This window comes from Melanotaenia boesemani, chromosome 16, assembly GCF_017639745.1.
Source record: "Melanotaenia boesemani isolate fMelBoe1 chromosome 16, fMelBoe1.pri, whole genome shotgun sequence".
Lineage (NCBI taxonomy): Eukaryota > Metazoa > Chordata > Actinopteri > Atheriniformes > Melanotaeniidae > Melanotaenia > Melanotaenia boesemani.
Genome location: NC_055697.1, coordinates 30706118 through 30777416, shown reverse-complemented (window position 1 = coordinate 30777416; position 71299 = coordinate 30706118). Strand labels below are relative to the sequence as shown.

The window sequence follows — 71299 nt, the reverse complement described above, 5'->3', positions numbered from 1 at the left end:
CGACTCGCCAGTCGCACTGACGGTCTTTGTACGCGCACACGCGGCACGTGACGGCGCATGACAGCGCGCGTGCATGTGGCGTCAGTCTGCAGGTGAGAGTGATCACTCTGATTAGCAGAAGCAATAGAGAATCAAACTTTACTAAACGCAGTCGACCTGAGAGCAACGACGGACAAAAGAATCAAACTTCACAAACGCATGGGGAAAAAGAGGACTCAAAATAAAAAGGCTACCGGTAAGCCCAGATCATCATCATTTAGATATTCCTGGTTGGTGCTGTGTACCGGTTTGAGGTGTCATTGACTGTTTGTACTAGTTTTTTTCAGTTCTTTGTTATCACTTTAAGTTGAGCTACTTAATTTATTTAACAAACTTTGTTTAAACATTGTTTAAAGAAAAAGATGAGTTATTTAAACCGATGTATTTAAAATGCAGTGAATTTTGCTTTATTGAAATTAATTATTCAAAATTAAATATTCAGTCCACTTATGTAATTTATAAACAAATTCCTGTTAAATGTTATTAAAAACGGTACTAGAATTAATTTAAAATACTTGATTTAATTTAATTTGTGGATGTGTTTAGTTAAAATGCAGATTGAAAGTGTTTAGTTTAAAGTGTGCACTGGAAATCATGCATCTAGGTTTAGATGCGATGAAATTAATTTAATAGACTTAAGTTTTAGTTGAAATCCACACCTACTTACCTGAGTTGATTTAATTGAAGAATTTAATGATTTATATGTTCACCTTTTTATATTTTAATTATTGTACTTACCTTGCTTATTGAAATGCTTAAAATTCACTGTTTACTTTTTGTATTTTCAAGGTTTTTCACCTTCTACAATCATCAATAAAATTAAGAAAAGAGAGTGAGATCCTGTGTCCTGAAGTCCTTCCCTTTTCAAGTTTGGGAAACCAATGCGTAAAGGAAACTTGACAGAGGATGTATCTCTATGGCTAGATTTTACTGGTAACTGGGCTGAAATGAGCCTCCTGGAAGAGGCTAAAACTGGTGAAGTGTCAGTATTACAGAGGCTGTAGTGTAGTGTAGAGGCAGTATCTTTCCTCTCAGGCTCGGAGTCTGGTTCAAACACAAATGGCTGAATTCCGTAATCTGCTGCTCGGTCAGGTTTGCTCGCCATCACTAAGCTGTTGATGTTTTGGAGTCAGACGTACGTGCATGCACTGGGCCAGTCCCTCTTCCAACTCTGGCCTCCCTGCAGCCAATCAGCGCGCACCTCATTAACATTAGTCAAAAGCTTGCATGAACTCTCACGAGACAATGTTGTGGTATGAGCAAAGGGTCAGAACAAGCTCTATGTTTGATCTTTTTTATGTAATACATTTTCAAAAAAAATATTTAAAGACACTTAGAGGACAGTTGACGCATGAAAAGACCAGGTGATGACACCTTTAATGACCCATCGATTAGAGTCGTTTTTGGGAAACATGTAAAACCTGCAGGATACTGACCCAAGATGTCCAGAGTTGGTGATCCCTGATATACATTATATTATATTATCCAGAAGATGGTGAAAACCAATAGAACGCAGGTGGGGAGGATTTAGCTACCTGGACACAGGTGAGGAAACTAAAAGTAATCTACAATACAAAAAACTAACAGAGCTGCAAAAAATCCAGTCAGCTATGAAACACTTAAACTGCACCCACGTGAGAAGAATCTAAACCAATGCTTCCTTTTTTATTTTTCTGTTGAAAGAATTTCTCAGTAATCTTGTCTGCTGATTGGCTGTAGTTCATGTGTACTTTGCAAAATCAAGTGTGAACATTTTTTGCAACTTCCCGAGAACATCAGATATAGAAAGTCAGCAGGATGGATTTAAAGCTGTGAAGCTGCTTCCTTCTAAACACAGAAGGAACAATATGTGATGAATATCAGCATCAGGTGAACAGCCAGAAAGCAGGATTAGAATCTCACAGCTTCTAGATGGTGAGGAGAGAGAAATATTCACAATATGCACAATAACTTCCTATAATTTCTCTAAACTTCAATTTTCAGCCTCCGCTACCGGGAGTTAAGGGGTTAATCTTGTTTCCGGGTGTAGCGTCAGGTCTGTAGATGTAACTATAAACGTGTGGTATCCACAGAAAGTCCAGAATCTCAGCTACCAGCTCAGTAAAACCATTTCTATCACCTACAAACACAGTTAAGGCAACAAATTATTTAAAGAGCAGCTACACAAAGTCCGAAAAATATGTAAACACAAATTATGTCTCGCCGTGTCCACCCCACGACATGAACATGAACAAACGACTCCTCTACTGAAAGCTCACATCTCAGATTCCACAGCTGGAAGTTTCATCTCACTATGACCAAGATTCACCGAACCAGAGGCAGAAGAAGACCCGATTTATGCTTCACGTTTGTAAAAGTCAGAAAGCATGTCTTACCTTTGCTGTCTTGCATAAATTAAAACCGCATTTATTTTAAATAATAATAATAAAAAAGTTTTCCGTCCAAAAATTACGATGTTCTGTCCATCTGCATATATTTTGACAAAGAGAAAATCCGGTTCTTTTTTTTTCTTCTTCCTGTTCCAGACAGAAAACATCTCTTTATTTTAATAAACCCGCTCTCTCCCAATCACGTCAGACGCACCGCTGCATCAGGGAAGAGAGACATGGACGCTGTGTTTCTGTCATCAAAGCCAGCGGTCAGAAAAAAAAAAAAGCGCAATTAAAAAAATTAACGGCATTAACTAAGCGTTGCGTTAACTAAGCGTTGCGTCAACGCGCAATTAACGCGTTAACGTGCCCAGCACTAATATAAATATTTATATGGCCGGGGTCTAATTGATAAGTAGGCCTATAGCTGATAGACATGGATGAGAGAGGAATACAGAACTGGTGGATAATAACGGGGAGATTAATAACTGGGATTGTTCAATCTAAATTCTTCATCAGTATCAATGTGAGAATTGACCCTGCAACAGACTGGCGACCTGTCCAGGCTGTACTGGTTTTATTGTACTTTTTAATGCTTCCTTAGCACCCCACTGTAATGTAACCCTGCCTCTCACCTCTTAAACGCTGAAAAATGCTCTGCAACCTTTAATGGACCCTTAAATTGGTAGAGATAATGAATGAATGTCACCCAGGCGTCCCAGGTCAAATTGTGTCCCAACAGCATTTTATACTGGTGTTAAAATGAGCACGGTTACTGATGGTGTTATTTTTTCAGAAACAGGTAATTTATCTACTCACTGCATCCTGTCTCTTCTCTGAGATCTCTCCAGACAGCAAAAATCAGTCTGATTTTAACTTCTGTTTCATCTTCTATCATTTTCTCTCTTTCTTTTCTTCACTTTCTTTGATAATGTCCTCTTGGGTTGCTTTGCTGAATCAGCCATGGTGCACATTCAAAACATCCAATGTGTTGATATCCAGTTGCTGGTGAGACGTGATGCCCCGGCCTGGAAAAAAGGTTTCTGTGGAAAGTGCAGTTTCTCAGCCTCGGATGCTGCAGGGCAACAACAGCTCCAGTAATGTGCTTAATGGATGTCAGTATACCATCAAAAGGAGTTAGAAGCACAGAGATTTAATGCTGGAAACTTGTGTAGAGCTGCTTTAAACTGTGAGATGTGAGAAATATTGGAAGAGGATTTCTTGAAAGAATTTCTTCACAAGTCCTTTCTGCTTATTTCCTTTTTCATTCTGATGAAGATTGCAGAATCATGTTAAGAAATCTATTTTTTTTTTAACTTCCTTAAAAAAGCAGATAGAAACGAGCAGAAACCAGCTGCTATCTACCATATCTGTGAAGGACTTAAGACAGCGAAAGACTTTTTCTTGAGGGATTTGCACCATTCAAAGGTAAAAGACTTAATTTATACATATAAAGATGTTTTTTTACTCACTGCATTACATCTTTCTGTGTTGGAGAACCCCAGCTTGCTGCTTTTCTTTTTCTTTCCTCTGGTTTTGTCCAAATATTTGTAACATAGAGAAAGTCCACCAAGAGTGTGTGAGACAACACATTAGAGTTTTAAATATTTTGCTGAATAATGTTAAAGTAATAAACAACTTGCCATCACGTCTGTCCTACAGCCGTTTGCAAACTGGAAAATGGATGATTTCCATATCAACACCACCTTAAGAGACAAAAGCTACAACTACAGCAACGTCAGTCTCAACAATGATGATTCTACCAACAACACCTATTATTACTATGATGATTACTTCAGCTTCAGAATCTCCATACGGATCCTAAAAGTGGTGGAATGGATCGTCATCTGTTCTGGACTTCCGTTGACTCTAGTGGCCATCGCTGCAGTTTATTCTCTGGTGTGTATCAGATTTACTTTTCTTCAGTATAATAAATGTGCTGTTTCTGATGTTTTCTGTTGTAAAGGATGGACTTTGTCTCAGATCAGTTCTGAATCCAGCCATACGTTAGATTACTAGATAGATAAATAGCTCAGATGCAATTTGTGGGCAGAACAAGTAAATATATTTAAAGTTCAGAAAATATTTCAAGCTTATTTTTTTATATTATTATCATTATAATATTATAGAGATAAACTTCCCAGTTGTAATTTGTGGACACAAACATATTTAGGTGGACTGATAATCAGAAAATATTTCAAGCTTATTTATTTACATTTATCGATGTTTTCCTGCAGGTACGAAAAGACCACGTTACTCCAGTTTACATCATCAACCTTCTGGTTTCTGATCTTGTTCAGCTCTGCTGTCTGGCTGTATGGAAGGCTGGAAAGTTTAATAAATTAATTTACTGCTTCTACGTTTTTGGTGTGTTGGCCAGTGTTGGATTCATGGTGTGCATCTCTCTGGAAAGGTAAATAATTGTTTATACATGTTCCCCACTGTTTGTGTCTGACCCTTAAACTGATATGTTCATCAGCTGTGTATCTGTGTCCATGTTTCATTGCAGGTATTTGATGATCACTCAGCCTCTGTGGTACAGATTCAGACGAAACATCAAGACCTCTGTGGCTGTTTGTGTCGTGGTCTGGATCCTTTCTTTCACTATTTCCTTCCCTTTCCATTTCTATGCTCTGTATCACTCAAGAAATATCATATGTGGGGTCTTCCTCCTCCTCCCCTTCCCCCTGTTCATCTTCTGCCTGGTTGGGACCATTAAAGCCCTGTCTGCAGCTCGCAGTGTCTCTGCTGATGAAAAACGAAGAATTGTGGCCATTCTGGTTGTGGTGCTGCTGATTTACACACTGCTGTTCCTGCCCAACATCATTTTGTTTTTGGCAAGAGAAGCCAGAACTAACCGAACCTTCCGCATGATATGTATCATGTTAGTTAGGATCAGTCCTCTTGCAGACTTGATTCTGTATATTTTCATCAGGAAAGGGACCACAGACAAGCTTTCAGCCTTACTGTGTTGTTGTAAAATGTCAACCAATCAGCAGACGAGCAACAGGAGTAATGACATGTCAGCTTCATGTAGTCAGACTATATAGATTTTAATTTTAGACTGTTAACAGACGTTATGCTGCAGGTGTAATAGAGTTAAAGTCTGACATCATGTTTTGCAGAATGTTTTTATGAAAATGTTCTTTATATAAAATCTGCTTCTTTTGTTAAGGAATTACAATCATTACCTGAAGTGTTACGACGGAGCTTCGGCAGATTTTCTCACTTGGTCCCGTAACGAAGGTTAATTCGTTTGCATCGTGTCTCTTCTTTCACTGTCTCGTTTTCTTCTCCTTGCTCCCTCTGATAATGTCTTCTCCCATTTCTTGCACATTCAAAACAGCCGGTGTGTTGATATCCAGTTGCTGGCATGTGACGTGGTACTATAAAGTAAAACCAGATTCCACGTGATGCCCCGGGCTGGGGGGGTGGAGGGAAGAAAGTTGTGAAGTGTGGAGTGTTGCATCAAAATGAAGCAGAATTGCAGAGTTTTAAGGTGGAAAGTTATGTAATGTTTCTTAAAGACCAATTCCTCTTTTTTCTTGTCTTTCCTTTGAGCTGAAGAAATGTATTTCCTCAGCACATTTTTCTTTTGTTTAATTTTTTTTTAGATCAGATCAGATTAAAATGTATTGATCCCTTTGGGCAGGATTTCTTAGGATCCAGCAGCAGTGCAGCACCATAAGAGTTAAAGAAAAACATGATACAGCAAAAATCTACCCAAAGAATAAACTTTAAAATTAACCCAGGAGAAACTCTTGTACTCAAGTAGTCATGGATAAGTGCAGCCAGTCCAGTTTTCCACTACTATTAACTACTTAGTCTGTAATAATGTTAACTGTTCCTCCTTATTGTCGGCTGTTCCTCTGTGTGGAGTTCTACAGGGTGATGGCATGAGGAGAGAAAGAGTTTCTTAGTCTTCTTGTTCTGGTCCTGGGGAGTAACAGTCTGTTACTGAACAGGCTTCTCTGTGCACCAATGACCTCGTGTAAAAGGCTGACTGGCATCCATGATGGCCATGAATGATTTATGTCCAGAGTCCAGCTTCATGCTAAACACAGAACCAACCCGCCTGACCAGCTTATCCAGCCAGCAGGACTCTTTTTCTGGAGGTTTTGGATTTGTTGGTTTTGCTTCAGGAACTCTGATCCAAACTGTCTAGTTTTACTCCTTTAGTGCATTTCAACAAACAGCAGAAGTCAGAGTATCGCTAAGAAGTTTAAAATGCAATGCTCTGAATGTAGTTTAACAAGTCTGAAAAGTTTGCTGCGTTCATTGTAATAATTTAGCATGAATGAGCTTTCTAGTCGCCTCCAGAGCAGTTCTGGTTGTGTTGCAGCTTCTGTGGTATTGGTTGGACTCTCACAGCTTCCCATAACACCTTAACACCATTAAGATGTTGATCTTGTGATATGTTTTTTAATGTGTTTTATCTTTGTACTTATTTCATGTGTCTGCTCTTATAACTGTTATTTGCAGCTTTTATTTTAAGTTTACAGCCCTTTTGTCCGGTGTGCTTGTTTTTAAAATGCTTTATAAATAAAGCTGGATTGAATTGGGCAGGTTGTCATTTCATTACAGGGACGTCCCTCCTGTCGGCTAAGAACAGGAAACATAACACATATATTTTATTGTTGAGAACTGATTCCAACCAATACAATAGGTATCGTAGGTGTGTATGTGGGGTGGGGAGGGATCACATGTACTTGTGTGGGGGACCTGGGGGGGCCTGGGGGTGGTGCACCGTGGATCTGAGCTCTCCCACTTATCTCCTTCCCCCCTGGGTGTGTGGTGGGTGGGTGCCTTCTGGGGTCGCTGGCGGCTCGTTGGCCACAGTCGCTGTGTGGCCCGGTCATGGGGGACGGCTGCTCCTGGCCTGTCTTGTGCTGGGGGGCCTCACGGGGAACGGGGGTGTCTAGGACTGCTAGCAGCTAACCATCTAGAGGGAAGTTTGCTTCCCTCTGGACTTACATCCCCAGACCCCTCTTCTTCCCCGCTCTCTCTCTCTTTCACACACACACACACACACACACACACACACACACACACACACACACACACACACACACACACACACACACACACATATAGTACTGGCACAAATGCACTCAACCCTTCACAGCTACATACAATGAAGCCGAGAGAATCCTTTGTTATGTTCGCATAATAACAATAAAGATCTTGAATCTTGAATCTTACCTTTCCAGGGAGATGCACACCATGAATCCAGCACTGGCCATCAGACCATAACTGTAGACGTAAGAGATGATGTCATGAAACTCTCCCGCCTTCCATGCAGTCATACAGCAGAGCTGAACCAGATCAGAAAGCAGAAGGTTGATGATGTAAACTGGAGCAACGTGGTCTTTTTGTGCCTGCAGGAAAACATTGATAAATGTAAATAAATAAGCTTGAAACATTTTCTGATCCTCAGTCCAACTAAATGTTTCTGCCCACAAATTACAAGTGGAAAGTTTATCTCTGCAATAATCTAATGTGTGGATGAGTTCAGCACTGAGCTGAAGTCGATCCTTTACAACAGAACACTGTAGGAACAACCAGTGTTGTGCAAGTTCATTCTTCTCATGAACGAGTTCACAGTTCAGTTCCCACCGGTTATAATAAAATCAGCCGTCAGGTAAGTCAGGAGACTGGTAAGTGATGCTGTAATATCACAAGAACACGTGAGACAAAATCCAACATGGCGACTTACTGATCAAACATTTTCATCATTCACAGAAACTGTGCCAGTAAATACCAACTACTGGAAAGCTGATCTTTGCTTTGCTTAACAATTATCTATCCTTCACAAACACAAACACAAACAAAACGAAGAATTGGACCACCTGAAGGAATTTATTGACGAGTGTTACGAACAGACCACTCCAGCAACATCCAAAGCTTCCACATAATCCAGAGAGGAAAAGTCACCCGGAGCGATTTCTCCAGCGAGAGGCGACAGCAGATGTTCTGTTATTGACTCGTGCTCATCAGGTCTAGATGCACGTTTGTCCCTCGTCGAAGTTTAAAAACAAGGAGTTCCAAGTGCTGAGTCGTTGGAATTTAGTCTTCGATGGATACAGGAGCTACGGAGAACGCCACCCTCAAGGAGTCTATAAAATCTCTCACTGAGGGAATGACTCGACTCCGAGAAGACAAGAAGAACAGAGAAACTTTTACAGACTTGCAGGTATGCAGCGTGAGAGATCTCAACACAGTTCACCGGGTCATCCGGATGAGATCTAGGAAACCTGCCAGCGGTTGACCCATCGTAGCAAAGTTCGAGCATTTTAAACAGAAAGAGCAGGTGAAGCTCTGCGGCAGAGCTGAAGGGAACAGACTTTAGCTTTAATGTCCAGTTCTCCTGGGAGGTCATGGAGCCACGAAAGATTCTGTTCCAAATTCAAAAGAGACTCATGGAGGGCGGCTGAGGTCTGGTCATCTCCGTTTTCTGTTCACTTCACCCCAACTTGTTATACTACTAGTTTCTTTAATGTAAACATCCACAGCACCTGTAATGCCTTTCTAACATATCCCACCTTTAACACAGACAGTACATCTACACACACCCAGATAACACACACCAACACACACAGACATTCAGCACACAATTAGACAGGACACACACGCACTCAGCAAGGTTTACATACGTGCGCATGTACACACACACAACCCCTAATAATTCAAGCATGAGCGCATTAATATTTGTCACCTGGAATGTACATGGAGCTGGTTCCAGGGAAAAGAGGTTACAACTCTTTAATAGGTTAGAAGATCTACAGGCAGAGACACGTTTGGCTACAACATCAGCAGATGTACTCAGAACAGCTCAATTTCCTCGTGTTGTCAGCCTGTTATAACTCCAGACAGAGGCGTAGCCATCCTTTTAAATAGAAAAGTACATTTCACTTTTAACAGCACAGTTGTAGATAGCAAAATAAGAGGTTTTTCATCTTATAAGAAAAAGTTAGAACTTAAAATTAAATCACTAGAGGATGCTCACCGTGTCTCCCAAATCAACATATATTAAAAAGAATAAGAAAGGCTAAGCTGGAGTTAAATGAAATAATTGATTAGAAAACAGTTCCTAGTGCAAAGACTTCGCTTGGAGAACTCTGAACATGCTAACAAGTCTGGGAAATATTTAGCTAATCAGTTAAAAATACGTAAAAAAAAACAACTCTAGCCACTATTATAGACTCATCAGGGAACATCACCCATGATCATTTATTATCTGTACCACTTTGTCCATGAAGGGTCGCGGGGAAGCTGGAGCCTATCCCAGCAATTAACCGGCAAGAGGCAAATACACCTGGACAGGTCGCCAGTCCATCGCAGGGCACCCATGATACACACCACAAATCAACCCACCAGACAACAAAACTGACCAATTTCTCAGTAACATCAGCCTCCCAACATTACATCATGAGCAGGTTATGGCTTTAGATTCACCTCTCATAGGAGAACTCCATGAAGCCCTCCGGGACATGCCCAGTAATAAAGCTCGAGACCCAAATGGGTCTGTAAAGAATTTTAGAATACACTGGCACCGACGTTTCATAAGATTATATCAGAAATTAAGGAAAATAATAAACTACCACCAAATATGAACATCAGCCTCCAGTTAAAGCTGCACAAAGACCCCACGCTGTTATCCAGCTATCGCTACCATACATGTAGATCTCTAATCAATCAGCAAAGCTCCTTCTGTCATGATCTGCGGGTTTTGGTTTAAGGTTTTGTAGTCCTGTCATGTTAAGTTCTGTTTTCCTGTTTATTTTATTGAGTTTTCCCCCTTGTGAATTCTGTTTTGCTTTCTTCTTCCTGTTCGTTTGTACTTGTGGTTTAATTTGCTTCACCTGTTCCTTGTTAGTTCACCTCTGTGTTTATATAATCCTTGGTTTCATTTATTCTCTGCTAACTGATTGAAATCTTCATGTCTCGTTTAGTTTAGTCTGTGTAGTCTAGTTTAGTTTGTGTTATTAAAACATCAACTTCTGCACCATTCTGCCTCTTTGTCAGCCTTCATTCTGGTCTTCACCTCTCCCTCAACCCGTGACACTAGACGATTAGAAAAGATAACCCTCTGTATTATACATCCCAACCGAACAGGTTTCATAAAGGGTACAGAATCTTCCACTAACACACAGACTACTCCACCATGAAGAACGTGGAAACAATAACTATTTAATTAGATAAGGAAAAAGTGTAAACTGGAAATTTTGATTAACAACTTTACACAAATTCAGATTTTGATCATCATTTATGAACTGGATAAAAATATTATATAGCTCTACCAAAGCCTGTGTGAGGACAACTGATCAAACTTGTCCACGCTTCAGTCTGCAGAGAGGCACCAGACAGGGTTGTCCACTTTCCCTTCACTGTCTGCAAGTTTTATTTAATGTGCTAAACGTGTCTTTACACCCACAAGGTTACACCAGATTACTAATCTATGGAGGACGATCTCACACGGTGGAACTCCCTTCCCATTTCACTCACGGCAAGAGATGCCATGATTAAAATGATTTTACTGAAAATAAATGATCTCCTCTCCATGATACCCATAAAACCATCCTCTGCGTTGTTTAAGTCATTAGACTCTTACATCTCTAAATTTTTTGGAAGAACCATCACGTTTTAGCTTAAAAACTACAGAAAACTAGAAACATCACAGGACTAGATCTACCCAACTTCCATTATTATGTTTTGCTAGGACACGCTTGTAAAGGAGATTCTTAAACTGGATGAGGTTTTTCCTTGTTAAATAAAAAAAAAAGGGGTCAGTAGGTTACAGTAAATCTCAAAATGGTGCAAATCTCACCCATTAGATGAACCATGGTCAGATCTAGAACAAGCACTTTGTGAGAATCTGGAAATTACAAACTTGTCATTTATTAGCCAAAATATCAGCATAACTGTTTTAAAAGCATCAATATCAGCTCCTCTCTGACAGCCTGGTGGGGATTCCTTAAAATAAACAAGTCTTCACTCTTCCTGTGTAAGTGTGCTCCCATCTGGAACAATCCTGACATCCTGCAAACCAAAAAAATGCTGAACTTTAATCACTGGAGCAACCAAGGAATAAAGTACTTGGTGGATAATTGTAAACTAAATGTTTATACCATTTGACATACTCGCTGCACAATATGGAATCAGCAGGAATATCAACAGTTCAAGTTTATAAGTAAAGTAAGACCTTGCAACTTCATGTTAGGGTAACAGTTTCTTAATTTCAGCATACTCAAATTAAAATAAAAATGTAAAAATTAATGTCCAAAATGTCCTTAAAATGGAAATCTGACTCTAGTTACCACAAAACATTGCATTTGTAACTATATCTGGTCACAAATATGTTTAAACTCCTTCACAATGATTAAACATCCTAATTTACAACTTATACAATATAAAATTCTTTACATAACACATACAGGAAAAATAATGTTCCAGATGGGTCTTGTACCAACAAACATCTTCCCACAGGGCACAGATAACAAACCTGATGACTACATGTATGCTCTGTGGTGCACAGATATTCTGGCTTGAGGTGTGCAAAGACTTATTAGCATGGCCAGTCTGGCCAGATACCTTTTGGGGGGCAGCCTGGGTCGATGGTGGGTTTGGGCTCACTTGCTGCGCCTGTCGCACCCCCTAGTGTGTGGCGGGTGGGTGTTTTTCAGGGAGGCAGCGGCTCTTTAGCTGCAATCATTGGGTCCTGGACAAGGAGACACCTGTCCCCAGCTCGTCTACCCTGTGGGGGCTCCTGGGGCCTACTGCTACCGGTGGGTTGGCTCGCTCTCCGGGAGAAGTTTCCTACAACTAACGTGTGGGTTTCCTTCCCTCCAGCTGTACAACCCCATACTCACCGAAATTCACCAAGGACTTAGTTGTGGAAATCAACTACAAACTCCTTGGTCTTGCTGGTATTTAGAAGAAGATGGTTTTTTGTTCACACCAGTTCACAAAATCAGTACTGACCCCTCCTGTACTCCTGCTCGCTCCCCTCTGACTCAGCCAACGATGGCAGAGTCATCAGAGAACTTGTGCAGATGACAGAGGGGGGAGTTGTAGCTGAAGTCTGAGGTGGACATTGTGCTCATATCTAATAGTCTGCGAGAACAACCCTCACTCGATGTAAGCCGGCTGTTCTGATTTACTATCCTTACGGTTTAAAGTCACCCCTTGGCTCATGAGTTCCTGCTACTTCCATCAGGGCACAGGTACATCCTACCAAGAAGCAAGACTAATGGGCAGAAATATTCTTTTTTCCCTGCAGCCATTGCCTTGTTAAATAAGCTGAATAAAAAGCTTCTTTTTTTTTTGTGTGTATCTATAAGCAAGCAGCGACCTCTGTAGATAAAATGTGAAACCTATGTGGAAGTGCAAAAAGTTGCAGTTCCCTCCTCATCCACTAGGGGCTCCAAAACAGAGCAAATCCCCATAGACTCCCATGTTAAAAAGGCCAAATTCACAGCAGAAATAAACATGTTTAAAGCCTGGTACAAAAATCCATTTTAGGATTAATAGGTCAAGTTTACTTTCATGACAACTGTGAGGGGGTGAAGTTTTTTTCTAACTCATCCGTTGTTTCTCAGTCCTGGTCCTCAGGGACCCCTGCCCTGCATGCTTTAGATGTTTCCAACTCCAGCACATCTGATTCAGATTTACTGAGCTGCTCTTCGAGTTCTCTGCAAGCTGCTAATGAGACATTCATTTCAGTCAGGTGTGTTAAAGTGTGGAAACTTCTAAAACATGCAGGGGAGGGATCTCTGAGGACCAGGACAGAGGAATACTGTATTATACTTAAAAAATAAAAAAAAATCTCATACACACCAGAAAATAAACTGCAGCGATGGCCACTAGAGTCAAAGGAAGTCCAGTACCGATGATGATCCAGTCCACCACATATACGATTATATCAACATAGCTGTAATCGAAGACGTTTTCATGATCTGAGTTGAAGCTGAAGTTGCTGTGATTGTAACTTTGCTCACTTGAGGTGTTCATGTAGGAATCTTCCATTTTTCCTTGTAAAAGCTGCCGTAGGACAGACGATGTGTGGACAAACATAAGTGACAGCACAATGTTTATCATATTTCCATCATAACTCAGAACTATTCATAAAACCTTGATGTACAGGCTGACACACACACACTGAAAAAATACACCACAGTGGAAATATTTGGGTTTAAAAGAGGAAAGAGATAACAGCTGCAGGCCGGGGTTCTTCAATACAGAAAACTAATCCAGATAAAATTTAACATTACTGATAAAACTGCAGAGTTCTTCGCACCTCCAGTCACACTTTGTTTCAGTTTATATATTAATGTTCGTGTCTCTCTGTAGGTTTGTTATCTGTTTGGTAGCCTAATAAATTTATAAATAAAGTCATATTTACCTTTGAATGTTGGATGACCACACGTGAAAAAGTCCTCTACTGTGGACGTTTTATCTTCACATCTAATGTCTGACGCAAATATGGTTGTTAGGAAACGGTTTCTGATCATTTATATCTGATGTTCTCAGGAAGTTGCAAAAAATGTTCACACATGACTGAAAGTACATGAGAACGACAGCAAATCAGCAGAAAAGATTTCTGAGAAATACGTGTTTCCTAGAAACGACTCAAACTGATGGATAATTAAGAAACTAGTACAGATCTTAACGATCTTTGAATTGTTAGGGAACCTCTGCATTTGAGTCCGGTGTGTTACAACAGGGAAACATCTAAAACCTGCAGGACCCTGGACCAACAGGTCTGGAGTTGGTGACCCCTACTGTAGACAGCTTTTCAGGAATTTCTGACTTTGCCAAACTTTAAACTTTTTTGTTTTGTCTGCTTATTTTTACAAAAGGAAATCAGTATTTTTTAAGGTTACATACACAAATAAGATACAACATAACAGAATTAAAGTTCCAAATTACATATAAAGAGAAAACAAATGAGTATCCATGTGATCTAATGATAGAATTCTTGAAGCTGAGGCTTCAATAATGAGTGTAGAGGCTGCAACACAATACAGAAATGTTGCAGTAGCCAATCAAATGTCCATTTTCTGCTGTTGTCTTCTTCTCCCTATTTAGGTTGGAAGGGTCCCTGTTCTGGCCATGAAAAATCATGATCATAATAAAAGATAAAGTTTTCAGTGTGATAATATTACAGACTTGTAAAACTCAGAGCACCATGATAAGAACCTCTTTGCAAAACAACAGGAAGCTGTTACTTAAACCAGACATATTTTATTTTACTGCAATGTTTTGTGGTTTGTGAATGCAACAAAAGATATTTTGTCATCAGGAGACACGGCATTGATTTTCACAGTTATACTGATGACACACAGCTTTACATTGCTGTGTCTCCTGATGACCTGGGGCCAGTTAACATATTTTTAAGCTGTGTTTTAGATATAGTCATGGATGGCAGAGAACTTCTCACAGCTTAATCAAGACAAAACTGAAGTTTTAATTATTGGTCCTGAAGACAAGATAGAGATCATTTTACCAAATTACACCATTTCTGTCCTTCTAAGTGTGTGAAAAGGTGTTCTTTTTGACTCTGAGCTGGAATTTATTCCACTCATTAGAAATCACAAAAACTGGATTTTATCATCTTAAAAACATCGCCAGAGTCCATCCATTTCTCTCCCTGGCCAGCACGGAGATGCTGGAAGTTTATAGGTACAATAAAACTCTGAGGGTGGAAAAAGGAGGAAGGAGGGAAATCGATTTAAATTTTTAACTGTCACATTATTACTGCTGCAGTAAAATGTAAATAAAAGCAAACTGCAGGGATTTACAAATCTTATAAACCACTGTTTTTACCAGCAGAACATAAACAACATATCAGATGTTGAAACTGAGACATCAGTAACATGACTGAGTATAAAAAAGAGCACGTCAGAGGCAGAGCCTCTCAGATGGAAAAATGGGCAGAGGTTCACCAACCAAAGCATTCAGAGAATCAGAAGGAATCTCTGTGCACTGTGGAATAAGTTCAAAAGTCCAGACTGAATGCTGTTATCTTCGGGGCCTCAGGTAACACCAATTCTCTCCAGGGAGACTTCCAGAAATCCCGTCTGTAAACACAGTTCACGGTGTCATTTCTGTTTAGTTTCTGGTTGCTGGTTAAGTTCTTTTTTAGATCTCTGTTTAGTTTCTGGTTGCTGGTTTAGTTCTCTTTTAGATTTCTGTTTAGTTTCTGGTTGCTGGTTTAGTTCTCTTTTAGATTTCTGTTTAGTTTCTGGTTGCTGGTTTAGTTCTCTTTTAGATTTCTGTTTAGTTTCTGGCTGCTGGTTTAGTTCTCTTTTAGATTTCTGGTTGCTGGTTTAGTTCTTTTTTAGACTTCTGTTTAGTTTCTGGTTGCTGGTTTGGTTCTCTTTTAGATTTCTGTTTAGTTTCTGGTTGCTGGTTTAGTTCTCTTTTAGATTTCTGTTTAGTTTCTGGTTGCTGGTTTAGTTCTTTTTTAGATCTCTGTTTAGTTTCTGGTTGCTGCTTTAGTTCTCTTTTAGATTTCTGTTTAGTTTCTGGTTGCTGCTTTAGTTCTCTTTTAGATTTCTGTTTAGTTTCTGGTTGCTGGTTTAGTTCTCTTTTAGATTTCTGTTTAGTTTCTGGTTGCTGGTTTAGTTCTCTTTTAGATTTCTGTTTAGTTTCTGGTTGCTGGTTTAGTTCTCTTTTGGATTTCTGTTTAGTTTCTGGTTGCTGGTTTAGTTCTCTTTTAGATATCTGTTTAGTTTCTGGTTGCTGCTTTAGTTCTCTTTTAGATTTCTGTTTAGTTTCTGGTTGCTGGTTTAGTTCTCTTTTAGATTTCTGTTTAGTTTCTGGTTGCTGGTTTAGTTCTTTTTTAGATTTCTGTTTAGTTTCTGGTTGCTGGTTTAGTTCTCTTTTGGATTTCTGTTTAGTTTCTGGTTGCTGGTTTAGTTCTCTTTTAGATATCTGTTTAGTTTCTGGTTGCAGGTTTAGTTCTCTTTTAGATATCTGTTTAGTTTCTGGTTGCAGGTTTAGTTCTCTTTTAGATTTCTGTTTAGTTTCTGGTTGCTGGTTTAGTTCTCTTTTAGATTTCTGTTTAGTTTCTGGTTGCTGGTTTAGTTCTTTTTTAGATTTCTGTTTAGTTTCTGGTTGCTGGTTTAGTTCTCTTTTAGATATCTGTTTAGTTTCTGGTTGCAGGTTTAGTTCTCTTTTAGATTTCTGTTTAGTTTCTGGTTGCTGGTTTAGTTCTCTTTTAGATTTCTGTTTAGTTTCTGGTTGCTGGTTTAGTTCTCTTTTGGATTTCTGTTTAGTTTCTGGTTGCTGGTTTAGTTCTCTTTTAGATATCTGTTTAGTTTCTGGTTGCAGGTTTAGTTCTCTTTTAGATATCTGTTTAGTTTCTGGTTGCTGGTTTAATTCTCTTTTAGATTTCTGTTTAGTTTCTGGTTGCTGGTTTAGTTCTCTTTTAGATATCTGTTTAGTTTCTGGTTGCTGGTTTAGTTCTCTTTTAGGTTTCTGTTTAGTTTCTGGTTGCTGGTTTAGTTCTTTTTTAGATTTCTGTTTAGTTTCTTGTTGCTGGTTTAGTTCTTTTTTAGATTTCTGTTTAGTTTCTGGTTGCTGGTTTAGTTCTCTTTTAGATTTCTGTTTAGTTTCTGGTTGCTGGTTTAGTTCTTTTTTAGATTTCTGTTTAGTTTCTGGTTGCTGGTTTAGTTCTCTTTTAGATATCTGTTTAGTTTCTGGTTGCTGGTTTAGTTCCCTTTTAGATATCTGTTTAGTTTCTGGTTGCTGGTTTAGTTCTCTTTTAGATTTCTGTTTAGTTTCTGGTTGCTGGTTTAGTTCCCTTTTAGATATCTGTTTAGTTTCTGGTTGCTGGTTTAGTTCTCTTTTAGATTTCTGTTTAGTTTCTGGTTGCTGGTTTAGTTCTCTTTTAGATTTCTGTTTAGTTTCTGGTCTTGGTTGTCTTTCAGCCCTCCTGTTTCCTGAGTCTATTCCTTTTGTGTCTTCTATTTACTTTCCTTCCTGTTCCCATCTTTCCTTCATTAACTGTCACACCTGCTTCTTATTTGTAATTTAGGCCCTCGGTATTTAAGCTCACGGTCCGGTTGTTTTTTCCCATTTTATTTTGTTTTGTTGTCATGGCAGCCACAGTTGTTCCTCGTCATGTTTGGTTAAGGTTGTCTTGTTTTGTTTCAGTCAGTAAGTTTAGTTCTTTTCTGAATGAACTAAACTGAACACATCTGGTTTCAACGTTTCTTCCCCTGTAGTCAGACAGAAGCTGTCAGCTCAGGCGGTCTGAAGTCTGAACCACCTATCTTTCCCTCAAACCCTTTTTTATATAATGTAAAAGATGTAGGTAGTTCTGCGATCCACCTTCCTAACAGCTGGGAAGGAAATATTGAGAGAAAGGATCCAGACCACGACACAAACAGACACAGAGGTCTTGATGTTTAGTCTGAATCTGTACCACAGCGGCTGAGTGATCATCAAATACCTGCAATGAAACATGGACACAGATACACAACTGAGCCTCAGAAATGGATTTAATGGTCGGACACATAAATAGTCCTGTACATAAACAGTTATTTACTTTTCCAGGGAGATGCACACCATGAATCAAACACTGGCCATCACACCAGCAGCAATAGGTAAAGTAATTAAACCCTCCTTCCTTCAGCGCAGTCAGACAGCAGAGCTGAACCAGATCAGAAACCAGAAGGTTGATGATGTAGACTGGAGCAACGTGGTCTTTTCGTACCTGCAGGAAAAATCAATAAATGTAAATAAATAACTTTAAAACATTCTGACCTTCACCTACTAGTAAATGTTTCCTTGTTCTGCCCATAAAACCTGACAAGTAATCTGATGTGAGGTTGGGTTCAGAACTGATCTGAGACAAAGTCCATCCTTTACAACAGAACACATCAGAAACAGCACATTTATTATACTGAAGAAAAGTAAATCTGATACACACCAGAGAATAAACTGCAGCGATGGCCACTAGAGTCAAAGAAGTCCAGAACAGATGACGATCCGTTTAACCACATTTAGGATCGGACTGACTGTAACACAGGAAAAAGTCTTCTCTGTTACTATTCTGTGCCTCACATCCAACGTCTGCCACAAACATGAGGCAGCAAACAGTTTCTGATCATCTCTATCTGATTTTCTAGGGAAGTTAAAAAAAGATGTTCACAGATGACGATGCAACGTTGATGATAATGACAGAGGAAATCAGCAGACAAGGGGTTTCTTCATCAAATCATCATCAAGGAAAAAGAAAAACTAGATTAATGTGAAAAATATCAAAGAATTTAAACAGTGTTTACATTTCCTGTAATATTTTTAAATATTCTGTCTTCATGCGCTTCTGTTAGCTTTGAATTTTTACTTTTAGGTTTCTCACCTGTGCTCAGTAAGCCATCAAGAAGGAAGCTGAGTGACAGGTGGGTGGGGTCTCCGATGTGTTGGAGGGTCTTCCTGCAGGATGTAGAGCAGGTGCCATACCACATGGTGATGCCGTTGGTCAGAACGCTGTCGATGATGCCTCTGTAGAAGGTGCACATGATGGGGGCTGGGGCTCTAGCTTTACTCATTTTGAGAAGCAAGTAGATGCTCTGGTTGGCTTTCTTGGTCAGTGATGTGGTGTTGATGGTCCAGCAGAGGTCCTCTGTGATGTGCACACCCAGGAAGTTGGTGCTACTCTCTTTCCACTGTAACACCATTGATACTCAGAGGTGCATTCTGGGGGTGCGTTCTCCTGAAGTCCATTCTCGTAAATCTCCTTTGTCTTCTCCATGTTCAGGGAGATTGTTGTGTTCACACCACAAGGCCAGGTAGTTCACCTCGCTCTATTACTCTGTCTCATCGTCGTTACTGATGTTGTCGTATCACAGTTGTGTCATCTGCAAACTTGATGAGGAGGTTGGAGCTGTGCGAAGAGGAGGGGGCTCAGTACACGTCCTTCAGGAGCCCCCATGTTCAGTGTGGTGATTTTTCTGGTGCAAAGATACTTATTTCAGTTTTGTCTTGAATTGAAGAAAACTGTCTGTCATTCACCGTTGTTGAAGCCGCTGACGAATATTTACCCTATTGTCAGTTCTTTGACCGACCTTTCAGGCTCACGTCCTGTTGCTTCCTCTCTTGGATCTTTAACGACCGGTGAGACTCCAGTCGCAAAGTGATGGGCGAACCTTTCCACCTCGATTCTTTTGGCGCGGGAACAAGCAATTTTACCCCTTTAGAATTCCTGATTATTATCGTCCGCTCATGCGGAGATAGACCTGAGGAGTTATTCTCAGCCTTTGGGTCTAGGAGTATGAAGCTACCGTACTATCGTCCTAACAGGATAACTACCTGGTATCGAAGTAATAACCTAGCGAATTCTTATGTCTCTTCGGGTATTGGGGAATCTGGGGCTTACCTGCTCGTTGTGTTGTCCTCTCCTCTCTTCAGTGGATGTGGACAAATATAAGAGAAATAAGTTTGGTTGGGAAGTTAACCGAAGTTAACTATAACCCTTTTATTCAAGTTTTCTATTATTGGTACAATACAGAAAAAATAAAAAGAAAGGAAAAATAATAAAATTCCCTTTTCGGGCTTCCCTTTCAGTGAGGGCTAAAAAGCAGAATATAAGAAATAAGTATAAAGTAAAAGTTTTCTCACAAGGAGTGTTTTTTCCGCTTTCGCGGTCTAAGTCTTCTCCAATAATAATTAAATCTCCCTTGGCAAAAGGGCAAAATCTATCCCAGCAAAGGGTGAAGTTCTGTAAAAATCTAACTAAGTCTCCACTAAGTCTCCGTAGAAAATCTGTAGAATCTCTGCAAAATCTCCGCAGCAGCTCCTCAAAATCTCTGGACAATCTGACTCTCTTCAAAATATCACCAGTATATATACATAACTTAAAAACCATCCCATCTGGTACCTTCCCACTAGCAGAAAAAACACTCAAAACCAACCCACTCAGTAATTTTCCATCGACAGAAAACAACTCAGAACCAACCCACTTAGTATTTTTTTTTAAAAGAATAAAAAAGATGTGCATTAAAGCCTGATTTTCCTCATTTTTTAAAGAGTTTACTTAATCATAAATTATCACATGCTGAGCTTCAAATAATATAACAACGGCTTAATGCACAAACCGATCATTAATTACTCCTGCCTGCAGTCACTCCTCCACCCTGCCTCTTGCTGGCCAATTTTTGGAACAGGCTCCATCCTCGTTGCGACCCTGAATTAGAATAAGTGGTATACAAACACTCCTCCATGAGCCACCACCTTATCGTGGTGGAGGAGTTTGTGTGTCCTGACGATCCTAGCAGCTATGTTGTCGGGGGCGTATGCCCCTGGTAGGGTCACCCATGGCAAACAGGTGTCTAGGGGAGGGACCAGACGAAGTGTGGCTCACAAAACCCTTATGATGATGAAAAAACAAGGACCAAGGTTTCCCTTGCCCGGACGTGGGTCACCGGGGCCCCCCTCTGGAGCCAGGCCTGGAGGTGGGGCACGGAGGCGAGCGCCTGGTGGCCGGGCCTTTGCCCATGGGGCCCGGTCGGGCTCAGCCCGAAAGGGAGACATGGGCCTCTCCTCTCGTGGGCTCACCACCTACGGGAGGGGCCATTGGGGTCGGGTGCATTGTGAGCTGGGCGGCTGCCAGAGGCGGGGACCCTGGCGGTCTGATCCTCGGCTGCAAAAGCTAGCTCTAGGGACGTGGAATGTCACCTCTCTGGCGGGTAAGGAGCCTGAGCTGGTGCGCGAGGTTGAGCGGTTCCGGCTAGATATAGTTGGACTCACCTCGACGCATAGCTTGGGCTCTGGAACAACTGCCCTCGAGAGGGGCTGGACCCTCTTCCATTCTGGAGTTGCTCCCGGTGAGAGGCGCAGAGCAGGTGTAGGCCTGCTCATTGCCCCCCAACTTGGCGCCTGTACGTTGGGGTTTACCCCGGTGGACGAAAGGGTAGCCTCCCTCCGCCTTCGGGTGGGGGGACGGGTCCTGACTGTTGTTTGTGCCTATGCACCAAATAGCAGTTCAGAGTACCCACCCTTTTTGGAGTCCTTGGGGGGGGTGTTGGAGAGCACTCCTTCTGGGGACTCCCTCGTTCTGCTGGGGGACTTCAATGCTCACGTGGGCAATGACAGCGAGACCTGGAGGGGCGTGATTGGGAGGAACGGCCCCCCTGATCTGAATCCGAGTGGTGTTTTGTTGTTGGACTTCTGTGCTCGTCATGGATTGTCCATAACGAACACCTTGTTCAGACATAAGAGTGTCCACATGTGCACTTGGCACCAGGACACTCTAGGCCGCGGTTCGATGATCGACTTTGTAGTCGTGTCGTCGGACTTGCGGCCGCATGTCATGGACACTCGGGTGAAGAGAGGGGCGGAGCTGTCAACTGATCACCACCTGGTGGTGAGTTGGCTCAGATGGTGGGGGAGGATGCCGGTCAGGCCTGGCAGGCCCAAGCGTGTTGTGAGGGTCTGCTGGGAACGTCTGGCAGAGTCCCCTGTCAGAATGAGTTTCAACTCCCATCTCCGGCAGAGCTTCAACCAAGTCCCGGGTGAGGCGGGGGACATTGAGTCTGAATGGGCTGTGTTCCGTGCCTCTATTGTCGAGGCGGCCAGCCGCAGCTGTGGCCGTAAGGTCGTCGGTGCCTGTCGTGGCGGTAACCCCCGAACTTGTTGGTGGACACCGACAGTAAGGGATGCCGTCAAGCTGAAGAAGGAGTCCTATCGGGCCTTTTTGGCCTGTGGGACTCCAGAGGCAGCTGATGGGTATCGGCGGGCTAAGCGGAGCGCGGCTTCGGCGGTGGCTAAGGCAAAAGCTCGGGCGTGGGAGGAGTTTGGAGAGGCCATGGAGAATGACTTCCGGACGGCTTCGAGGAGATTCTGGTCCACCATCCGGCGGCTCAGGAGGGGAAAGCAGTGCTCCGTCAACACTGTGTACAGTGAGGATGGGGGGCTGCTGACCTCGACTCGAGACGTTGTGAGGCGGTGGAGGGAATACTTCGAAGACCTCCTCAATCCCACCAACACGTCTTCTGATGAGGAAGCAGAGTCTGGGGTAGCTGGTGCTGGCTCGCCTATCTCTGGGGCTGAGGTCGCTGAGGTGGTTAAAAATCTCCTTGGTGGCAAGGCCCCGGGGGTGGATGAGGTCCGCCCAGAGTTCCTTAAGGCTCTGGATGCCGTAGGGCTGTCTTGGTTGACACGCCTCTGCGGCATCGCGTGGACATCGGGGACAGTCCCCCTGGACTGGCAGACTGGGGTGGTGGTCCCCCTCTTCAAAAAGGGGGACCGGAGGGTGTGCTCCAACTACAGGGGGATCACACTCCTCAGCCTCCCCGGTAAGGTCTATTCAGGGGTGCTGCAGAGGAGGGTCCGTCAGATAGTCGAACCTCGAATTGAGGAGGAGCAGTGTGGTTTTCGTCCCGGTCGTGGAACAGTGGACCAGCTCTACACCCTCTTTGGGGTCCTCGAGGGGGCATGGGAGTTTGCCCAACCAATCTACATGTGTTTTGTGGATTTGGAGAAGGCATTTGACCGTGTTCCCCGGGGACTCCTGTGGGGGGTACTCCGGGAGTATGGAGTGCCAGACTCGCTTGTAAGAGCTGTCCGGTCCCTGTACGACCGGTGTCAGAGCTTGGTCCGCATTGCCGGCAGTAAATCAGAATCGTTTCCAGTGCGGGTTGGACTCCGCCAAGGCTGTCCTTTGTCACCGATTCTGTTCATAACTTTTATGGACAGAATTTCTAGGCGCAGCCGAGGTGTCGAGGGGATCCGGTTCGGTGGCCTCAGGATTGGGTCTCTGCTCTTTGCGGATGACGTGGTTCTGTTGGCTTCATCGGGACGTGATCTTCAGCTCGCACTGGAGCGATTCGCAGCCGAGTGTGAAGCGGCTGGGATGAGAATCAGCACCTCCAAATCCGAGACCATGGTCCTCAGCCGGAAAAGGGTGGAGTGCTCTCTCCGGGTCTGCGATGGGGTCCTGCCCCAAGTGGAGGAGTTTACATATCTCGGGGTCTTGTTCACGAGTGAGGGAAGGATGGAGCGAGAGATCGACAGGCGGATAGGTGCGGCGTCCGCAGTGATGCGGGCTCTGCATCGGTCTGTCGTGGTGAAGAGAGAGCTGAGCCGAAAGGCAAAGCTCTCGATTTACTGGTCGATCTACGTTCCTACCCTCACCTATGGTCATGAGCTGTGGGTAATGACCGAAAGAACGAGATCTCGAATACAAGCAGCCGAAATGAGTTTCCTCCGTAGGGTGGCCGGGCTCTCCCTTAGAGATAGGGTGAGAAGCTCGGTGATCCGGGAGGGGCTCAGAGTAGAGCCGCTTCTCCTCCACATCGAGAGGAGCCAGATGAGGTGGCTCGGGCATCTGGTTAGGATGCCTCCTGGACGCCTCCCTGGTGAGGTGTTCCGGGCACGTCCCACCGGAAGGAGGCCCCGGGGAAGACCCAGGACACGCTGGACAGACTACATCTCTCGGCTGGCCTGGGAACGCCTCGGGATCCCTTCGGATGAGCTGGTGAATGTGGCCGGGGAGAGGGAAGTCTGGGTTTCCCTGCTTAGGCAGCTGCCCCCGCGACCCGACTCCGGATAAGCGGAAGAGAATGGATGGATGGATGGATGGTATACAAACAAATATAAACAATGTTGTGAGACTGGATTGCCTCCCAGTTGGGGTTGGTCAAGCCTTAAATTGTGTCCCAACAGCATTTTGTGTTAAAATGAACACGGTTACTGATGGTGTTATTTTTCCAAAACAGGTAATTTATCTTCTCACTGCATCCTGTCTCTTCTCTGAGATCTCTCCAGATTGTAAAAATCAGTCTGATTTTAACTTCTGTTTTATCTTCTATCACTTTCTCTCTTTCTTTTCTTCACTTTCTTTGATAACGTCCTCTTGGGTTGCTCTGTTGAATCAGCCATGGTGCACATTCAAAACATCCAATGTGTTGATATCAAGTTGCTGGTGAGACGTGATGCTCTGACCTGGAAAAAAGGTTTCTGTGGAAAGTGCAGTTTCTCAGTCTCGGATGCTGCAGGGCAACAACAGCTCCAGTAATGTGCTTAATGGATGTCAGTATACCATCAAAAGGAGTTAGAAGCACAGAGATTTAATGCTGGAAACTCGTGTAGAGCTGCTTTAAACTGTGAGATGTGAGCAATATTGGAAGATGATTTATTGAAAGAATTTCTTCACCAGTCCTTTCTGCTTATTTCCTTTTTCATTGTGATGAAGATTGCAGAATCATGTTAAGAAATCTATTTTTTTTTAACTTCCTTAAAAATGCAGATAGAAACGAGCAGAAACCAGCTGCTATCTACCATATCTGTGAAGGACTTAAGACAGCGATGGACTTTTTCTTGAGGGATTTGCACCATTCAAAGGTAAAAGACTTAATTTATACATATAAAGATTGTTTTTAGTCACCGCATTACAGTCCACCAAGAGTGTGTGAGCCAACACATTAGAGTTTTAAATATTTTGCTGAATAATGTTAAAGTAATAAACAATTTGCCATCACGTCTGTCCTACAGCCGTTTGCAAACTGGAAAATGGATGATTTCCATATCAACACCACCTTAAGAGACAAAACCTACAACTCCAGCAAGGTCAGTCTCAACAATAATGATTCTACCAACAACACTTATTATAAGTATGATAATAACTCCAAACTGATCATAAATGTGGTGGATTGGATCGTCATCTGTTCTGGACTTCCTTTGACTCTAGTGGCCATCGCTGCAGTTTATTCTCTGGTGTGTATCAGATTTACTTTTCTTCAGTATAATAAATGTGCTGTTTCTGATGTTTTCTGTTGTAAAGGATGGACTTTGTCTCAGATCAGTTCTGAATCCAGCCATACGTTAGATTACTAGATAGATAAATAGCACAGATACAATTTGTGGGCAGAACAAGTAAATATATTTAGATTTAAAGTTCAGAAAATATTTCAAGCTTATTTATTTACATTTAACAATGTTTTCCTGCAGGTACGAAAAGACCACGTTGCTCCAGTTTACATCATCAACCTTCTGGTTTCTGATCTCATTCAGCTCTGCTGTCTGGCTGCAAAGAGGGCTGGAAAGTTTAATTTATTGTTTCGCTGCTTCTACATTTTTGGTCTTTTGGCCAGTGTTGGATTCATGATGTGCATCTCTCTGGAAATTTAGCCATTTTCTTCCCGTTTGCATTTTATTAAGAAAAAGACCATTACATATGGAAACAACATTAAAACAATGTTTGACTATGTTACGGGTCCCCAAAAGGGCTGAACCACGGCAACAGTAGATTTTTGGTTCACCCTCTTCAATCTGGAAAACAGGTCAAATGTGCGCAGGAATAAAGACACGAACCACGTATTTCTCTTCCCGAATTTCCTCTCAATTCATTACAGTGTCAAAAAACATAGAATAAACATCCACTATTTCCCTTGCATGAGTGTCTCCATTTCAATGTCCATAACTAAATGAGAAGTCCTTGTTTTGCTTTGAAGCACATAGTTCAGATTTCTTTTCTCACAAACCTTCATCACAGTCTAATCCAAAATAAAACAATTATCTCTGTGCAGTTATCTTTCTCAGCAGCTTTGCTGGTTCCTCCACAATAGCAATGTGGTTCGAGCTACAAGTTACAATTTATTTACAACTTCATGGCTTTGCAAACCCAAATAATGCAATTCTTGAACAGATCTGCCAGTGACTGACACCAAGAGGTTGGACGGGAGATACCAGTTTAGAACCAAACTAATTAATTCAAAGAGTCAAAACAGATTCACACACCTCTCAAACTCATTAACAGCATAAAGAACAATAATTCACAACACATTGTCAAGTATTCAAGGGCCAAGCAGTTAAATCATGCTTATTATTGTAAACAGTAATACTAATGCTGTTCACAGAGGTTCACAGGAGCGTGATGCTGGCCACATGAAAACTGCTACCTTTTACCTTTTTTCCACACGGTAATCAGAAGTAATTTATCCTCAGGCACAGGTAGCCGCGATCTTGCCGGTGAATCGCTAGGCATTCTGGGAAATTTTTCCCGATATAAGTTTACTTGGCTCACTGCAGTCAGATTTGTTCATAACTTTATTATTGAAGGCCTGAGAGTTATCAGGCTCAGATTAAGTTCTGGTTGGGTCCAACTTTTCCAGTACACAATACAAAAACCTGAAGCATGTATACAGAGGGGCTGATTACGAGACGAGAAGCAGGTGTGACAGTTAATTACTGGAAGCCGGGAACAGGAAGTAAAGCAGACAGAATACACAAGGTTTAACATCTTTCCAAAATAAAACAGGAAACAAGACAGTGTTAAAAAATGACAAGACTATATGAGAACTTAAACCCACTTAACTGTCACTTAAACAGAAATCAGCTGGTAGAGCTATAGATTTGGAAGTAATTGTTATAGCCTACATAGATAATACAAATAGATTAAGAGAGGAATATAAGAATGATGGGCAACATCTGGGAGAAGGAGGACAGGATGATACAAGTTTTTGAGGATTTGTTGAAAGAATTTTTGTAATATTTTCTGCTGATTTTCTCTGTCATTCTCACGAATGTTGCACAATCAGCCATGATTATGTTTTTCTTTAACTTCCTTTGAGAATCAGATATAAATGATCAGAAACAATTTCCTTTCTCATACATCCGTGCTGGGTATTAGATCTGCAGGACAAAATAACGCATTAAAGGAGTTTTTCACGTGTGATTCTGCAGCATTAAAAGGTAAATATGACTTCATCTACACACACAAAGATCATGTTTTGTCACGTCTAAAAATGTCCTCTGTGTCTGTATTTTTCTTTTAACTATAAAGATTAAAAAGCAGATAATAGACCTGCAGTCATGAACATGAACATGCAAACTGAGACAAACTGTGACTGGAGGTGCAGAACTCTGCACTTTTATCAGTAATGTTACATTTTATTAGATTTTTGTTCTAGAAGTATTTTTCTGAAATAAAGAACCCCAGGCTGCAGTTGTTTTTCCTAATTTAATCCTATCCCAAATAGTTTAACTGTGCAGTGGGATTGTAAATAGTGTGTGAGCCAGTACATCAGTTTTGAGACTCGCCCATGCATTCATCTCCAGTGGACTGGATTACTGTACTGGTCTTTTAACAGGACTTCTTAGAAAGATCATTAAACACATTGGAGATTTGAGCCACTTAAGAAAACTTGGAGGATTTTGTCAGAAGCCTGGCAGCAGCATTTTGAACCACTTGCAACCAGAACAAACAGAGATTGTCAGAGTCCAGTGTGTGTGTCTGTGTGTGTGTGTGTGTGTCTGTGTGTGTGTGTGTGTGTGTGTGTGTGTGTGTGTGTGTGTGTGTGTGTGTGTGTGTGTGTGTGTGTGTGTGTGTGGAAAGGGGGCAGAGCAGGGACGGATTTCAGCATCCTGACAGACGCGAGGACGAGGCTGTCTCTAAGTCTGCTGGTCCTGGCCTGCAGGCTCTGCAGTTTCCTTCCTGATGGCAGCAGACTGAAGAAGCTGTGTGACGGGTGGGTGGGGTCTCCAATGTGCTGGAGGGTCTTCTTGCAGGATGTAGAGAAGGCGCCATGCCACATGGTGATGCCATTGGTCAGGACACTGTCAGTGATGCCTCTGTAGAAGGTGCACATGATGGGGGCTGGGGCTCTAGTTTTCCTCTTATTGCAGAGTAAGTAGAGGCGCTGGTTGGCTTTCTTGGCCAGTGATGTGGTGTTGATGGTCCAGCAGAGGTCCTCCGTAATGTGCACACCCAGGAAGTTGGTGCTACTCACTCTCTCCACGGTAACACCATTGATGGTCAGAGGTGCAAGCTGTAGTGGAATTTTATTATCAAAGATCACACACTAAGTGAGAATCAAACACAGTATTTTTATTAAGAGCTGATCAGCAATGAGAGTCACACAAACAGCTTTGGCTGAGCGAGTCCGCAGAGATACACATGAGCTTGGTTAATATAGACTCGCATGACGTGATAGCATCAAGGTCGCTGGTGCAAGCCCTCAGTACACCGTCTTCAGACCCTGCTCAAACTGGTACAGTTTAAAAAAATAGACTGGATAAGGGGTAGATCTGTCCTTTGAAGTAGCTGTCAGATACATACGAAGAGAACCAGTACATGGCAGATCCTAAAAAACCAACCCAGCACCTCAGCCTATGGAGCAGAATGTAATGGTCAACTGTATCAAAAGCTGAGGTAAAGTCCAACATAAGCAGCACAGAACATTTACCCTTGTCACTCTGCATCAAAATTTCATTTGACACTCTCAGAAGAGCAGTTTCAGTTGTATGAGATCTGCGAAACCCTGACTGAAAGTGGCCAAGAATGCTGTGCTGATCAAGGGTGGGGTTGAGAGAACGAGACAGAGTTGAGGAAGTGAAAGAAATATAAGAAGGCTCACCAGGTGATTAGAGGTTTAGTTGAGGTGTGGCCCTGCTTCCAAACCTATGTTAACTTATTAACATCATTAAAGAAATTTGTGCAGAAGTTGACTTTTATGTTCTTGATCTATCGATCTGCATTTCACACAGCAGCTGTTGGTACTTTTCAATGCTACCACATAGCAGGTTAACTTTATTCACACTCTCTTGCTCTGACAACTGGACAAAACAATTTCTTTCTTGATTACTGTGGACCACCTAGTGGTCACCGATTCACCACATAAATGTCTATATACACTGAACAAAAACATAAACACAATCCATGTTTTTGCTCCTGATTTTTAATGAGCTAAACTGAAAGATCCAAGACTTTATCTATTGACATGAAAGGCTCATTTATCTCAAATATGGTTCATAAGTCTGTCTAAACCTGTGTTAGTTAGCGCTTCTCCTTTGCAGAGATAATCCAATCACCTCACAGGTGTGAAGATACTGATTAGAAAGCATGATTATTGCACAGGTGTGCCTCATGCTGCACACAATAAAAGGATAAATAAAATGTGAAGTTTTATCACACAGCACAAAATAACTGATGCTGCAAGTTTTGAGGGATCGTGCAGTTGGCATGCTGACTGCAAGGAATTCAACCAGAGCTGTTGTGTGTGAATTGTATGTTAATTTTTTTTACCAAAAGCCGTCTTCAAAGGCGTTTCAGAGACTCTGGCTGTACATCCAACTGGCTTCCCAACCGCAGACCACATGTAACCACACCAGCCCAGGACCTCCACATCCATCATCTTCACCTCCAAGATCGTCTGAGACCAGCCACCCAAACAGCTGCTGCAACAATCGTGTTACGTAACCAAGAATTTCTGCATAAACTGTCAGAAACTGTTTTGGGGAAGCTCATCTGCATTTCATCATCCTCATTGAGACATCGACCTGACTGCAGTTTGTTGTTGTAACCGACTTCAGCGACAAATACCCACATTCAATGACGTCTGGCACTTTAGAGAGGTGTTCTCTCCTTGATTTATTAATCCCCATTTTCACTGTACAGGGCAGACGTACAACATTTTCATCCTTCTTCTGTGTTGGTTATGCACATGATTTGGGCTGTTTTCATAGAGCTTAGCTAGCCATCACTTGATGCAGAAGATGGAGCAGAAAAGCTGACATGCAACCAGGGAGAGAAACAAACCAGAGAAGAAGAGGATCAGGAAGAGAGCAAGAAAGCAGAAGAACAACGAAGACGAGCACAACTGTAGAAATTGTGCAAGCTTTTAAAGAAAGACTATATAGGAATGTTTAGGATGTGTTGGGCGGTTGGAAACAACTTTATAGCGACGCATTACCGCTGCTAAACGGTGTCTGAAACTGACGTCGGCTTGTGGGAGTGAACTCTGAACTCAGCACTGCCCACTAGTGGAGGAAATGACTTAACAACCATGGCAACGTAAAACGGGAATGGAAATGTGAGGATGACGACATATGAAAATGTTTGAAATTGATGTCACTATTTATGTTTGTAAGGGAACATAAATTAATATGTATGGTTTAATTAAGTCGTATATTCTCTTTACTGAATATGATTATATTGACATTCAGGTTTATGGGCCCATATTGGACATTCTTGTACGTAAAATGTTGAACCGAAATCTTTCTTTGGGCCTCATTCACCAATATCTTCTTAAATTTCTTCTTAAGTTGTAGTTGAGAATTGTTTTACAAAAACCCTCCGTCTGATTCATGAGCATGTTTGTAGACTGCAGAATTGTTAGTATCTTTACTCTTAGATTGGTGAATACCAACCTCTTGTAAATGGAGAGGATGGACCAGCTGGTCCTACTTTGCATTAGTTAACCCCCAAAATGCCCATAAAAGGTCGTGACTTACAGGCGCGTGCAAACAGAAGAGAAACAGAGGAGAGAAAATAATAAGCAGGATGACAAACTGATAAATGCAAACAAAAAAAAAAAATTAAAAAGTTGTGCAATGAAGCCCGATTTTCCTCATTTTTTAAAAAGTTTACTTGATCATATATGGAGGACGTGAAGTGACACAATGAATTAACTGAATATATCATTCAATAATTACTTAAATGTGTCATCAAATAATTAAAATGATAATTAAATACATAAATGTGTTATTAAATGTATCATTAATTAATTAACATACAAATGAATACATGTAAAAACATATATAATTATTTCACTATTTAATTAATCATTTCACTATTTAATTAATTATGTATCAATTTAATTAATTATTTCTCTATTTCATTATGTCACTATTTAATTAATTATTTATCTATTTAATTAATTATTTTACTATTTAATTAATTATTTCATGGTCCGCCATAATCATTAATTTATTTTATCTGTCAGCCTAGCCCATCAAACTCAGTGGGCGGGGCTAACCAGCGCATGTAGCGAGGAAAGCAGAGAGTCCAACAACTTCAACATATTCTCTGCTTTCCTCGCTACATGCGCTGGTTAGATAAATGATTAATTAAATAGAGAAATAATTAATTAAATAGATAAATAATTCATTAAATAGTGAAATCATTTATTAAATAGTGAAATAATGAAATAGATAAATAATTAATTAAATAGAGAAATAATTAATTAAATAGATAAATAATTAATTAAATAGTGAAATAATTATAGATGTTTTTACATATATTCATTTGTATTTTCATTAATTAATGATACATTTAATAACACATTTATGTATTTCATTATCATTTTAATTATTTAAGTACACACTTAAGTAATTATTGAATGATATATTTAATTAATTCATTGTGTCACTTTAAGTTCTCCATAATCATAAATTATCACATGATGAGCTTCAAATAATATAAAAACAGCTTTATATACAAACCGATCATTAATAACTCCTGAACTTGGACAGAAGCCTGCAGTCACTCCTCCACTCTGCCTCTTGCTGGCTAATTTTTGGGACCCTGAAATGAAATACAAATAATATAAATAATGTTGTGGGACTGGATTGCCTCACCCAGACATCCCAGTTGGGGTTAGTCAAGCCTTAAATTGTGTCCCAACACCTTTTTATACTGGTGTTAAAATGAACACGGTTACTGATGGCGTTATGTTTTCAGAAACAGGTGATCTATCTACTCACTGCATCCTGTCTCTTCTCTGAGATCTCTCCAGACAGTAAAAGTCAGTCCGATTTTAACTTCTGTTATATCTTCTATCATTTTCTCTCTTTCTTTTCTTCACTTTCTTTGATAATGTCCTCCTGGGTTGCTTTGCTGAATCAGCCATGGTGCACATTCAAAACAGCCAGTGTGTTGATATCCAGTTGCTGGTGAGACGTGATGCCCCGGCCTGGAAAAAGGTTTCTGTGGAAAGTGCAGTTTCTCAGCCTCGGATGCTGCAGGGCAACAACAGCTCCAGTAATGTGCTTAATGGATGTCAGTATACCATCAAAAGGAGTTAGAAGCACAGAGATTTAATGCTGGAAACTTGTGTAGAGCTGCTTTAAACTGTGAGATGTGAGAAATATTGGAAGATGATTTATTGAAAGAATTTCTTCACAAGTACTTTCTGCTTATTTCCTTTTTCATTCTGATGACGATTGCAGAATCATGTTAAGAAATCTTTTTTTTTTTTTTTAACTTCCTTAAAAAAGCAGATAGAAACGAGCAGAAACCAGCTGCTATCTACCAAATCTGTGAAGGACTTAAGACAGCGAAGGACTTTTTCTTGAGGGATTGTGCAACATTTCAAGGTAAATAATTTAATTTAAACAGATAAAGATGATTTTTTTAGTCACCACTTTACATCTTTCTGTGTTTCTGAACACATAAATGTGTAACAAGTCCATCCAGAGTGTGTGAACCAACACATTAGAGTTTTAAACATTTTGCTGAATAATGTTAAAGTAATAAACAACTTGCCGTCACGTCTGTCCTACAGCCGTTTGCAAACTGGAAAATGGATGATTTCCATATCAACACCACCTTAAGAGACAAAACCTACAACTACAGCAACGTCAGTCTCAACAACAGTAGCATCAAATCCACCACCGAACAGATACTAAATGTGGTGGACTGGATCATCATCTGTTCTGGACTTCCTCTGACTCTAGTGGCCATCGCTGCAGTTTATTCTCTGGTGTGTATCAGATTTACTTTTCTTCAGTATAATAAATGTGCTGTTTCTGATGTTTTCTGTTGTAAAGGATGGACTTTGTCTCAGATCAGTTCTGAATCCAGCCATACGTTAGATTACTAGATAGATAAATAGCTCAGATGCAATTTGTGGGCAGAACAAGTAAATATATTTAGATTTAAAGTTCAGAAAATATTTCAAGCTTATTTATTTACATTTATCGATGTTTTCCTGCAGGTACAAAAAGACCACGTTGCTCCAATTTACATCATCAACCTTCTGGTTTCTGATCTCGCTCAGCTCTGCTGTCAGACTGCATGGAAGGCTGGAGAGATTAATGGCTTTATTGACAACTTCCACACTTTTGGTCTTTTGGCCAGTGTTGGATTCATGGTGTGCATCTCTCTGGAAAGGTAAATAATTGTTTATCCATGTACCCCACTGTTTGTGTCTGACCCTTAAACTGATATGTTCAACAGCTGTGTATCTGTGTCCATGTTTCATTGCAGGTATTTGATGATCACTCAGCCGCTGTGGTACAGATTCAGACGAAACATCAAGACCTCTGTGGCTGTTTGTGTCGTGGTCTGGATCCTTTCTTTCATTATTTCCTTCCCTTTCTATTTCAATGCTCAGTATCAGTCAAGAGATACCATACATGCAGTCTTCCTCCTCCTCCCCTTCCCCCTGTTCATCTTCTGCCTGGTTGGGACCATTAAAGCCCTGTCCGCAGCTCGCAGTGTCCCTGCTGATGAAAAACAAAGAATTGTGGCCATTCTGGTTGTGGTGCTGCTGATTTACACACTGCTGTTCCTGCCCAGCATCAGTTGTCTTTTGGCAGAAGAAACCAGAAATGACCGAACCTTCCACAACATATGTTTCATGTTAGTTAAGATCAGTCCTCTCGCAGACTTGATTCTGTATATTTTCATCAGGAAAGGGACCACAGACAAGCTTTTGGCCTTACTGTGTTGTTGTAAAATGTCAACCAATCAGCAGACGAGCAACAGGAGTAATGACATGTCAGCTTCATGTAGTCAGACTATATAGATTTTAATTTCAGACTGTTAACAGACGTTATGCTGCAGGTGTAATAGAGTTAAAGTCTGACATCATGTTTTGCAGAATGTTTTTATGAAAATGTTCTTTATATAAAATCTGCTTCTTTTGTTAAGGAATTACAATCATTACCTGAAGCGTTACGACGGAGCTTCGGCAGATTTTCTCACTTGGTCCCGTAACGAAGGTTAATTCGTTTGCATCGTGTCTCTTCTTTCACCGTCTCGTTTTCTTCTCCTTGCTCCCTCTGATAATGACTTCTCCCGTTTCTTGCACATTCAAAACAGCCGGTGTGTTGATATCCAGTTGCTGGCATGTGACGTGGTACTATAAAGTAAAACCAGATTCCACATGATGCCCCGGGCTGGGGGGGTGGAGGGAAGAACGTTGTGAAGTGTGAAGTGTTGCATCAAAATGAAGCAGAATTGCAGAGTTTTAAGGTGGAAAGTTATGTAATGTTTCTTAAAGACCAATTCCTCTTTTTTCTTGTCTTTCCTTTGAGCTGAAGAAATGTATTTCCTCAGCACATTTTTCTTTTGTTTTAATTATGTTTTATTGACTATTTCATTGTTTTTAGATCAGATCAGATTAAAATGTATTGATCCCTTTGGGCAGGATTTCTTAGGATCCAGCAGCAGTGCAGCACCATAAGAGTTAAAGAAAAACATGATATAGCAAAAATCTACCCAAAGAATAAACTTTAAAATTCACCCAGGAGAAACTCTTGTACTCAAGTAGTCATGGATAAGTGCAGCCAGTCCAGTTTTCCACTACTATTAACTACTTAGTCTGTAATAATGTTAACTGTTCCTCCTTATTGTCGGCTGTTCCTCTGTGTGGAGTTCTACAGGGTGATGGCATGAGGAGAGAAAGAGTTTCTTAGTCTTCTTGTTCTGGTCCTGGGGAGTAACAGTCTGTTACTGAACAGGCTTCTCTGTGCACCGATGACCTCGTGCAAAAGGCTGACTGGCATCCATGATGGCCATGAATGATTTATGTCCAGAGTCCAGCTTCATACTAACCACAGAACCAACCCGCCTGACCAGCTTATCCAGCCAGCAGGACTCTTTTTTTAAGTATTTAGATTTGTTGGTTTTGCTTCAGCAACTCTGATCCAAACTGTCTAGTTTTACTCCTTTAGTGCATTTCAACAAACAGCAGAAGTCAGAGTATCGCTAAGAAGTTTAAAATGCAATGCTCTGAATGTAGTTTAACAAGTCTGAAAAGTTTGCTGCGTTCATTGTAATAATTTAGCATGAATGAGCTTTCTAGTCGCCTCCAGAGCAGTTCTGGTTGTGTTGCAGCTTCTGTGGTATTGGTTGGACTCTCACACCTTTCCTTGTGCTGAAGGAGCTAAATTCTGTACCAGAGGTCACTAACAAGTGGACTGAGGTCCGGATCTGGACCCAGAAACTGTCCCACATGGACCCAGACCTAGAACATAAAATCTGACCGGGTGCACTGAACTGGTGCAACATTTTTGTCGTCTTCGGGGTAGTGGTCAGGAAACACGCAGACCAAGTGCATGTGAGTAAATCCATCTCACGTGATCCACTCAGCCAAACAGGTCTGTGAGGCTCCCGGCGGTTAACATTGCAGCACTACAGCGCAGACAGACCAGAGTTTAAGAGACAAGTAACATTAACATTACATCATCATTAACTACCCCTTTTTAAAGCTCCTTAGAAAAGCAGATGTAGATGATGAGAAACCACTGGGCAGAGGGCCAGCTGCTACCAGGACATGGGACACTCTTCAATACAAGCACATTTCCCCTGTTTTAGCCTCTTTTCTCTGGCTGCAGGTTCCTTTTAGAGCTTTTTCATTTTCTTCCTTTCGGCCTTGCTCCATCATGCCTTTCTGAGCTTCTGCAGCCTTATTCACCTACTGGCTCCCTCAGCTCAGAGACGATGGCACTTTCTCTGTTGCAGCACCTAAACTGTGGAATAATCTCCCTCCACATCAGGCCTCTACGTTGTCAGATTTTACATCGCTCCGTAAAACCCATCTTTTCCATCTGGCTTTTAACACCATTAAGATGTTGATCTGATTTATTTATTATTGTTTTAGTAGTTTTAATTGTTTTTATGTCGTTTTATTTTGTGATATTATGTTTTAACATGTTTTATCTTTGTACTTATTTTATGTGTCCGCTCTCATAACTGTTATTTGTGGCTTTTAATTTAAATTTTCTGTACAGCACTTTTGTCCAGTTTGCTTGTTTTTGAGGTGCCTTATAAATAAAGCTGGACTGATTTGGACAGGTTGCCATTTCATTACAGGGACATCCCTCCTGTCGGCTAAGAACAGGAAACATATATTTAATTGTTGAGAACTGAATACAACCATATACAAGTAGGAGTTAAGTATCAGCCTTTGTCAGACACGTGACCTAACTAGCCGACACGTCCCCCCTGTGCCTTATTGGAGCTCCGATGCTACATTACTACCTCCAACCTCATTGCTGGACATAACAAGTTACCTCATTTATGGCATCAGTGCGTACAAGTATGAACAGTTCAGAAACCACAAATCTCTGGAAGCTCACGGACACTTCAGGAAAGGCTGGGTGCAGGATCTGTTCACATTTCCACCACAGGACTGCACAACACAGTCTCACTGCAAAGGCAAAGGTAAGCTAACCTTGTAATGATTTCCAGGGGGAGGATGAGTGTGGACCCACATGTAGACAGTTTAGGACAGGAGGCAAAAATGAAACAGATAATGAGTGATTTATTCCAACACCAAAAACAAGACTTGACATAACAGCGTTCAACTTGGAGATGAAACCAAAAGGATCTGACAAGGAATGACACAAACCCAGGAGTATATACACACACAAACAGGTGAAAGGAATCAGTAATCAGCCCAGGTGTCCTAATGAACCTGGAGCCTGAACAGAAACCCATGACTAGGGATGGTGAAACCGAGGCCTCATCAATCATCGAGCCAACTTTGACCCAAATGCATGAAAATAGTTTGCTGTTCTGAATCATTTGACCAAATCAAAAAGCTCCATCTGCTGGCTGTGGACGTCTGATGCATCAGAAGGACAGCGTTGACGCCTCACATCTGATGACGTAACGAGGCCTCGTTTGGTCTGTCACATGACTTTTGGCATGCTGAATCCTGCTCAGAGACAATGCTTGCGACACTCCGTGTCACATGCTCGACACGTGATCGAGCAGATCGGCTCGAGCATAACATCCCTACCCATGACCTACATACTAAGTGAAAACATAGTAACCCAAGTAACACAAATTCTTAACTTTACTTAAACTAGAACAAGATTCTAAAACATGATCCTAACAATAACTTAACATAACAAAACCTGCCTGTAACACAAGAACCTTAACATAACTTGATATTATAAACCAAGAACCCTAAAGCCATAATATAAACAAAGGCCTAATACACCCCATGATCCCCAAACAAGGTCTTAACTAAATTAAACATAATAAGAGCCATGGCTAGTTTTTGGTCATTTATAAGTTAGAACTGTTCAGATTTGTTCAGCTAGCCAGCAGTCACCTTTCATACACACCAAAGAGCGTATTCACTTGATCTTAATGTAATTCTTTATACATTTTGTTAGAGCATATGTTCGTTTACTCCTAAAACACACAGTGGGGTAGTCAAAACGATGGTTAATGAAGTAACTTACCGCAGGTTGGTGCGCCATAGCGATAGCTGCCAAGAGGTCCGACAAGAGAAACTCTGGAGATGTTGGTCTCACGACCATTCACTCTGATTGGTTAAGCCCCGAACCCCACACACCACCACCCTCCCCCCTCCTCTGCTCTCACATCTTCAGACACAAGCTAGTTTTGGCACAAATATCTCGCAAGGAATGAGCCAAACGTCAGGCCACAGTTTTATCACGCTGTGACTCGCGAGAGCACATTTGTGACCTGCAGCAGCAGATTCAGGAAGTTGTAATCGCTAAGTTGAGGTTGTAAAGCAAAATGAACACTTGAAAAAAAATTTAATTACAAGTAAACTATGGAAGATGATTTGTTAGATGGACTATTTTTTCTCTGTAACTTCAAATTCAGTTCACGTGTGTGTGTGAGTTTTCTTTACAGCAGAAAATTTTGGCATACAAGTTCAGATTTTTGATGCACAACTTCTCACATTTTATTCTACAACACTGTAACAAATTGTTGTAATTTCTACAGTAAAAAAATACAGTAACCTCTTGTTCTGTCATTTTACAAAGTTTTATTGTATATCGCAATGCATTGTGGGCCATAAATAAATACAACTACTAACAGCAAAATTTTCATGTAAAGTATTGTAAAATTACATTTTAGTTGTCCCCTGACTGTAAAAGAATCGTTTTACAATTAGACGCTGTAATGACCGATTTTGCCAGTTGAATTTGAACGTCGCATTTCAACAGGACGAGGAACAGAGAAGCAGCACGGTTGACGATACCCGCACATCCACAATATCCTTGCAATAAGTTCATTTTTAACCATTGTACTTACATAAAAACGTAATATTATGATGTATATACTGTGCTTGAAAGCCAAATAGCAGCAAGCATGCAGGAAAAAACGCTAACGTCCACAAATGCATGTGTGTGTGTGTGTGTGTGTTGTTAAGATGCTAATGTTAGTTTGTTTACACTTAGGTTTTGACGACATCCAGTGACCGCGATTGAGGCACCTTGATCAACCAGTCATCAGTTAGGACAATAACAAGGTGAACTCGTTTGTCTTTTATGTGATATGCTAATTTTACAAGTTCGTTCTAGTAAGCTGGTGTATTGACGCCTTACATGAGTTAAATGCTCGCATCGCTCTGCTAGTTCAAATTTTCCCGCTGGAGAGGGGTTTGGTGGGTTGGAAGCTACACGTTTTCTTTTCAACCTCTACCGTTAGCTTGTTAGACTTATTTTGAATGGGCACTTTTCAGGCCAGAAATGTATTACTGCAAACAGTGTTCTCACGAGAGTAAAACTATTAGAAGTTTTACTCATCATATGAAACTTCACAGTAGTGCAGCAAACTGCCCTTTCACCTGCGGTATACCAGACTGTACACGTTCGTTTAAAAAATTTACAGCCTTCAAGTCTCATCTATACAGAGACCATAAAGATTCTAAGTCCCGCAGGAGTGCTGAGAACGAACATTTTCTCAATTCTCCTTTGATTTGTGAAATCGAATGTTGTCAGACAAAATGTGAAAATCTGAAGAAGTTTCTTAATCATCTGAAAGGCCATATATTTGAGGGAAGGAAAGTAGCATGTCCATTCAGGGGTTGTGAGAAGACGTTTGGTGTAAAATCGACATTTGCTTCACATATTTCGAGATCACACAAAACCAGTTCAGCTGAACATATACAGCATCAGCACCAATCCGAAGAAGCACAGTTAGAGAGTCAGCCCTCAACCTCTCTCATTGATAATGACAACCAGCTAGAGACAGATGAACTTGATGATATTATGGATGAAAACCTCTTTCTAAAGAACATGTCAATGTTTTATTTGAAGCTTCAGGCTAAGCTACTTTTACCAGCATCAGTAATTCAGACAATCATTGAAGAGGTCCAAAATATTCATGATGTAGCCCAGTTGCACATTTATTCAAAACTAAAGGAGAAATTGTCTGTGCTTGGTGTGGCTGACATGACTATTGAAGATGTTATCAGGGAACTGACAAAACATGACATGTTAAAAAAGGGCAACAACATGTTAAGGACAGATCAGCGTCGGAAGTCTGTGTTTAAAAACACCTTCCATTACACTGAACCTCTTCCTGTGTATCTTGGCATTAATGAATCAGGGAAAAAATGCTTTGCACACTATGTGCCAATAAAGGAAACTGTGACTTCTCTCTTTGAAAATGAGGATTTCAAACAGCAGTATGAAAAGACCCATTCTCGCATCTCTACACATGATCTGCTTGAGGATATATGGGATGGAAAGAATATCACAGAAAATATCTTACTTAAGACTGAAAAATCAGCCTTGGCCCTGATTCTTTATCAAGATGCTTTTGAGGTGGTCAATCCACTTGGATCAGGCCGAAAAAAACACAAGGTATTGGCAGTGTATCTGACACTTGGCAATATTTTGCCTCACAACAGATCAAATATTGATCAAATGCAGCTCGTTCTTCTCTGCAGGGAACAAGACTTCAAGTTTTTTGGACAGGAAATGACCTTCAGTCCTCTGTTGAAAGATCTCAAGGATCTAGAGGACACTGGTATTGCTTTGAAGGATGGCAAAATGATCAAAGGTTGCGTATATGCTATAGCAGGAGATAATCTTGGTTCTCATGCTATTGGAGGTTTTGTGGAAAACTTCAGTAGGACTACTTTTTTTTGTCGATTTTGTGACATAAATAGGCAAACATTTGAGCACACTCCATTGGCAAGTGGTTCTAAGAGAACAAAACAGTCCTATGAGAACCATGTCCAAGAACTAGGAGCAGGAGACAGAGACTCAGTGGGTGGCATAAAAGCTGATTCTGTGTTCAACCAGCTGCGTTACTTTCATGTTTGCCAGCCTGGTCTTCCACCATGTCTTGGACATGACCTTTTTGAGGGAGTTGTTTCTGTTGACCTGGCGTTGTGCATCAACCATTTGGTGAATGAGGAGAAACATTTCAGTTATTTAGATTTGAACAGAAGTCTTAGTCAGTTTACCTTCCTTGGAAACGATGCAAATGACAAACCTCCAGCGTTTAACCCAGGCAGTGCAAAGCTAAGTGGTCATGCGGTCCAGAATTGGTGCCTGTTGAGAGTACTGCCTCTGTTGATTGGAGACAGGATCAAGAATCCTGCTGAAAATGGTGTCTGGAGGTTGATTTTAGTCATGAGAGAAATAGCTGCTCATGTGTGTGCACCAAAAATCACTGCCGACCAGATTGCCTACCTGAATGTTCTCATTGAGGAGTACATCCAGTCCAGGGTGGAGATTTTTCCACACCATCCCCTAAAACCAAAGCACCATTATCTCTGTCATTATCCTGAGCTTATTCTTCAGTTTGGACCTCTCATTCGTCTTTGGACATTGAGATTCGAAAGTAAGCATACTTTCTTCAAAGAGTGTGCCAGAAAACTGCACAACTTTAAGAACCTGTGTGCTACACTGGCGGAGCGACACCAGCTCCTTCAAGCATACTTGGGTGCTGGCAGTTTATTCCCTCCTGCCATTCAACTTGACAAAGGAACAGAATTCTACGCTGGTGATTTTAATGAGGACATCAAGTTAGCAACTGCACCATTCAACTTTGAACATGACACAACTGTAGCCACAAATGCTGTCACTGTCAAAGGGACAAAGTACAAAAAAGGAATGCATGTTGTTCTAGGGCGAGATGAGGAGTGTCTTCACATAGGCGAGATCATGTTGATTTTGATCGAGCAGAGCTGTTCTGTGTACTTTGTTGTGCAGAAGCACCAGGCTGTGGAGCTTGCTGATTTGGGTATATACAGTCTAAAAGCAGTAGTCCAGGAGTCAAACTTGATGTGTGTCAAGCAAGAATGCCTTCACGATTATTTTCCATTAGTGGGGTACAAGCTGAAAGGCATATCTGTTATTGTATTTCATCACTCCTTCCCAGATCTACACTGACATGGCAGTGCTGGAGGAGGATGTAAGACGCTCTGTGATGATGGTACTTCCTAGTTTTCCAGAGGATAAACTGCAGTCCCTACTGGTCAAGCTGGCAAGCATTGGAGTGGAATCCAAATATGACTTGCACTTAATCAAGGAGGAGGATCTGACTGAAATCATTACACCTATCCAGTGCCGTAGGCTTCTTAATGTCTGGCAAACAGAGGGTATGTCTGAGCTCAACTTAACTGAGAAATTAACATTTTTTTAAAGATTCAGTTCAGTATGTTTAGACAAAATATTTTAAATTACATATTCTTTAACAACACAGCCACACTGGGTATCTGTATCAAATACTAGTATCATTACAAATGTATATATTATACTTACTTTGTAATTTGTCAGTAATGGAGGCTAATAAATGCATAGAAAACTTTTATACATGAAGTTTTAGATTTCCTTATTGAGATTACATGCTGCTGTTTTCATGATTTTTTTTCTTGCAGAAGTAACAATGACGCTGACGAGTGTAGAACCCTCTGAGATATTCTACGATGCCACTCCTGAGCATCCTCCTTCTGAATCCGCCTCCAGCAGTCCAAGTCTGTCTAGCAGTAGCAGTTCCAGAAAGAGTGTGAGTTTGAGAACATGGCCTGAAGATTTTGAGGTTCCCTGGAACAGGATGCCTGCTGGTGTTAGATCTGCCATTGCAGAAGAGAAACGTCCATCTGCTAAAGACCGCAGAGCTATGGTACGACTCATTGTGGATGAGATGAGAATGACTGAATTAAATCCATCAAAAGCACAGTGCTTAACAGTAGCCAAGAGCATTGTACAGCAGTATCCCCAAAGCTTTGCAGATATCATGAGAGATGGCACTGTAATTGGCAGTGGCTATGGCTCCCTTTTGACTCAACTGAAAACACGTGTGGAGCATGTTAATCGTGGAAATACTCTTTCCAGACAAAGGGTGAAGAGAAGGGTCTCCACTTCATCTGCAGACATAGCAAGAGGACCAGCTGACCAATATGGCTGTGTGAGATGGCAACCTGACTGTCCACCAGGAGAAACTGAAGAGAGTCTTAAAGAGAAACAGGGGGAAATGAAAGACCTCTTCCAGACTGAGGGGCCAGCTGGTGCAGAGAGAGGAAGTTTGTCCCAATTAATGAAAACAACCTACTATCTTCAAAGAAAACACATCAATGCCAGCCCACCTCCTTCGATTGCTGAGCTGAAAAATGAGTGGCCATATCTCTTCACACTGAAGGAGTTATTCAGCCATTTCAAAATTCTCACTGACATAAGTATCCTGGATAAAATGGCACAGGCTGTGGAAGAAAAGGGGAAGGTGATCCTTCGATTTTTCCAACAGAAGCCAACAGGCACTAACACAGATGAGGTGGAGAACATCCTGCTTAAGTACAATGAAGAAAAGTGTGATCCATTCCCAGCCATAATCCTCCTGCTCATGGCACACTTCAGGGAGACACCCGAATCACTTATTTTGCAGGCAGATGTATGTGTGAAATAGTTTGAAACTTATGACAATTATATTGCTATGATGGTTGTATGATATTTTTTTTGTCTTTGTCTTTTAGACATTAGCAACACCAGCTGATGTGGAGAGAACACTGCGGATTCCTGATTCTCCAAGACTAATTGTCCTAGGTAGTATTTACCTTTTTCTTGAGTTAGAGTGTATTTTATCAGCACAAATTGCTCACAAAAAGCAGCATATCAACAAGAAAAGACATGCAGCTTCTTTTCTGTGGTTGTAATTTATGAATACTGTGGTTGTATGAAAGATATGTAACAGTTAAAGCTTTGCAAGAGCAAAAGCAATAATTAAAAATTTGCATGTCTGTTTCTTAAAGGTGAAGTTCTCACTGCCAACGACTGGATGCTGACCATTGAGGGTCAGGTGGTTTTGCCACCAAACACAAACTTTGTGGCTGGAATGGCTGCACTGTTTTCCAGCTACTACAATTTTAATCTGGTGTACCAGGAACAGGCATCATGCACGCTGGAATTCATTCAAAGGTAAGTACTTGCTTTGAGTGGGATTCTGGTGGTTTATCATCTTTTAAAGTTTGCCATCAAGAGCAACATTTTATCATGATTCATCAGATGACTTTGTCATTGCCCGATCTGAATTCCTGCCTGATCTGTATTTGTGTGGACTGCGCATGCGCATCACGTCCGCCATCTTTGACACAGAAATATGGCAACACCAACTATTCAGATCTAGTCGGTAAACGCATTTTCGCTTCTTCCTGTTACTTGTTATCATTTTCACAGTCCTGGCTGCATCAGCGCGTGTTCTCCGCCTCTTACCGTTAATAAACTGACGCTGAACATTGATGGAAAAAAAAAAAACAATAAACTGGAGCTCAAAACATTTCCTTTATCAGACAGATAGATGAGACTAGGAGCCCCTCCATCTTAATATAATGAGATCCTGAAGCCGTGTCACGCTTCCCCGCATAAACACCACTCACAGACGGCCAGCAGATGGAGCTCTTTTAAATGGGAAACGTGTTGACATATTTACACTTTTTTAAGAAAAGTATTAAAAGCATGAGTTACTGACAATTCCAGAACGAAGTAAATGTGTTTACCAAACAGTTTGATCTAGTTGTTTTTGCCGTATTTCTGTGTCCAAGATGGAGAATATGATGCGCATGCACAGTCCACACAAATACAGATCAGGCAGAAATACAGATCAGGCAGCGACAGACTTAACATACAATATCAAGGACATTCTTAACCCTTTGATGCACAGCATGGGTCAAAATTGGCACACATTAATTTCCCATCTTATTTGACAATGGCTGATTTTTTTTTTTTTTATTATTTGAAATCAGTTTATGTTATGATTGAGTATTCCAAGTATTCTTTAAATATCCTTTTTTTGAGTACCACAGATCATTGTTTCTATTTTCCTTTCATACTTCATGAACAAAATCAGTTTTTATATTAGTATAGCAAGTTTATTCACATGGGTCAAAAAATGACTCATTCATGCAAGCGTGATTTAAAATGAAACAACTTAATACTATGATAATTCTTTCAAGTCATTACTTGAAGAAGTGAGCGGGACCAAACATTTTTGTATGCAATACCTGTGACATGTTTATTTGTCATTTTGTCACAGAAAAAGAAAATACAGCTGTTGAACTGAGCTATTTCTCTAGTTTAACATCTGTACAGTGGTGAAATATGACCAAACGGAATAAGATTTAACTGTACACATAACTGGACCACAAACTGTCACCTCAGATCTTTTTTAAAAATAATCTGCTTATTGAAGGAAATCTTTTATAAATAGATTATACTAAAGTGAAAGTTAATTTCTTTCTTTTTTAAAAAAATAAATAAAAGCAGTATAGAACAACATGTTGTCAGGTTGCCTTTGAATCCAAATTTAGAGCTACAATTTCCTGTGATTTGGAAGGCTTCCTGATTGGGGGTATGTCTGGTTTGGCAAAGAGTGTCTACAACAGATACGGTACTTCAGTCATCTCTCACAACTGTCATGAAATAGGTTCTAAAGTAACAGGACAATGGAAGAACAATACTTACATGTAGTACTTGCAAAGGGAGCTGAGCTGAGCTCATCCCATAGTTCACGTCAAGTTTGTGTGCATGTAAACTGTATGTGGAAATACAAAGCTGTATTTATTCATAAAGTAAGAAAGAAAAAGAAAAAATTGTTTGTGTGAAACAAAAAACAATATTTACTGCAGAATTGGAATATTAAATTATAGGTTTATTCAAAGACCTACAGTATCATTGGAACATTAGATTCCATAGAAAATGAGTGCGGGTCATTTTTTACCCATGTTGTGCATTAGTAGGGTAGTGAATAAAAAGTGTTTTGTTAAAAAGTTAAAAGTAAAAACTAAAATAAGAATGTTTTATGATCAAAAACAAGTTAATTGAGGAATATTTTGAATCCTGAATGATGAAATTAATTTACTCCAAAGGTATAGAAAAACTCATTTGGGTCACTTTTTTGGCCCATGTAATGTAATCAAAAGTTTACCCAAGTTTCGAAAGTGTATATTGTCCTCACATTGAACTGTATCTATCCTTGTACTTCATTTCTATGTCATGTTGTCTGGATTGTGCTGTCTTCTGTACACCAGCAGTCATTGCAGGTTTTTCATATTTCTCTTTATGTGATTTCAGATGTTTCTTGGGAATAAATCCAAGTCGTGGCACAAAGACGGAAAGGCAAGTTGGCCAGAAGAGTGGGAAGGTCCAGGAGAAGAGGAACAACACCGTCAATCTGCGGGTATCCTCACTCCTGAGGCGATTAATGGACTTTGAATGGCTTAGTGCCTAGGCCATTTTGGAAATGAGGTCTCCTCTCCTCCCTAATATGTTACATACTGTAACATGCCACTAGGGCGTGAATGTTTTTAGTTTACAAACTTTCTTGTTGATATGAGTTGTAACTCAGGTTCTGCATTTACTCGGAGAGTTCTCAGGTTCTTGCTATAGATGTTGCACTCTTTTACTGTAACTTGGCATACAGTACTGCATTTATCAGACAGCAGTTGAGGGGCTTCTCAGCCATTTTAGTTTGCCATTGTAATTTTGTGACCTACATTAAGTTAGGGGAAAAAAGATCTGAAATTTACTCAACATAGAATTCTGTAATTTCTAAGCCCATGATCTGCCCCATTACATCACTTCACATTTCATTCTGTTCTATGTTCCCTATTGAAATGAAGGACATCATGTAGGTATTGTGCCATTGTGTTTTTCTATATCTTACTGTATATTTACTGTCTGTTTCCACTGCATAATTGTTGGAGAATATTCTCCAAGGTTCCTCTAAATGTCCTCTCCATGCTGTCTAGAGCCTTAAAATTTTGGTGCTTACCAGTGTTTCTGAGGAATGTGCTAATAATGGTCATAATTGCAGATGTGCTGAACGGTATGTAAGGCTCTAATTATAGGAGTTGTTCAGGGAAATTGTTATTGAATAAAAACAAATTTTAAAAATTAGATCAAATGTAGTTTTTTTTTCTTTTTTGGGGGGGGTGGGGGCATACTGTAATCTATAAACAACGAAAACCTGTAAAAGGTATTACTGTAATTTTTCAGTTACATATTGTATTAAAATTTTACAAGACTTAATTGGGAACCTTTTTGCCAGGGAGCTACTGTAGATGGGCTTACAGTATGTCACTGTAACTCAATTTTACAATATTTAATTGGCAATTTTTTGCCAAGAATTTACTGTAAAAAAATTACATTATATTGGAGTAATTCATTTTACAGTATATTTTACATGATTTTACTGGCAACTTTTTTGCCAAGTAGTTGCAGTAAATACTACAGGAAATTCGTTACAGTGAAGTTTTCACATCAAATCTACAAGTTTGTTCATTTTGGCACATTTTTACCTTCATACTTTTGGTCAAGACTGGAGTTCCATTCATGCAGAACTTCTTCCTCAATCCCAGACAGGTGATGGCCATCTGTAGGGAACACAGAAATGTGTGTAACTACTGTAGTACTAAATATTCTGTGTAAATAAAATGTGTACATTACATACAAACATGTCAAAAAAATGTGTATGAACCATGAATCAAAGACTAAAGACAGCATACAGACAAACTAAAAACTAATTTATTCTTCATTCAGTCTAAAAATGAGCATTTTATAACAAAAAAAAACAAAAAAAAAACTGTCTAATATCCATCCAAGGAGTCATTAGAGCCCCCCTTAAATCAGTGTCTATTAAAATAATATTGACATTAATTTGAAATAAAATTATAATAAACAGATATTATATATTAACTGACTATACTTTGTATAAGAATTTTTATATCTCTCTCACGGGGTTCTTATTGTTTATCTTCAAATTCTTTTAGGAAACTAAGCCTGTTACTGTCTGATAAATTTCTCATTTTAAGTTTAGCATTTGAGTTATTAGACTGTAGAACCATAAAGATCTGCCACACAATCAGCAATTTTTAGTTAGTAGCTTAAAAACATGTCAATCTCTTATTATTTAGAAAGTTAAGCTACACCAATGACAGAGCAGTCCGTGTAGCTCATTAAAAGCAAAACTAACACTAAGCTAGTCAATGCTAGCACGCTAAAAACAACATGTAAGTTAAACTAACAGACTTAACATGAAAAGTGAACAGACACAAACCTAATCTGTACAAGTGTAACCCAGGTCCCATGTAGTTAAAATAAAGCTGGGGTAGTTAATACAATGAGACTGGGCCTGGGCTCGTTATATGGAAATAACTGTTTTTCTATGTTATTTGGTTAACGTATACTGGATAACCGTTAATGATGACCACCACAACTGTATCTTGGTTAAGAAGATATTTACAAAAATTTATTTACAAAAATGAATATAGATTTGGGTGTCTTAAAATAAATAAGGATAACTCACAAAGTGGCACAACTCAATAGTAAAAAGGGTTCAAAATAAAAACCACCAGTAAATAAACCTTTAGTTTCTTAACACAAAACAACTTAACTGATCTTAAATAAAACCCAACCCGTTGCAGGCCTGTTCGGTGCTGTTCGGTGGGCCTTAAAACTGTAATGGCCGATTCACTCAAACTGAGCATAAAATAAAAGCACGTGCATTGGAAAGAATGTACTCACGGATCCAGAGTTATGTCAGTAAGGGCAGAAAGGAAATGGGGAATACAGGCCTCTCTATGGCAAATGGTGATGGGGATGACTGTCACCAAAAGGAGAAAACCGGCAGGACACGGGCCATGTGCGACAGGGTACCACAGCCAAACCGCAGGGGTCACAAAACAGCAGGGCCATCGGCTGGAAACCAGTCTCTCTCTCACCAACGTCCGGCTCCTTAGAACATATTATCTTCATTGAGCCACATTATCAAACACTATCTCTTGTTGAAGTTAATTTTAGTTTTGCTTCAGCTTCAGAAATATTACAGGCTAAAACTAGATTATGTGGGCCATTAGCACTGAATGCGGCTGCTAGCTAACACGTTACTAACCACATTACACATCCAGCCTCTTCACTATAACAGTTCGATATAGTACAAAATACAGGCATATACAATCATATTTACCTCTTGCAAGTCACACTGAAAGTTTTTATCAGGACCACGGGTAGTTGACCTTCACAACGAATTTTAATGCTTCCTACACCACGATGCCTTCTCGATTAGCTCTCTGTTCAACAGCTTCTTTATCTCTTTTTTCTCGTGTGCCCACTACTCTCCACACTAACCTGTGCCAGTAGTCCCGCCCCTTAACGGGTGATGGTACTCTGATTGGCTCGTGAGGATAAACAACCAATTGCAAAACAGGAATCAGAAAATTGACCTAAAACAGGTAACAGGTTAGGTTACACATTACCACAGTTTCTCTCCTCTCTCAGATAAACCCAAGACTTTGATATGAATTTATCTTTTAACTGTAAATAGTCTCATTAACGTGTACATATTATATTTATGCTTTTAAACCAGCATGCTTTTTAACCATTTTAACCATCATGAACTCTATTTACAAACTCTTTTCTGAAACTTATACTTTTATTACACTTGTAATTGTCTTTTATGCCCTGTAACTTATATGAACTGTGTACAGGGCTACACAAGAGAACTCTGGGGTTGAAAACAGCATCCAGTATGTTGTAGCTCCTCACTTCTTTTTAAAAGAGACATTTTCTTTGTGTAAGCGGTTGTAAATCTTTCAAAATGTCCAGACTCTTCCAGCTGCTTCAAGTTTCACCTCTTATCTCAACGTTTGTACTTGTGTCGCTATAAAATCATCACAGACAATTTTTTTTTCTGAGAAGTTTATCAGCAGTTAAAATATGTAAAAAACTGTTCTTTTTTAAGTACTTACTAACTGCTGCTGTTGCTAGGCTACTTTCAGTTAGCAGGCTAAGCTAATGTTCGCTAACGGTGCTGATATTTTTTTAAATTTTATTAAGAATTAACGTTTGTGTTAAACAGTTTTTCTCAGTTTTTTCTTCTTTTTGAAGTCTGAGAAACTTTTACTCTTTTTGGGCAGAAGTGCTCATAGTTTGGCAGCAGTGAACCTTTAGCCACAACCATGATCAGACCTGTGTGTATGCTAGCTCTCTTTCTGACACGGGGCAGTTCCAGAAAGTGGGTTATGTTGAAACTCTGAGTATATTAACCATGAGTTGAGGAAAACTTCTGAGTCTGTTACCACCGTAATTTTCAAAAAACCCTTAGTGTCTGCCTGTCTTCTTCCACCTGAATTATGCTGTCAGACATGTATTGTCATTCATGTACACACACGAACACACACACGCACACACACACACACACACACACACACACACACACACACACAAACCAGTCCAGCAGCTATATGTGAATTAGACCATAAACAAATAAAACATAAATGAATAAAATAATATTTAACATTAAAGTGGAGCCTCAGATCCAAAAGGCTCCTCTTAGCAAAGCAAATTTGTTGAGCACAACACGACAGCCAGACCATCAATCTGCTCTCATGACAGGTTAGAAAAATGGGGAATGGTGATAACTGAATTAATCACAGATGTAGAGGAGTTAGTTACCTGAGCACATGTGAGAAAGCTCAAAGTAAAAAAACAAAGCTAAATGTGTTAGGGTTCCTGTCTGTCTCCTCTGTGTGTGTGGTTCTCAGATTGCCGTAGTGTGTGCGTTTGTCTCCCTCTGTCTGTTTTTGTGTGTCATGCCTGTATCTGGCCAGAAGATCTCCAGGGTTACTCCAGGGCAGCCATTACTACACCTGGGCTGATCATCACACCAGAGTCTCATCCTGCAATGAAGCCACCGTCATTCCCAGCAGTATTTAACCACTGGCTCATTCTATTATCCTCTGCCAGATCGTCCAGTTATCTTGCCTGGTATCTTCTGTTTGCTGATTGTTGCTAATTCTAACGATACCTGTTGTGTTGACACTCCTGGTGAAGCTGATCTTCCGGCCTGGCGTACCTCACTCAGCTCTTGGCTCTGCTCCCTCCTCACCGGTCCTGTCTGCTCCACCTCAACTCCCTGATTCCTCCAGCCATCAGTTTCTGGACTCAGCCTAAGGGGCTCTTCAGCATCCGGACACCGCTCCTACACAGACTCAAACTGTCTTTTCTCAGTTTTATCTCTGCCTCCTGGGTCGTCTTGTGTCTGCATTTAGGGGTCCAGAAAATCTCTGCTTGACATATCCTTAACAAAATGAAGTGCATGAAGACAGAATATTTAAAAATATTACAGGAAATGTAAACACTGTTTAAATTCTTTGATGTTTCACATTAATCTAGTTTTTCTATTTCTTGAAGGATGGTTTGACGAAGAAACCTCTTGTCGGCTGATTTCCTCTGTCATTATCATCAATGTTGCATCACCATCTGTGTACATCTTTTTTTAACTTCCCTAGAAAATCAGATAGAGATGACCAGAAACTGTTTGCTGGACGTTTAGATATGAGGGACAGAATAGTAACAGAAGACTTTTTCCTCTGTAAATATAAATTATGTAAACCGAGTGGTTTCCAAGGGGTTCCCTAATAGCTCAAATATTTCTTCTCTTATGTAAGTTTATAAAGCAGATCACAGATCAGCTGAGAGTCATAAACATGAACATGCAAAATTCCGACTGGAGGTGCACAAAACTCAAACTTTTCAGTACCATCAGGCCGACCTTCCTGGGTGAGAAGCTGACAGCGATGCAGGTGGAGACTTCTCTTGTGTCCTGGACTCAGGGCTACCGGACCAGAAGACCACAGTATGTGCGCTTGCAGCACTGTGTGTTGGACACGATGGTCAGCAACACCAGAGCACCACAAGGAACTGTCCTCTCCCCCTTTTTTTTCCACCCTCTACACATCTGACTGCAGCTACTGCAGAGACCTGCCACCTTCAGAAGGTTTCTGATGACTCTGCTGAAGCTGGATGTATCAGGGAGGAGATGAGGTGGAATATCAAGCTGCTGTGGACTCTTTTGTCACATGGTGTGAGCAGAATCACCTGCAGCTTAATGTGACAAAGAATAAGAAACTGATTGTGGATTTTAGGAGATCCAATACCTTGGATTGCATATTGACAATAAACTGGACTGGGTTAAGAACACTACTACATTTTACAAGAAGGGCCAGAGTGTCTCTATATTTTTTGAGGCGGCTAAGGTGGTTTAACATCTGCCAAACACTGCTCAGGATGTTTTATGAGTCTGTTGTGGCCAGTGCTATCCTCTATGCTGCTGCATGCTGGGGCAGCAGGCTGAGGGTTGCAGACACAAACAAACTGAACAAACTGATCTGCAAAGCCAGTAACGTGGTGGGGATGGAACTGGACTCTCTGACGGTGGTGTTGGAGAGGAGAATGTTGTCCATAATAAAGACAATACTACACAATACGTTCCACCCACTTCACAACCTGCTGATCAGTCACAGGAGTACGTTCAGTGAGAGACTGATACCATCTCATTGCTCCACTGAACCAACCAGGAAATCATTCCTACCTGTGGCCATCCAACTGTACAACTCCTCCATATGGCAACAACATCCACTGTTATACATTTACACTCTGCACTACATTTACATTTTACTCTCTATCACATTAATACTGTACATAGTACTCACTGGCAGGATTGATCCTGTATCTGATATAGATTATTGTATTTTTTCTTGTAATTTTGTGATTTCTACATTCTTCTAGGAGATGGTGGCTATCCGTGTTTGGATACACCAATCTGCCTAATCACACCTTTCAAGGAGCCAGTTAATGGACCAATACAAGGGCGTTTCAATGATCATCATTCCAAGCAGCATAATCTAAAGGGCTTTTGGAATGATGGAGACCAGGTGGAGGTGTACCCTTTTCAAAGCCTTGGAGGTAAAGCCAACATTTGCCCCTCAAGTTATTGCATCCTGTGCCTCTCTTCACAATGTGTGTCTGGACAATGGGGACACGCTGGAGCCAGATGAAGATGTTGTACAGGACATGCTAGATCTCCGACCTCCCCGGGAGCCCCTGGCAGATAATGAGAGGTCTGGGAACGTGACAAGGAACAGACTGGCTGCCCTGGTCTCAGGCAACATGGAGGCCCCATAAAGACGCTGATTGTTATCCAGAAGTGGACAGTGTGAATAGTTTGTTAGTAAAAGATGTTGAAAATGTTTGGAACGTTCTTTTTGTTTGAAAAAACACAGATGATGCTTATAGCTTACCTCAGGGGTGTGTGAAGTTTGTTATATTTTTTTTTCTAATAAATCTTTCTTCACACTGAAATCTGTTTCAGATGTTATTCATGTTTAGCTGGTGCGATATTCATGCTCACAAACTTGTATTGCACTTTATTAGGTCACTGGCTTAATAATTACAATTTAACGTTCTTTTTGTCTTAAATGTTAAAGAATTATAAAAAAGAAACAGCTGTGCTACTAAGGTAAACATTTAAATAGTGCAAAAATATAGAGCTGATCCAAAAGTGGGAAAACAGACAATGTAAACAAGTTATCGCTCTCTTTCTCACCTCCCTCTTTCACACCATCTTTCTCTCTCTCACACACATATTGGAGAACACAGCATATAATTAAACTTGTCCTGAGAACAACTTCTGAGGTAAACAGTGCAACACAGTCATGGAACATACACACATGAACGAATGTGATACAACAGGATGTGATATTGTCAGTTTCTCGAACTGGTTTAAAAAACGCTCAGTTTTTTCCTCGTGTCTTTTGAAGTCCCTGAACTTCAATTTCATGCATCAACCGATCACTCAAGTAACAAACACACTGCGTCATTAACGTTACAGGTCAACGTTACATCCGGTTTGTTCATGACATTCCTGCATGTTGTTTCCCACGACGCCCTCAATGTAACTGAAGAGCAGCAGTAAGGTTGTTGAAGTTGTTGATAATATTATGACGGTAGATTATCAGGGCTGCCTACAGAGCACTGCTCAGCCTGGTACGTTACTGAAGCATCAACATATAGCCATTTTCTTCCCGTTTGCATTTTATTAAGAAAAAGACCATTACATATGGAAACAACATTAAAACAACGTTTGACTATGTTACGGGTCCCCAAAAGGGCTGAACCACGGCAACAGTAGATTTTTGGTCCACCCTCTTCAATCTAGAAAACACGAACCAAGTATTTCTCGTCCCGAATTTCCTCTCAATTTATTACAGTGTCAAAAAACATAGAATAAACATCCACTATTTCCCTTGCATGAGTGTCTCCATTTCAATGTCCATAACTAAATGAGAAGTCCTTGTTTTGCTTTGAAGCACATAGTTCAGATTTCTTTTCTCACAAACCTTCATCACAGTCTAATCCAAAATAAAACAATTATCTCTGTGCAGTTATCTTTCTCAGCAGCTTTGCTGGTTCCTCCACAATAGCAATGTGGTTCGAGCTTCAAGTTACAATTTATTTACAACTTCATGGCTTTGGAAACCCAAATAATGCAATTCTTGAGCAGATCTGCCAGTGACTGACACTAAGAGGTTGGAAGGGGAGATACCAGTTTAGATCCAAACTAATTAATTCAAAGAGTAAAGACAGATTCACACACCTCTCAAACTCATTAACAACATAAAGAACAATAATTCACAACACATTGTCAAGTATTCAAGGGCCAAGCAGTTAAATCATGCTTATTATTGTAAACAGTAATACTAATGCTGTTCACAGAGGTTCACAGGAGCATGATGCTGGCCACGTGAAAACTGCTACCGTTTACCTTTTTCCCACACGGTAATCAGAAGTAAATTGTCCTCAGGCACAGGTGACCTGTAATTAAAATAAGGGACAAGGCTGTCTCTAAGTCTGCTGGTCCTGGCCTGCAGGCTCCGTAGTTTCCTTCCTGATGGCAGCAGACTGAAGAAGCTGAGTGACGGGTGGGTGGGGTCTCCAATGTGCTGGAGGGTCTTCCTGCAGGATGTAGAGAAGGCGCCATACCACATGGTGATGCCATCGGTCAGGACGCTGTCAGTGATGCCTCTGTAGAAGGTGCACATGATGGGGGCTGGGGCTCTAGTTTTCCTCTTATTGCAGAGTAAGTAGAGGCGCTGGTTGGCTTTCTTGGCCAATGATGTGGTGTTGATGGTCCAGCAGAGGTCCTCTGTAATGTGCACACCCAGGAAGTTGGTGCTACTCACTCTCTCCACTGTAACACCATTGATGGTCAGAGGTGCACTCTGTAGTGGAATTTTATTATCAAAGATCACACACTAAGAGAGAATCAAACAAAGTATTTTTATTAAGAGCTGATCAGCAATGAGAATCACACAGTCAAACAGCATTGGCTGAGCGAGTCTGCAGAGATACACATGAGCTTGGTTAATATAGACTCGCATGATGTGATAGCATCAAGGTCGCAGGTGCAAGCCCTCAGTACACTGTCTTCAGACCCTGCTCAAACTGGTACAGAGTTTCTGAAGAATGTTAACAGCAGTGTGATAAGAAAGAAAAGCTCATTACCAAATATTTGCTGGGTACAGGTCGTTCTGCTCAGTGAAATATAAGCCATGGTTTTATAATACAAAGTGCAAGACTACATGTCTCATGTAAATACCACACAAATATATAAGGGTATAAGGGTTATGTGTATAATTTTCCATTACAACGCTGGGGGTGCGTTCTCCTGAATTTCATTCTTCTGAATCTCCTTTGCCTTCTCCACGTTCACAGAGAGATTGTTGTGTTCACACCACAAGGCCAGGTAGTTCACCTCGCTCCTTTACTCGGTCTCATCGTCGTTGCTGATGCTGTCGTATCACAGTTATGTCATCTGCAAACTTGATGAGGAGGCTCGAGCTGTGCGACGATGTGCAGCCGTGGGTCAGCAGAGTGAAGAGGAGGGGGCCCAGTACACTTCCTTGAGAAGCCCCCATGTTCAGTGTGGTAATGCTAGCTAGTTTCAGAATGAGCTGTTGGGGAATGATTGTGTTAAATGTCGAACTGAAGTACAAAAGTATTCTTATGTAAGAGTTAATAAGTTAGCTTGGCAATATTTTAATACGATTAAAACAGGAACAAACCAGAAACTTGATATGTGCATCCAAAGTAAAACCTGAATTTATGCAAGGTTCCTAAAATAAGATTTAGCTACAAAAACCAAGAGGTCCAAGTTTTCTGAGACATGCCTTTCTTCTTGTGCAAAGATACTTATTTCAGTTTTGTCTTGATTTAACTGAAGAAAGCTATCTGCCATCCACCGTATAAAGAGTCTGGACACTTTACAAACAATAGAATTTAGACATTTTATTAGGGTGAAACAAGGTGTACAACTGAATATCATCTGCATAGCAGTGATAAGAGAGGCCTTCAAAGGTTGACAGAATGTTCAAGAGTGGGAGCAAATACATTAAAAACAGCAGAGGCCCCAAACCAGAACCTTGGGATACACCAAAATAGACTGGATAAGGGGTCTTTGAAGTAGCTTTTAGATCAGTATAAAGAGAACCAGTAGAAGACAGATCCTAGTAAACCAACCCAGCACCTCAGCCTATGGAGCAGAATGTAATGGTCAACTGTATCAAAAGCTGAGGTAAGGTCCAACATAAGCGGCACAGAACAATTATCCTTGTCACTCTGCATCAAAATTTCATTTGCCACTCTCAGAAGAGCGGTTTCAGTTGAATAAGATCTACGAAACCCTGACTTAAAGTGGCCAAGAATGCTGTGCTGATCAAGGGTGGGGTTGAGAGAACGGGACAAACAGAGTTGAGGAAGCGAAAGAAATATAAGAAGGCTCACCAGGTGATTAGAGGTGTGGTTGAGGCGTGGTCCTGCTCCCAAACCTAAGTTAACTTATTAACATCATTTAAGAAACTTCTGTTATGTTCTTGATCTATCGATCTGCATTTCACACAGCAGCTCTTGGTACTTTTCAATGCTACCACATAGCAGGTTAACTTTATTCACACTCTCTTGCTCTGACAACTGGACAGAACAATTTCTTTCTTGATTACTGTGAACCACCTAGTGGTCACCGATTCACCACATAAATGTCTATATACACTGAACAAAAATATAAACACAATCCATGTTTTTGGTTCTATTTTTCATGGGCTAAACTCAAAGATCCAAGACTTTATCTATCGACATAAAAGCTCATTTATCTCAAATATGGTTCATAAATCTGTCTAAACTTGTATTAGTTAGCGCTTCTCCTTTGCAGAGATAATCCAATCACCTCACAGGTGTGAAGATACTGATTAGAAAGCATGATTATTGCACAGGTGTGCCTCATGCTGCACACAATAAAAGGATAAATAAAATGTGAAGTTTTATCACACAGCACAAAATCACTGATGCTGCAAGTTTTGAGGGATCGTGCAGTTGGCATGCTGACTGCAGGGAATTCAATCAGAGCTGTTGCCCGTGAATTGTATGTTAATATTTTTACCATAAGCTGTCTTCAAAGGCATTTCAGAGAATTTGGCTGTACACCCAACTGGCTTCGCCTCCAAGATTGTCTGAGACCAGCCACCCAAACAGCTGCTGCAACAATCGTGTTACATAACCAAGAATTTCTTCATAAACTGTCAGAAAGTGTTTTGGGGAAGCTCATCTGCATCTCGTCATCCTCATTGAGACATCAACCTGACTGCAGTTTGTCGTTGTAACCGACTTCAGCGACAAATACCCACATTCAATGACGTCTGGCACTTTAGAGAGGTGTTCTCTCCTTGGATTAATCACCATTTTCACATTACAGGGCAGACGTACAACATTTTCATCCTTCTTCTGTGTTGGTTGATTTGGGCTGTTTTCATAGAGCTTAGCTAGCCATCACTTGATGCAGAAGATGGAGCAGAAAAGCTGACATGCAACCAGGGAGAGAAACAAACCAGAGAAGAAGAGGATCAGGAAGAGAGCAAGAAAGCAGAAGAACAACGAAGACGAGCACAACTGTAGAAATTGTGCAAGCTTTTAAAGAAAGACTATATAGGAATGTTTAGGATGTGTTGGGCGGTTGGAAACAACTTTATAGCGACGCATTACCGCTGCTAAACGGTGTCTGAAACTGACGTCGGCTTGCGGGAGTGAACTCTGAACTCAGCACTGCCCACTAGTGGAGGAAATGACTTAACAACCATGGCAACGTAAAACGGGAATGGAAATGTGAGGATGACGACATATGAAAATGAATATGATTATATTGACATTCAGGTTTATGGGCCAATATTGGACATTCTTGTACATCAGATGTTGAACTAAAATCTTTCATTGGGCTTCATTCACCAATATCTTCTTAAATTTCTTCTTAAGTTGTAGTTGAGAATTGTTTTACGAAAACCCTCCGTCTGATTCATGAGCATGTTCGTAGACTGCAGAATTGTTAGTATCTTTATTCTTAGATTGGTGAATACCAACTTTTTGTAAATGGAGAGGATGGACCAGCTGGTCCTACTTTGCATTAGTTAATGCCCAAAATGCCCATAAAAGGTCATGACTTACAGGCGTGTGCAAACAGAAGAGAAACAGAGGAGAAAAAATAATAAGCAGGATGAAAAACTGATAAATGCAAACAAAAAAAAAAAAATTTAAAAAGATGTGCAATGAAGCCCGATTTTCCTCATTTTTAAAGAGTTTACTTGATCATAAATGATCACATGATGAGCTTCAAATAATATAAAAACAGCTTTATATACAAACCGATCATTAATTACTTCTGAACTTGGACAGAAGCCTGCAGTCACTCCTCCACTCTGCCTCTTGCTGGCTAATTTTTGGGACCCTGAAATGGAATACAAATAATATAAACAATGTTGTGGGACTGGATTGCCTCACCCAGACATCCCAGTTGGGGTTAGTCAAGCCTTAAATTGTGTCCCATCAGCATTTTATACTGGTGTTAAAATGAACACGGTTACTGATGGTGTTATTTTTTCAGAAACAGGTAATTTATCTACTCACTGCATCCTGTCTCTTCTCTGAGATCTGTCCAGACAGTAAAAATCAGTTTGATTTTAACTTCTGTTTTATCTTCTATTACTTTCTCTCTTTCTTTTCTTCACTTTCTTTGATAATGTCCTCTTGGGTTGCTTTGCTGAATCAGCCATGGTGCACATTCAAAACAGCCAATGTGTTGATATCCAGTTGCTGGTGACACGTGATGTCCCGGTTTGGGAAAAAGGTTTCTGTGGAAAGTGCAGTTTCTCAGCCTCGGATGCTGCAGGGCAACAACAGCTCCAGTAATGTGCTTAATGGATGTCAGTATACCATCAAAAGGAGTTAGAAGCACAGAGATTTAATACTGGAAACTTGTGTAGAGCTGCTTTAAACTTTGAGATGTGAGAAATATTGGAAGATGATTTCTTGAAAGAATTTCTTCACAAGTCCTTTCTGCTTATTTCCTTTTTCATTGTGATGAAGATTGCAGAATCATGTTAAGAAATCTTTTTTTTTTTAACTTCCTTAAAAAAGCAGATAGAAACGAGCAGAAACCAGCTGCTATCTACCATATCTGTGAAGGATTTAAGACAGCGAAGGACTTTTTCTTGAGTGATTTGCACCATTCAAAGGTAAAAGACTTAATTTATACATATAAAGATGATTTTTTTAGTCACAGCTTTACATCTCTCTGTGTTGGTGAACCCCAGCTTGCTGCTTTTCTTTTTCTTTCCTCTGGTTTTATCCAAATATTTGTAACAAAGAGAAAGTCCACCAAGAGTGTGTGAACCAACACATTAGAGTTTAAAATATTTTGCTGAATAATGTTAAAGTAATAAACAACTTGCCATCACGTCTGTCCTACAGCCGTTTGCAAACTGGAAAATGGATGATTTCCATATCAACACCACCTTAAGAGACAAAAGCTACAACTACAGCAACGTTAGTCTCAACAATAATGATTCTACCAACAACACTTATTATAAGTATGATAACAGCACCAATGAAACCCTCGAACTAATCGAAAATGTGGTGGATTGGATTGTCATCTGTTCTGGACTTCCTCTGACTCTAGTGGCCATCGCTGCAGTTTATTCTCTGGTGTGTATCAGATTTACTTTTCTTCAGTATAATAAATGTGCTGTTTCTGATGTTTTCTGTTGTAAAGGATGGACTTTGTCTCAGATCAGTTCGGAACCCAGCCATATGTTAGATTACTAGATAGATAAATAGCTCAGATGCAATTTGTGGGCAGAACAAGTAAATATATTTCAAATTTAAAGATCAGAAAATATTTCAAGCTTATTTATTTACATTTATCGATGTTTTCCTGCAGGTACGAAAAGACCACGTTGCTCCAATTTACATCATCAACCTTCTGGTTTCTGATCTCGCTCAGCTCTGCTGTACGGTTGCATGGAAGGTTGAAATGTTTTCTGTCTTCATTCTCTGCTTCTTCATTTTTGGTGTGTTGGCCAGTGTTGGATTCATGATGTGCATCTCTCTGGAAAGGTAAATAATTGTTTATCCATGTACCCCACTGTTTGTGTCTGACCCTTAAACTGATATGTTCAACAGCTGTGTATCTGTGTCCATGTTTCATTGCAGGTATTTGATGATCACTCAGCCGCTGTGGTACAGATTCAGACGAAACATCAAGACCTCTGTGGCTGTTTGTGTCGTGGTCTGGATCCTTTCTCTCATTATTTCCTTCTTTTTCTTTTTCCAACTTCATTATCACTTAGAAAAAATCATATATGCAGTCTTCCTCCTCCCCTTCCCCCTGTTCATCTTCTGCCTGGTTGGGACCATTAAAGCCCTGTCTGCAGCTCGCAGTGTCCCTGCTGATGAAAAACGAAGAATTGTGGCCATTCTGGTTGTGGTGCTGCTGATTTACACACTGCTGTACCTGCCCAACATCATTTTGCTGTTGGCAGAAGAAGCCATAAATAACCAAACTTTCAACATCATATGTTTCATGTTAGTTAAGATCAGTCCTCTCGCAGACTTGATTCTGTATATTTTCATCAGGAAAGGGACCACAGACAAGCTTTCAGCCTTACTGTGTTGTTGTAAAATCAACCAATCAGCAGACGAGCAACAGGAGTAATGACATGTCAGCTTCATGTAGTCAGACTATATAGATTTTAATTTCAGACTGTTAACAGACGTTATGCTGCAGGTGTAATAGAGTTAAAGTCTGACATCATGTTTTGCAGAATGTTTTTATGAAAATGTTCTTTATATAAAATCTGCTTCTTTTGTTAAGGAATTACAATCATTACCTGAAGCGTTACGACGGAGCTTCGGCAGATTTTCTCACTTGGTCCCGTAACGAAGGTTAATTCGTTTGCATCGTGTCTCTTCTTTCACCGTCTCGTTTTCTTCTCCTTGCTCCCTCTGATAATGTCTTCTCCCGTTTCTTGCACATTCAAAACAGCTGGTGTGTTGATATCCAGTTGCTGGCATGTGACGTGGTACTATAAAGTAAAACCAGATTCCACATGATGCCCCGGGCTGGGGGGGTGGAGGGAAGAACGTTGTGAAGTGTGGAGTGTTGCATCAAAATGAAGCAGAATTGTTTTAAGGTGGAAAGTTATGTAATGTTTCTTAAAGACCAATTCCTCTTTTTTCTTGTCTTTCCTTTGAGCTGAAGAAATGTATTTCCTCAGCACATTTTTCTTTTGTTTTAATTTTGTTTTATTGACTATTTCATTGTTTTTAGATCAGATTTGATTAAAATGTATTGATCCCTTTGGTCAGGATTTCTTAGGATCCAGCAGCAGTGCAGCACCATAAGAGTTAAAGAAAAACATGATACAGCAAAAATCTACCCAAAGAATAAACTTTAAAATTCACCCAGGAGAAACTCTTGTACTCAAGTAGTCATGGATAAGTGCAGCCAGTCCAGTTTTCCACTACTATTAACTACTTAGTCTGTAATAATGTTAACTGTTCCTCCTTATTGTCGGCTGTTCCTCTGTGTGGAGTTCTACAGGGTGATGGCATGAGGAGAGAAAGAGTTTCTTAGTCTTCTTGTTCTGGTCCTGGGGAGTAACAGTCTGTTACTGAACAGGCTTCTCTGTGCACCGATGACCTCGTGCAAAGGCTGACTGGCATCCATGATGGCCATGAATGATTTATGTCCAGAGTCCAGCTTCATGCTAAACACAGAACCAACCCGCCTGACCAGCTTATCCAGCCAGCAGGACTCTTTTTTTTTAAGTATTTAGATTTGTTGGTTTTGCTTCAGGAACTCTGATCCAAACTGTCTAGTTTTACTCCCTTAGTGCATTTTAACAAACAGCAGAAGTCAGAGTATCGCTAAGAAGTTTAAAATAAAATGCTCTGAATGTAGTTTAACAAGTCTGAAAAGTTTGCTGCGTTCATTGTAATAATTTAGCATGAATGAGCTTTCTAGTCGCCTCCAGAGCAGTTCTGGTTGTGTTGCAGCTTCTGTGGTATTGGTTGGACTCTCACACCTTCCCTTGTGCTGAAGGAGCTAAATTCTGTACCAGGGGTCACTAACAAGTGGACTGATTTTTTTCTTATTGTTTTAGTTGTTTTAATTGATTTGATGTTTTATTTTGTGATATAATGTTTTTTTAATGTGTTCTATCTTTGTACTTATTTTATGTGTCTGCTCTTATAACTGTTATTTGCAGCTTTTATTTTAAGTTTACAGCCCTTTTGTCCGGTGTGCTTGTTTTTAAAATGCTTTATAAATAAAGCTGGATTGAATTGGGCAGGTTGTCATTTCATTACAGGGACGTCCCTCCTGTCGGCTAAGAACAGGAAACATAACACATATATTTTATTGCTGAGAACTGATTCCAACCAATACAATAGGTATCATAGGTGTGTATGTGGGGTGGGGAGGGATCACATGTACTTGTGTGGGGGACCTGGGGGGGCCTGGGGGTGGTGCACCTTGGATCTGGGCTCTCCCACTATTCTCCTTCCCCCCTGGGTGTGTGGTGGGTGGGTGCCTTCTGGGGTCGCTGGCAGCTCGTTGGCCACAGTCGCTGTGTGGCCCGGTCATGGGGGACGGCTGCTCCTGGCCTGTCTTGTGCTGGGGGGGCCTCACGGGGAACGGGGGTGTCTAGGGCTGCTAGCAGCTCATCATCTAGAGCAGGCATGTCAAACTGGTCCAGCAAAGGGCCGTGTGGCTGCAGGTTTTTGTTCCAGCCAGCCAAGAGCACACAGTTTGACCAATCAGCTGTCTGAAGACTGAGATCAGTTGATTGAATCAGTCAAATCTGGTGTGCTGCTGCTTGGTTGGAACAAAAACCTGCAGCCACACGGCCCTTTGCTGGACCAGTTTGACATGCCTGATCTAGAGGGACGTTTGCTTCCCTCTGGACTTACATCCCCAGACCCCGCTTCTTCCTCGCTCTCTCTCTCTTAGACACACACACACACACACACACACAGACGCACTACAAAACCCTTCCTTCCTACTCTGCTCTACCCCGCCCCATTTACTTTCTGATCTGTCTTAACCACACACACACACACTCAGCAGAACTTCCGAACATGTAAACATCAGAAGGAACATCACTGTAGGATCACCATAACATTTTGTTTGGTTTAAACCTGCAAGATACCTAAACTTTGGAAACACGGGACCATGAAAACTCCCTCTGTGGATCGGTGAGGTGGATCGGGGAATTCAGCCCGATAACTGATCCACAATATCGGAGCCCGATACCGATATTGGATCAGTTCCAACTCTAAAAAAGAATAATTATTTTACCCTCATCACAATTCTTTTCTAACCCAAACCAATTACTTTTGATTTCTACCTCTAACCCATGATGTGACGGCCTAAAGCCAACCAGGAAGTGTTTTGTTGTACATGCACCAGTAAAAAGGTGCCACATGTTGTAATATTAGAATATAACTATATGTTTAATGTATTTTAACTTCACCACCTGCTGCAGGATTGCAGGTAGTTAACAAGTGAATCTGAGAAAAATGACATTCCAGTCATTGTTTTTTCAGGCTTGTAATTCTTTTTAACCTCCAGACTAAGTTTTGCTTAAACCCATAATTTCCCTGTTGTCATGACTACGTGATACGAATGAATCTTCCATCCATTGATTATGTCTGAGTTGTTGGGGGGCTGGAATCTTTCCCATCAGCTACTAAGAAACTATAGAAAGAACATGTGAACATGGCTTCTTATGTTACTGTGAAAAGTTGTCTGAAACTGAGTCTGTGACTGTTTCTAATGAAGTAAATAGCAGCAGTCAGGCTTCATGCTTGTGGCCATGATAACATCTTCTGATAGAATCAGCATCGCCTGCAGCATCCTTCCTTCTTATGAAAATTAAATTTATCTTTCTACAGAAGATATTTGTTTGATCTCTTGAATCTGAACATCATGTGAGTCTAAATCTTTTGCATAGAACCACAAAAAGTAAATAATGTAAATAAAGACATAAACAGAGAGACCAGAACAGCAGACAGTTGTTTAATCAGATATCCATCTCGTTATTTTTATCCTCATGTTCCATAAACAAAGTTGACAGGTTAGAAATGCAGGTATGACCTGGATAATAATAATAATAATAATAATAATAATAAAAATCCTTTATTAGTCCCACTGTGGGGAAATTCTTTCTCTGCATTTAACCCGTCCTGTTTGCTAGGAGCAGTGGACTGCCTGATTCTGGTGCCCAGGGAGCAGTCAGGGGTAAAGGGACTTACTCAAGGAGCTACAGTGTTTTTTTTATTTTTTTATTTATTTACCTTAGTTAACATCCCGGGGACGTGAACTCAATTTCTCCAGACCCAATCTGACCTGTGTAACCACTAGGCTACCCCTCCCCACAGAAGATGCCAACAGAAACAAAAAAATTAGAAAGTTTGTTTAATTAACAAGAACCTATAACGACACAACATGAGATGTAACTAGAAGCACTCAGACCTCTGCCAAGTCATACGGTAGCTCACCTAGGACAGCGTGGCTCAGTGGGTAGAGTGGTCGTCTTGTAGCATGAGGGTTGCCGGTTTGATCCTCAGTCTGTTGAGCTCATGTCGAGATGACCCCAAATTTCTCCTTATGGGTTGTGGTTAGTGCCTTCCATGGCAGCTTCCGCCACCAGTGTGTGAAATGGTGAATCTGATGTATATTGTGAAGGGATTTGGGTAGAAGTGCTACATAAATACAGACCATTTACCTGCAAAAAGGCCCATCAGCCCACCCAGTACCCCTGTAGATTCTGAACCTTCTGGATCACCAGATCCAGAATATCAACATGAACCAGGTCAAACCATGTTGGATCGTAACATCTACCATGTTTTTTTTTCTTTTTTTTTGCCAGTGGTTCTGGGCTTTATCTGATGAGTTAGAAGCTCTAAAGTAAAGTTATCCCTGTCTCCCAATAGTAAAAAATTCCTTGGCGATGATTCAGATCACCCCCAAAATCTAAACACTTGCTCTTTATTTCATTTCATTTCTCACATTTCCTGAAAATTGAATGAAAATCCATCTCTAACCTTTTGAAGAAGCCTTGTGTAAAAATGTATACTCTTCATCGAAATAGAAGAGACAGAGGACAGTCGCTACCTAATTTTAAACTCTTCTTCTGGGCTTTCACTCTTCATCCACTCACTACATGGTTTAGTCCTACAGCAAATGTCACGTTGCACAAATTAGAAGAAAATTTAGTGCATCCATGGTCTCTCAGAGAGGTTCTATTATCTAATTTAACAATCAAAATGTGCAAGTTGGAATTTGGTTCAATTATATCTCATCTGATATCAACTTGGCATTGTGTGGAAAAGTAAATGGTAAATGGTCTGTATTTATGTGGCGCTTTACTGTACCTGGAATGATACCCACAATTATATATCACATCCACCCATTCACACCCATGGAGGAAGCTGCCATGCAAGGCGCTAACCAAACCCCATCAAGAGCAATTTGGGGTTCGGTGTCTTGCTCAGGGACATCTCGACACGTGCTCAAACCGGCAACCTTCAGGTTACAAGCCAACCACTCTACCCACTGAGCCACGCCACCCTGTAACAGCTATGGCTGCAAAGAAAATAACAAGATGGAAACCACCACATAAACTTAATATCTCTCATTGGTATTTGGTTTTTCTACAGCCCAAATCCAAGATGCAAAGCAACAAAATATTCTATTTTGGGAGATAGCTCAGATAAAATTAAAGTAAAAATTAAAAGATGAATTTAAGACTGAGTTACCACTTTGCAGCTGTCCTAGTTCCATTTATTATATCAATATCTCGTTTTCTTTATTTATAAATGTGATTTTTTGTTATTGGCGGCTTGAGGTCTGAGGGATAGGGTGGGTGGGGGGGTGTACAATTTATGTTAAAATTATTGATGCCATCGTTCTTTGTTGTGAAGAAAATCTGAATAAAATATTTGTTCACAAAAAACTTCTTGAGTTGTGTTGCTGGCAGACGACAAACGCACGCTGCAGAAAACCTAAAATCCGCCTGGGCGAAGGTGATAAAACAAGTTAAATGTAAACTGAAGTTTTTCAGGACAAATGAAGCAGAAAACAGGCTGCAGGCTGCAGGGAGATGGACAACCACGTCCACCATGACAACACATGGGCAGAGAGAATCAGACTAAGATGATGTTCTTCTGATGCATGCATACTTAGATTTACTATAACATGTCTGATGTGCTATATCAGGGCTGTTAAACATGATTTTTTCAGTGGGCCGGACATTCTCCTCTGCAGTTACACCTTTACTGGATGCACAATTACAGTTTTTTTCAACTGTTTACACTCAATTTTAAAAGGGCTCCTTTTCTCTAAACAGCTCAATTAACCAAAAAGCCAATTTGCTGAACATCCAGTTTGTTTGTTAAATTAAACATATCAGCCAAAACCAAAAACACATTGATAAAAATCCTATTGTTTCATGTCAACGATCGTCCACTGTTTCAGTCTATTACACTCTACCATGAAACATTTAATACACATTTGTAAAACCCTTTTTTAGGAAATAATCAAGTGTGAGACCTTACCGAACGCAGACGCCGCACAAGTATGAATCCAGCTTAACCCGTTAAGGCCCGACCCATAAAAAATGGTAAGAAAAGTAAAATTTTTAAATATGAGGTCTTTATTTGGCCCTTTAAAAAAATGTAACAAAACATGAACATTATTTTACCATGTGATATATTAAATATATTATAATATGGTTTTCTGCTTCTGGGTATCTATGAGAAGACAGAAGACAAGTATCAGATTGTGTTCAACAGGATTTTGAGCAAAGTTTATACCATAAATTGAAGCACAATGTCTCAGAAACTGTGTGTGACAAATATGTCACGTCGGGCTCGGGTTAAATCATTTATATGTGAAGGTGCTCATTGAAAGATAAAGACACCTTGTGCAAGGTAAAGCAAATTTATTTGTACAGCACATTTCACATACAAGACAATTCAAAGTGCTTTACATAAAACATTATTAGCAATAAAAAGTGCATTAAAACAAACAAAGAAACAAAAGAAATTGAATGAAAACAGAAAAAAGTTAAATACATAAAATGCAAGAAATAAAATTCCAGTGTGAGAAATTAACAGTTGTTTTAATAAAAGGTAGCAAGTAGAAGTTTTAAACCCAGATTTAAAAGCATGTTGAACCACAGGCTGCCTTATTATAGCAGCATGAGATTAAAAAGACAAACATTACTTTTGTAGGACAAACACCAGACTGTAACTGCCATGGCCTAACGCCAATACTACTTATGTAACCTGATGTAAACCTACACTGTTGTTCCAACTTGTCTATATTAATGAAATACAGTTGTTCGGGGACATTGGTCATGCTGTCTGGTTTATTTACTTTCTGCTCCGCACACTCATACATTCAAGCTACGTCCTTCTGCAGCCCTTCATCGTTCCTCCAGGTGCATTTCACATAAAAGTCCTCCTGTAGCAGCACTAGATTTAAACATTACATACACAATAGTAAAGGTACTGCCCTCATTTAGCGTCACTGCTAAATTAGACAGCCAGCTAATATATAAGTCCTCCAATAATTGCACAAGGCTTGTCTTATTTTTTATTGAAAGTCTCGATATATCGTACAACTGAAAGTCAGCGTTGTGTAGTCCCACGTTAGATAAACGTAAATGTATCATAAATCTAACAAGTTTACTTATAAACACAATTATCTGTAAGACACAAAAATATAAACCTAATATTTACAGACACGTGGTATCCAAGGCCAAACTAATGAAGTACAAATATATTGCTAAAAGTTTTCACTCTCTGTCCAAATAACAGAAACCAGGAGTTCCGATCATTTCCGTGGCTACAGGTGTATAAAATCCAGCAGCGAGGCATGCAGACTGTTTCTACAAACATCTGTGAAGGAACGGGTCGCTCTCAGGAGCTCAGAGAGTTCCAGCGTGGTTCTGTGATAGGATGCCACCTGTATTTAAAACGGGGGTCGTGGAGGATGTATCTCTATGGCTAAATTTTACCGGTAACTGGGCTGAAATGAGTCTCCTGGAAGAGGCTAAAACTGGTGAAGTGTCAGTATTACAGAGGCTGTAGTGTAGTGTAGAGGCAGTATCTTTACTCTCAGGCTCGGAGTCTGGTTCAAACATAAATGACTGAATTCCGTAATCTGCTGCTCAGTCAGGTTTGCTCGCCATCACTAAGCTGTTGATTTTTTGGAGTCAGACGTACGTGCATGCACTGGGCCAGTCCCTCTTCCAACTCTGGCCTCCCTGCAGCCAATCAGCGCGCACCTCATTAACATAAGTCAAAAGCTTGCATGAACTCTCACGAGACAATGTTGTGGTATGAGCAAAGGGTCAGAACAAGTTCTATGTTTGATCTTTTTTATGTAATACATTTTTAAAAAAAATATTTAAAGACACTTAGAGGACAGTTGACGCATGAAAAGACCAGGTGATGACACCTTTAATGACCCATCGATTAGAGTCGTTTCTGGGAAACATGTAAAACCTGCAGGATACTGACCCAAGATGTCCAGAGTTGGTGATCCCTGATCTACGTTATATTATATTATCCAGAAGATGGTGAAAACCAATAGAACGCAGGTGGGGAGGATTTAGCTACCTGGACACAGGTGAGGAAACTAAAAGTAATCTACAATACAAAAAACTAACAGAGCTGCAAAAAATCCAGTCAGCTATGAAACACTTAAACTGCACCCACGTGAGAAGAATCTAAACCAATGCTTCCTTTTTTAATTTTCTGTTGAAAGAACTTCTCAGAAATCTTGTCTGCTGATTGGCTGTCGTTCACATGTACTTTGTGAAATCAAGTGTGAACATTTTTTGCAACTTCCAGAGAACATCAGACATAGATGATCAGAAACTGTTTCCTAACAACCAGAATTGTGTCAGACAGATGTGTGGTCATCCAACATACAAAAACAGACCTTCAGAGAGTCATGAACATAAATATATTAACTGAAACATAGTGTGACTGGAGGTGCAAAGAACTCTGCAGTTTTATCAGTTTTATTTAGATTAGCTTCCCCCCAAAAGTATTTGCTATATTGAAGAACCCCGGCTTGCAGCAGTTATTTCCTTTCTCTTTTTAATCTAAATATTTCCATTGTGTATACATTGCACAAAAATATAAACACAACACTTTGTTTTTGCTCTCATTTTTCATGAGCTGAACTCAAAGATCCAAGACTTTAATCATCAACATAAAAGGTCTATTTCTCTCATATATATATATATATATATATATATATATATGTGTGTGTGTGTGTGTGTGTGTGTGTGTGTGTGTAAGGGATAAGGCTCTGACAGAACCTGCAGCTCATTCGGCCACAGTTATGTTACGTGACACAAACATTTCAGAGGGCGGGTGCAGGTCTTAAAGCTTGTGTGTATCCAGAGGATGATGCGACATTATGTTTCAAACAGTCAAAGTCCACAGTTTCCTAAATCTTTGTCACTAAAAGAAATACTATCCACCACTCTGATTGTAGCTGCCGTCAGTGGCAACTGTCATCTAGTCAGTTCTTTTCATTATCTGTTAGAATGTGATAAATAAATAGTAGTTCATAATTGTTGAATAATAAATAAGTGGGTAATTTTCTGTAAATTCATGTGATGATATATTTGTTTGGATGAAACGTGTAAAAGAAAAGGGGGAACTATTTTTTTTGTTCCACTTGTCCATATCGTTGCTTGGGGGACGAGTTTGATTAACGCACGGCAAGAGCTACATGAGGCACAACACCTATGCTGTTGTTAGAGACAAGTTTCTCACGTTGTGCCAAGATGATGGAATTAAGTTCATTCTTTTTGTTTTTTAAGAAGAAGAAGCTGTGAATATGATTTTTACCCTCTTGAAGTTGGTGTGGCCAATGAGTTCTGATGGCATAATTGAGGCAACCAAGAATCGTTTGAAATCACATCGAAGATACTGTACAACAATAAATGCCCGTAAAAACTCAAGAACGACTTTGAGCTTGTTTAAACTTCAAGGGAGTAACACTGATCATTAAAAAGTGTATGAAGTAAGTCTATCCTAAATCATTTTTATAGTATTATCCATCATTCACTCTGTATCAAGTATGTAAGTAAGTGTGTTGGAGAAGGTTTTTCTTACTCCAATCTCCCCCCTCCCCCATCGAAGGGTCAAGGTGTAGTGAATATGTTAGTAATTGCGGGGCGGAGTAGAGCATCTTTGTATCTGGGCAGGTTTTTGTGCTGTACGCTGACAGTTGTGTGGCTAGCGTGCCAAAGTGTCAACATTACCTCCCCTGCAATCTTAGTGCCATAATCTCTTTCCTTCTCCGCTGGGGCTGTGGCGGTCCTTGGGTATTTACACCCGCATGTTTCTTTGCAGCGTTGCGGTGTGCTGATTGTCGCAGCTGTGCTGAAAGCCGCATGACGGGCAGTTTCACCTTCGCGGTGCATTGCTGGGTTCTGACTGAGTTTGGTGCTGGGGCAGCTCATTGGGACCTATTGCGGTATTCCTGGTCTCTTCTCTCTCCCTCCCCATTTTGGGATGTACTGGTAAGACTGCTTTCGCTCGTTAGACGGAACGGGACATTAATCTGCATCATATGATTGGTGTGTTTTTCTTGTCTTTTAGACACTTGAAGTAGCGTGCCCTACGCTATACTATGCGTGAGGAGAGGTTGCTGTTTTGTCTCCGCTTGGATTTCCGCCAGCTCCTCCAGTTCATCGGCCCTCCTTACGATCTAAACCCCGGCATATAGGGTTGTTTTGGAAAATTGTCAGTTTTTAATGTTTTATTATTAATTGTTTAAAAAGAAATTGTTTAAATAAAATGTAATTTTTATGGGAATCCACCTGTCAAGGTGCATTTTATTTGAACTTACCCCTTTTAGGTTTACTGGGGGTTATAACTCCCCAGCTAGGTTGTCACCTTTTTCTTTTTTTGTATAGAAATTATTGCCATTCTCTCTCTCCTGGACTGACTGATGGGTATTTTTCTATCATAAAATAAGACACAAAGAACTCAGAGTGAAGTCAGCTTCATCGCGATGGGGAGAGACGGTGGTTCAGCACTCAGAGAGTGTCTGGTGTCAACTCCGAAGTCTCAACCCCAGCGCAGCCTCTTTATTGAGCAGATATCGTACTTCAGTAGAGCAAGCAAAGTTCAAACAGGGAAACACATCAGCATACATCACTTCATGACCCTTATCGCACAGAGCAGTGACCACCACATCCTGTCCTCTGCAGGGCTGGGTGAGACTGCAAATCATTACCCATCCTTAAGGGAGAAACTTTAAACTGTCAACTTTAAACTGTCAACTTCTGCTTACTCTAACAATAATTTAAAAAAATTACAAGATGACATCATGGTAAATGTTAAAATCAAACATTGTTTGACCCAGATCATGTTGACATAAAAATGTCAAGCCCCCCCCCTGATCC

At 40.5% G+C, this 71299-nt stretch overlaps 4 protein-coding genes across 5 annotated transcripts; all 4 read left to right on the top strand.

The window, feature by feature from the left end:
* Positions 1-3811: 3811 nt before the first annotated feature.
* On the top strand, positions 3812-6141 carry LOC121655960 (G-protein coupled receptor 4-like). The gene is made up of 4 exons (XM_042010909.1): positions 3812-3836; positions 4071-4307; positions 4646-4821; positions 4918-6141. Exons 2-4 carry the CDS (start codon positions 4089-4091, stop codon positions 5456-5458), a joined length of 936 nt encoding a protein of 311 aa, XP_041866843.1. The 5' UTR covers positions 3812-3836; positions 4071-4088; the 3' UTR covers positions 5459-6141.
* An 18785-nt stretch (positions 6142-24926) lies between these two features.
* LOC121656140 (G-protein coupled receptor 4-like) lies at positions 24927-36020 on the top strand. The gene is made up of 5 exons (XM_042011197.1): positions 24927-25130; positions 25365-25508; positions 32699-32896; positions 33131-33306; positions 33403-36020. The coding sequence occupies exons 1-5, from the start codon at positions 24927-24929 to the stop codon at positions 33941-33943; spliced, it is 1263 nt and encodes a 420-aa protein (XP_041867131.1). The 3' UTR covers positions 33944-36020.
* A 2324-nt stretch (positions 36021-38344) lies between these two features.
* On the top strand, positions 38345-46535 carry LOC121655942. 2 transcript variants are annotated; one of them, XM_042010884.1, is made up of 6 exons: positions 38345-38413; positions 41527-41746; positions 42026-43035; positions 43118-43187; positions 43394-43559; positions 45711-46535. In XM_042010884.1, exons 2-6 carry the CDS (start codon positions 41539-41541, stop codon positions 45865-45867), a joined length of 1611 nt encoding a protein of 536 aa, XP_041866818.1. In that variant the 5' UTR covers positions 38345-38413; positions 41527-41538; the 3' UTR covers positions 45868-46535. The 2 variants fall into 2 exon arrangements, 1 of the variants encoding a protein (XP_041866818.1); XR_006013337.1 differs by lacking the exons at positions 38345-38413; positions 41527-41746; positions 42026-43035; positions 43118-43187; positions 43394-43559 and adding an exon at positions 38587-38659 and having other exon boundaries at positions 45711-45847.
* A 12462-nt stretch (positions 46536-58997) lies between these two features.
* LOC121655961 (G-protein coupled receptor 4-like) lies at positions 58998-61014 on the top strand. Its single transcript, XM_042010910.1, has 4 exons — positions 58998-59032; positions 59268-59501; positions 59737-59912; positions 60009-61014. Exons 2-4 carry the CDS (start codon positions 59286-59288, stop codon positions 60508-60510), a joined length of 894 nt encoding a protein of 297 aa, XP_041866844.1. The 5' UTR covers positions 58998-59032; positions 59268-59285; the 3' UTR covers positions 60511-61014.
* Positions 61015-71299: the final 10285 nt, after the last annotated feature.

Excerpts from the sequence above, each read along its gene's own strand:
- LOC121655960 (XM_042010909.1), top strand. The coding sequence starts at position 4,089 with ATGGATGATTTCCATATCAACACCACCTTAAGAGACAAAAGCTACAAC. Across the intron at positions 4,308-4,645 it reads TCGCTGCAGTTTATTCTCTG|GTACGAAAAGACCACGTTAC; the intron begins GTGTGTATCAGA and ends GTTTTCCTGCAG. Across the intron at positions 4,822-4,917 it reads GTGTGCATCTCTCTGGAAAG|GTATTTGATGATCACTCAGC; the intron begins GTAAATAATTGT and ends GTTTCATTGCAG.
- LOC121656140 (XM_042011197.1), top strand. The coding sequence starts at position 24,927 with ATGGATGATTTCCATATCAACACCACCTTAAGAGACAAAACCTACAAC. Across the intron at positions 25,131-25,364 it reads TCGCTGCAGTTTATTCTCTG|GTACGAAAAGACCACGTTGC; the intron begins GTGTGTATCAGA and ends GTTTTCCTGCAG. Across the intron at positions 32,897-33,130 it reads TCGCTGCAGTTTATTCTCTG|GTACAAAAAGACCACGTTGC; the intron begins GTGTGTATCAGA and ends GTTTTCCTGCAG.
- LOC121655961 (XM_042010910.1), top strand. The coding sequence starts at position 59,286 with ATGGATGATTTCCATATCAACACCACCTTAAGAGACAAAAGCTACAAC. Across the intron at positions 59,502-59,736 it reads TCGCTGCAGTTTATTCTCTG|GTACGAAAAGACCACGTTGC; the intron begins GTGTGTATCAGA and ends GTTTTCCTGCAG. Across the intron at positions 59,913-60,008 it reads ATGTGCATCTCTCTGGAAAG|GTATTTGATGATCACTCAGC; the intron begins GTAAATAATTGT and ends GTTTCATTGCAG.
- LOC121655942 (XM_042010884.1), top strand. The coding sequence starts at position 41,539 with ATGGCAGTGCTGGAGGAGGATGTAAGACGCTCTGTGATGATGGTACTT. Across the intron at positions 43,188-43,393 it reads TCCAAGACTAATTGTCCTAG|GTGAAGTTCTCACTGCCAAC; the intron begins GTAGTATTTACC and ends TGTTTCTTAAAG. Across the intron at positions 43,560-45,710 it reads ACGCTGGAATTCATTCAAAG|ATGTTTCTTGGGAATAAATC; the intron begins GTAAGTACTTGC and ends ATGTGATTTCAG.